Source organism: Pogona vitticeps, chromosome 2, assembly GCF_051106095.1.
Source record: "Pogona vitticeps strain Pit_001003342236 chromosome 2, PviZW2.1, whole genome shotgun sequence".
NCBI lineage: Eukaryota > Metazoa > Chordata > Lepidosauria > Squamata > Agamidae > Pogona > Pogona vitticeps.
In genome coordinates, this window is record NC_135784.1 from 294,754,984 (window position 1) to 294,825,034 (window position 70,051).

The 70,051-nt window shown below is 40.4% G+C and overlaps 2 protein-coding genes across 2 annotated transcripts in view; one reads left to right on the forward strand and one right to left on the reverse strand.

Annotated features, from left to right (window-relative positions):
* Window positions 1-20,942, forward strand: part of ADAMTS12 (ADAM metallopeptidase with thrombospondin type 1 motif 12) — a 184,402-nt gene extending 163,460 nt beyond the window's left edge. Inside the window, exons 18-23 of the mRNA XM_072992863.2 lie at window positions 1,217-1,427; window positions 4,461-5,639; window positions 12,013-12,165; window positions 14,267-14,440; window positions 16,164-16,317; window positions 20,491-20,942. Coding sequence (XP_072848964.2) covers window positions 1,217-1,427; window positions 4,461-5,639; window positions 12,013-12,165; window positions 14,267-14,440; window positions 16,164-16,317; window positions 20,491-20,657 — 2,038 coding nt within the window. The 3' untranslated portion in view covers window positions 20,658-20,942. The remainder of the gene's footprint in view (window positions 1-1,216; window positions 1,428-4,460; window positions 5,640-12,012; window positions 12,166-14,266; window positions 14,441-16,163; window positions 16,318-20,490) is intronic.
* Window positions 20,943-37,231: 16,289 nt separating this feature from the next.
* Window positions 37,232-60,322, reverse strand: TARS1 (threonyl-tRNA synthetase 1). The gene is made up of 19 exons (XM_020807113.3): window positions 60,167-60,322; window positions 58,299-58,379; window positions 57,154-57,344; window positions 55,974-56,097; window positions 54,309-54,430; window positions 53,012-53,129; window positions 51,778-51,842; window positions 51,608-51,686; window positions 50,603-50,749; window positions 49,641-49,739; window positions 48,594-48,760; window positions 47,112-47,274; window positions 46,876-47,013; window positions 45,655-45,732; window positions 43,621-43,721; window positions 43,426-43,530; window positions 41,840-41,912; window positions 39,807-39,921; window positions 37,232-37,813 (listed from the first exon to the last, which is right to left on the reverse strand). Exons 1-19 carry the CDS (start codon window positions 60,185-60,187, stop codon window positions 37,665-37,667), a joined length of 2,136 nt encoding a protein of 711 aa, XP_020662772.1. The 5' UTR covers window positions 60,188-60,322; the 3' UTR covers window positions 37,232-37,664.
* Window positions 60,323-70,051: the final 9,729 nt, after the last annotated feature.

Genomic DNA, 70,051 nt, shown 5'->3' on the forward strand with positions numbered 1-70,051 from the left:
TCGACGATGAAAAAAGAAAGAAAAATCAGAAACTAACCTCAGAAAGGAAGTACTTGAGAACAGCGATCCAAATAGTGAACTGGAAAAGACTAGAAGGGAGAACAATACCTCCACAGGCCCCTTCCAAGTTCATTATTCTGTTATTCTTGCCAATGCCTGTTGTATGGTTTAGTCTTTTATTCTAATAAGTTTGTTCCTCAGATCATGATGAAGAAACCTATCTTAGTAGTCTTCTCATTGCTTTGTAGCAGTTCACGGATGAACTTTCCAGGCATTTCATAATTAAGAATCATCTAGGTTAAAACAAGGATATAATTTCCTGCTTGAGATACAGGAGCAAAATTGTGGGCACTTATGTTGATCGCTGGTGTCAGAATGGCTTCCATTTAGCTGATTTCCATCTTTACACTTGAACCAGAGGTATTCTGTATTGGATAGAAATGGCAACAGCCCCCCCCCCCCAAGAGGAACAAAGTGTATGTATAAGATAACTACACCTCTCTCCATTCACTGTGATTCTTGAGTATAGATAATTTCTGCTGCCCTTCAGATGTTTCAGGTGCAATTCCCATCAGCCCCAGCTAGCATGACTCAAGGAGAAGGACGATGGGAGTTGCAGCCCAAGAGTTAGGCACCCTGGCTTAAATTTTGTAACTAAAGAAAACATGAAGAGAGGGGACAGCTATCTTCACAGGATATTTTAGTTGGGGTCCGTTCACCTGTGCCATGGGCTGTTCTAAATGTCATACCTCTACATGCATCTTCAGTTTCACATCTGTAAAATGGGTAGAGTAATAATCTATGGATGACAGTTATGAAGACAAACACGGCTTTGCCAATTGAAGAGCCAGCATTACCTTCATCCATTTCCCATAGATCAATGGGAATGAGGGAAAGTGTTGCCTTAATACCTACCATTAATACCTATCATTGAGAAAATTTAAAAATCAAGTCTTTGCCTGGAACAATAATATTTCAGCATTATTTTCTCAAGGTTTTCCTTCAGATTGCAAGTGTTCATCCTCTGATGTACTCAGAGCTTGGAAAAGGCTACTTTTCAGACTACAATGGCCAGTATCCTTCAACCAGCACATCCAAGGCCTCTGCTGGGAGAGGATTATGGGAGCTGTTGTCCCTGAAATAGCATTACCAGACACTGGACTAGGCGTGCATGTCCTTTCATAATTCCCCATTCTCCTTTTGCCTTGATCCACAGATGGTGGGCAGGAGAATGGCAGAAATGTTCAACCACCTGTGGTCCAACCGGAGAGAAGAAGCGAACCGTCCTTTGCATTCAGGCTGCGGGATTTGATGAGCAAGCTTTGCCTGCTGAGGAATGCCAGCACCTGCTGAAACCAAAGGCTCGCCTCTCCTGCAACAGAGATATCCTTTGCCCATCTGATTGGTCAGTAAGCAACTGGACTGAGGTGAGTTCACACCACCAGTTTCATTTTTATGTGCCTTCAAAGTTTCTACCCATTACTACTTTGAAGCCGTTCGCTGCATTTTATCCTTTTACCAAAATTCCTCTGTGGACCCTTGTTGCGAGTTCCTTTCAACGGCCACTTCCCTTCTAATTTCTGTACAAATGAAAATGTGATGCCGACAGTAATTGAATTAAAGGTTGATTTCAGCTATTATTGTAGATGAAGCATAGCATCCGAATGAATGACACTGCTTTCAGCAGAGCCACAAACAGTTTCCTGTGAAGCTGTTCCAGATGTGATGTGATTGTTTGATGTCTGCTAAGAGGTGGTAGTTATCATAACATGGTGACGGGAAAGAGCATAGAGGCATTCAGAGATTACGATGGCTACTGACTAATTAAAATAATTTGAAATTACATGTGTTTTTTTAAATTTCCGAATTAAGTTGCTGTTGTTGTTATGTGCCGTCATGTTGCCTATGACTTACGGTGACCATATGAATTAGTGATCTCCAATTTGTCCTGTCCCTGCTCTTGCAAATTCAAGCTTGTGGTTTCTTTAGGAAGTTGACCCATCTCATATTTGTTCTTCCTCTTTTCCTGTTGCCTTCCATCTTTCCCAGTATTATTATCTTTTCCAGAGAATCTTTCCTTCTCATGATGCACCTAAAGTAGGGCAGCCAAGCTTCAACATTTTTGTTTCAGTGATAGTTCTGGCTTAATTTGGTTTAAGACTCACTTCTTCCTATTTCTGGAAGTCCAGGGTATCTGTAAACTCTCCTCCAGCACCACATTTCAAATGAACCCATTTTTTTTCCTGTCAGCTTTCTTAACTGTCTAGCGTTCATACCCATACATGGTGATCAGAAATACAAAAGTGTGGATGATCTTGGCCTTGGTCACCTGTGATAAATGCTTACAATTTATGATTTTTTCTAACTCCTTCTTTGCTGCTCTTCTGAGTCTCAATCTTCTGATTTCTAGGCTACAGTGTCCATTGAACAGATGGTTGAACCAAGGTGTACAAAATTTTTCACTATTTCAGTTTCTTCATTGTCACAGTTAAAGTTGCGTAGTTCTGTGGACATGATTTTGGTTTTCTTAATGTTCAACTGCATTCCTGCTTTGGCAGTTTTTTCATTCACTTTCATCCGAAGTTGTTTCAGGTCACTACTGCTTTCTGCCAGTAAGATAATGTTATCTGCGTATCTTAAAATATTGATGTTTTTTTCCACCAATTTTAACTCCTCTGCATCTAGTTTGGCTTTCTGTATGATATGTTCTGTGTCTAGATTGAACAGATAAGGGAATAAAATGCACCAATTTCTGACATTTCTGCCTGTAGGAAAGCATTTTGTCTCTTCATATTCTGTCCTATTAATAGCTTCTTGTCCACAATACAAGTTATGCATCCATTTCTTTCAGAACACGCCATCGTTTCTCATGATCCACACCATCAAAGGCTTTGCTATAACGTATAAAGCATAGACTGATCTTCTGAAATTCTTTAGTGCATTCCAATAGCCAGCAGATACTTGCAATATGATCTTGAGTGCCTTTTCCTTTTTGGAATCCAGCTTGAATGTCAGGCATTTCTTGTTCCATATATGGTAAAAGCCTATGTTGCAACACCTTGAGCATCACTTTGCTTGCATGGGAAATCAGAGCAAGGGTCCTATAGTTATTGCACTCTTTGGCATCTCCTTTCTTGGGAATGCAGATTGAATGTTGCCTCCAATTTGTGAGCCATGACTTTGTTTTCCATGTTTGTTGGCATATGCTTATTAGGGTTTTCACAGATTTGAACTCTATGGCTTGAAATAGTTCTATTGGTATTCCATCTACCTTGATGATACATTTCTTCATAGTGCTTTCAGAGCAGCTTTCACTTCATTTTCTGGAACTGCAAGTTTTTTCCCCTTTGGTTGTTCTCCTTTATTTCTTTGCACTGGTTGTGGTAATAGTTATCTTTTTCTCTGCATGACAGTCACTGAAAAACTGAATTCAGAGTTTTAGCCTTATTTCAGTCACCTTTTGCTTCACTTCTCTCCTGTCCTTTAAAAATCTAATTCTTCTGTCATCCATCTAAGTATTTCTTTTCTTTTTACTACAGGAGTTGACTTTTTGCATTCCCTAGTAGCTCTGCTTTTACGGCACAGTTCTTCTGGCTTACGGTCAAATGCAAATCTGTTCTTTATGTGGACTATAAGATCATCAAGAATGTTAATTAAATTATATTTTGACACTACAATTTTTAGTGTTCTTTTTAAATTTATTCTGATAGTGGATATTAACATAATTTGTTCTTGGTCTTGTTTTGGCAGAGAGAGTATAGCTTTTCCATCTTCTGCTTCCGGTTACTTCATTTATTTGATTTGTATATTGACCATCTGGTAATGTCCATTTGTATAGCCATCTGTTTGATACTGTGAAGCATGCATTGCAATATTGCAATATTGTTGGATTTGCAGAACTCTACAAATCATTTTCCTGCTTCATTTCTGTCCCCTAGGCCAAATTTTCCAACAGCATTTGGTTCTGCTTTGTTCGTTTGTGTCCCAGCCATATATGATTAAAAGCATGTCTTGTTTTGGCATGTGATCAGTTTGCTCTTGAGAGTGGATTTGTATCAAAGAGTTGAGCATAGTTCAAGATGATTGATGTGAAGCGAGATATCTCATTCACAGCTTGGTTTAGCAGCAACACCAAAATCTCTCAGGTAGCTGGGGATTCTGGATGTTGCAGCCCAAAAATGTAACTTTTCCAAATTCTGGTTCTCATTAAGAAATTCCAAGGGCCTTTTTAATGAAATTTGAGAAAGGTTCAGATCCAAATGTGAAATCTTTCTAGCACTTCCTCTCTCGAAGGCTTTGATTACTTTCCTGGGCAGATGAAACCAGTCCAGAAAACATTTCCAGATAGAGTTCTGATGGGTAACACAGGGTGGCAGCATACAGGTTTTGCATCAGCACAAAATTGTTAAATGAAGAAAAAAACTGATAAAATATGCAAATAACTATTGTTTATCTTGCAGTGTACAGTTACCTGTGGTGGAGGAGTACGGACTCGTAACATCACCTGTCCCAAAAACAATGGAGAACCATGTGATATTTCAAAGAAACCTCATTCCAAAGCTTTGTGTGGTCTCCAGCAATGTCCATCCACCAGAAGACCACTGATACCCTTTTACAAACTTCATGGTGGAAAGATAATCTGGAGAATGGGATCCAATCCCAGAAGTGGACCTTCAAACACATTACCCACCCGAAAACCCAGGCCAACAATCTCAGCAATAACAACAACTATAATGACGACAATGACAACAACAACAACAACAATGATAACAACAACAATGATGACAACAACAATAACAACACCTGAGCCTATAAATGTTACTTCAACACCCACTTTGTTTGGCCTTACGAATTCTTCTCCACAAGAAGACTTGGAAATAAAGATTTTACAAAGTAATTCTACTGTTTCAAGTATTAGCAATAATTATTCCACCATTTTTAGTGAGAACCGTTCATTGAAAATTAGCACTTGGAGACCTATTACAAATAATTTGAATCTGACAAACGTTACACATATAGGGAATATCTCTGTCATAAAACCATGCAATTCTTCAGAAGGTGACTCTGTAAACAAGAATTCTCTTACCACTGAGCCCATGTCTCGAGTTATAACTCCTATGTTTCATCATTCAACTGAAGTCCCTGAGGCAGGGCCTAATCATACTGATGTTGTAACAAAACATAAAGAGATCCTGAGTGAATGGGAAACGGGACAATCTATTACTACTGTCCATGGCAAGACTTCAGAAATTTCATCAAAAGAATATCATCCTGATAGTTTTAGCCTGGCGTCTGTTACTCCACTACCAGAGATTGATGTTTTGTTGACAACGGTAGCTCCCATAGACCTTGATGTACAAATAAATACACCTGTAACAGCAGATCCATATATAGATCAACCAGCATGGTTAGATGATATAACAGGAAATGAGTCAGAAAATAAAACAATATCTAAGCCGTCTGCCAAAGAAACATCCACTCAGCCCACAGAAAGTCCATTTCTTCAGAACGCCAATATGCCAGAGAACCAGGACAATGATTTCAAGAGAATGTTATCAAACAATTCTGACCCAGAACACCCAAGTGAGTCCATCAGTTTCCACGCTGATGTTTACTGGATAGTTGGAAATTGGAGTAAGGTGAGCATGGCTGTTACTTTCTGATCATGGTAATCCAAGTCACTCTCTATGGTATTCACATCACTTTTACCATTATGACCTCTAAACGGAGTCTTTCACTGCATTCCTAACAAAAACTATTTTCTGTGTGTGCATCACCCTGCAAACCAGCCTTTTAGCATTTCTAATTATTTTTGTTAACTTCTAAGCTTCTCCAGATCTATAATTACAGCTGCATTCAATGATAAAAATGTCAGGAGGCCATAATTTTATGATAGCTATTAAATTCCAAGGAACAAAGTAATTACTTTTTGTTGATTACAGCAGAACATCCCGAAAGTACAGAAGACGTCTGTCACGCTATAGCAATTAGGAGAGTTAAAACTGTTTAGGTGGATCATGCTGGGAGCTTAAAAATGTTAGTGTATCGTGCTAACTGTATTAACATCTTGTGTTAAATTGTTGAAGAAAATTAGTTTGTTAATGTCACAGTGTTAAACGTGTTAAAATGATAACACTCCATAAAACGCAGTTGTTACATTAATTTTAAGAGAATTGCTACATGATATGACTAAATATTAAGAGACTGAAGTTGCTAAAAGGGCCCCACTTCCATTATGCTCCCAAAATAATGATATAGAACAATCATAGAATAATTGAGTTGGAAGGGGCCTATAAGGCCATCAAGTCCAACCCCCTGCTCAAGGCAGGAATCCAAATCAAAGCGATGGTTGTCCAGTTTACTCCTTTCAAGCTCTGGACTTTGGAAGCAGATAGATATTCCTTGAAAGATGTTGCTTTCTCTGTTTCCAAGTATAGTCATCAACCGGACTGACAGTTGCCTCTTACTTCATTACTGAGTATAGTACCACATCGAAATGTGGTAGATTAGTGTGGATTGCACACCATGCCCTGGTCCCCTGTCCCTGCAGTAATTCTAGGATAAGAACCTGCTGGATCTGACCAGTGGCCACGCTGGTCCAGCATTCTGTTGCCCTAGTGGGCAATCAGATGCCTCTGGAAAGCCTACAGAGAGGAGTTAGGCACAATTGTACCTCCCCAATCATATTCCCCAGAAACTTGTTTACAAAACTCAATGGTTTAGGTATCTGACTACGAAGCCAGAGGTTGGGAGTTTGCTTCTCCATTGTGCCTCCTTCCCAGGGGCCCGGTCGGTCAGTTTATTGCTATGGTCCTTAGACAAACCATACAGAAAAGAAATATACCTTTACAAATTTCCAGAATTCCAGATATATCATAAAAACATTTGGCATTCAAAGGCAAATGAAAACCTTGTATCTAGTTACCACAGAATTTCCGAGACTTGAGTAGCGGAACAGAGGCTGGACTCAGTGATCCATAGAGTCTCTTCCAGCTCTGCTGTTCTGCAGTTATGACTGTGATTATATTTTCTCTTGATGTTGGAATGTCATATCTAGCCACCCGTAGCATGATCCTCTATCAATTTGTCCGATCCTCTTTCCAAGCTATCTACCACAGTGGTTATCACTACACCTTTTGCTAGCGAATTTCAGAGTTTAACTCTGCTGCACTCTGTGAAGTACTTCCTTTTATCTGTCCTCATTAGAGATGGGGGTATTTGTATATATTCGCACAGATGGAAATAATGAGGGACTGTCCACTCACAAGTTCGCCACTGATGCGAGCTCATCGGATCTTCCTATTGCACCGTTGTCTGCAATCAATTACCCAGTCCTGGCAGGAGGTGGGAAAACAAACCTCTCTGCTAGGTCGAAGAGTGGCTAACCCATTGCGGAGAATGGCGCAATAGGAAGCCTCTGCGGAGTCAGTGGCAGCATCGAAATCGTGAGTTATTTCCACTTCTGTGGGGATATTCGTATATGAATACCTTCGTCTCTAGTCCTCATAAATGAAGAAGTTGCGTTGTGGTGGTGATATATAAAACTAGAGCTGTGTGCAAAGAACTTCTTGAAATGCTCCACCCTATTTGTGGGACAGATAAACTGGGGAAATGTATCACTGCTCAGAAAGGAAAAACTGGGGAGATGGCTAAACATGTTCTCTGCCATGGGCTCACTCTTTGAGGTTACAGTAGCCCAACTGCTTGCTTGCTTTTTGGCCCCCTTCTTTTGTTGTCCTTGTTCGGGAGGGAGCATCATGCTTACCGTTTTCTCCACAATGCCTGCCATTGTTTCCGGACAATATGAGGAGAAAATGGCCGCTCCTCGTAAAACAGGGTAGAGAATATTCATAGCTAGTTCTGCCAAGCGTCCTTATTCATTGGGGTGGGGAATGTGGGTGAGAAACAAAAATTTCAGGAACGTTCTCTTAGATATTTTGGCTCTGCTGCTCAAATCTCAGAAGTAACCCATCTTCCTAATTTTGGAAACAAACTATAAAAGGGAAGTCACATGCAGGCACCATTCATTTTCACTCCATGTGAAATGGCTGAGAGATGCTTCTTAGCACACCGAGCGATATTTCACTTGGGGAACTCTTGAGGGGCTGCTCAATGAGAAATTCAGAACAGCTTCTGAAAGCAGTTAGGGAAGAAACTGATGTTCTCCCGCTTTGCAGTTCATCATGCAATTGTCAAGACAATGAGCAGAGCGTACCAGAGAGACTTGCAGAGTAATGGAATAATTCTGTACAGCTGTTGCTGTCTCTTAAGGATTTCCCATTTTCAGTGAAGGGGAAGCAGGTCAGACTTATCCACAGTGCTTGTTAAGATTAAATGCTTGGCATTCCATCCCTTTTAAAACCACTTAGTGCAGAAATAGTACCAGATTAGTTAACTATCAAGGGCTTCAAGCTTGATTTTAAGGAATTTTCATTTAGCTGGAGCAAAAAGAAAAGGAAATAAATTTCGCTTAGCCACAGCATTTGAAGTCTTTTTCAAGCAAAAAATAAAAATATCTCACAGAGCAAGCAAAATTTGTCAGGAACGAGAATGCTCCTATTGTATTCTTTGCATGAGTGAAAGGTTTTCAGTTTTGTATGGATGTAAGTGGAGATTTGCAAGGTAAGATTTAAGGGGGATGAAGGGTAAATGCTGTGCTGAATAATGAGTTCTGCTCTTGAAATGAGACCTCTCCTTCTCTCTTGGAAATGCTGTGCCAATCTGCTTTGGGAGATTCCTCCAAACCGATTTCTCCCACTGCAGATCTGAGAGTAAACAGGGGGCTAGAGAGAAGGAAAGAATCACCTTTCTCCTTCTGTGGAGGATATATTGATGGGAGAGGTTAGTTGAATCCCTCCTCCCCCACAAAGCTTCCATATCATCTGCCTCTAAAATCATATACTGTCTTCTCATCTCCAAACATCCATATTAGAGTTAGCTAAACTGCAGGTCTGCTAGTTGTGGGTCAAACATTTTGCAACAGCAATTAACATTATTCATACTGACCTGCCATTGACCGGATACAGACAATACAAAGATACTGAGGTAGCTATTCTGTGTAGGGAACAGCACACCAGCTGTTAGTCGCATGCCACAGTCACAAGTATCTGGCATAATTGTATTTAGTTATTTGTTCGTTTAAAATATCTATATGCCATCTTTCACCTCATGTACTCATGGTAGCTTATGGTATTTAAAAAGCTAAATAATATTTTTTTACAATATGAAAAATACATTAAACAGATATATTTAAAATGCAATATCAAAAGCACAAGTAAAACAATGGAAAAAAAATCTGTTTTAAAAATCCCCTTGGTGCACCAGCTGTTCAAAGAAAAATCTGCCTCAAGAGAATGGTCGCTGCCTACTTGCTGAAGGACAGCTGGGGCCTGCCTAGCTACTCATTGGAGGGAGTTCCAGAGTCTGGGAGCAGTCCCTCTCCCATGTCCCCACCAAGTGCTCCTCTGGGGGCCGTGGGACTGAAGGGAAAGGCCCTCCCTGTATATCTTAACACTTGCAGGCTTATAAAGGGAGGTAGGGTCTTTTAGACAGCTTGGACCCAAGCGTTTAGGGCTTTATAGGTTAATTGAGCCCAGAAATGGCACCTAAAGCCTGACTTTGAATACCCCGGGACTTGCTCCACTTATAAAATAAGTGAATTTGGTGTGTGTGATGCAAAGGCTGGATCAGGGCTTTTTGCTCACAAGGCAGCTTTTCCCCTCCCACCTGAGGGCTTCTACTTTTTTATTGCTGGAAGGATTCAAAAGGGATTTTTTTTGTTGTTTAGGACAGTGTGTGTGTGTATTTGTAGAGAAGGAAGAAAGGGTGGAAGCAGAAGCGCCAGCTGGAGTAGAGAGGGAGAAGGAGTGGGAGGGAGGCAAAGACAGAGAGTGGGAAAAGCAGTGGGGGGGGAGATAAAAGAAGTCCTTGCAGCACTTAGTGCCTTGACCACTATTGTCGGGGGGGGGGCTGCAGGAAGGTGTCGGATGACTTCTTGCCAGCATGTATATGTGTGAATAGTCCGTGTTTGTGTTTCTGTCTGGGGGAGTGCGTGTGAAAGGGAGCAGAGCAGGGTTCATTAAGCAAAGAAGTGAATTGGCAGAAGGAAGAGGAAGAAGGGGAGAGGGGGGGGTCATGAAACACTAAATTGGAAAGAGCTTTTGCCAGAAAAATCCAAGGGAAGAGGTGAAGGAAGGAATCCCAATACTGTGATTGTGCATTTCAAAGTCATGCCTGTTTTCTCTCTGCCTGAGCCCAGAAGGAGAGGAGGGAAAACAGGACTGAACTTTCTGCAGAAGTTCAGATGGAGAGAAAGAGAGGAGGAGGGATCCCATTGTGTGTGTGTGTGCGGGCATGCAGATTTCAATATGACCGGGAAGGGGTTTCTTTTTTAGCTTTGATTGCCATAAAAAGATTGGCAGGAACGAAGGGGGATGCTATGGGCTGGAATGTGACTTGCATCGCATCCAGTGCAAATGGTGAACTCCCAGAACCTTTCGCAGTCTCTGTGCAAATGCTGGCTGCAATTAAAAACATAACACAGGCTTTGAATCAAATCAAACCCAAGCCAAATCATTCTGATTCAGTTCTCCGATGTAGTCACACTCTTGTGGAGCGAGTACTAAGCTTCAGGCTAGGGAGGTCTTTGTTTTAAAACCTAACCCATGGCATTACCAAGAGTGCTTGGTGAAGGTGTAGTCTTTCTCAACCCTAAACTCTTCTTCCATAACATAAAGGTAATGATACAGGCCTATCTTGCATCGATCTTAAGGTGATTACACAGAAAGTATACAGTATGTAAAACATTTTTGCACTTAAAAAACATGCCATGCCTGTACTGTGTTATGCTTGCGTCAGTAGAGATCCTAACACGATTGGATGCTGTTGCAAAGGCTGGGAAGTACGAACCTTGGAAGAATCATTGTGTCTCAACTTATGCATTACTTTGAAAAAATATGAAAGAGGGGAAGTAAGTTGAATCCTCTCCATTCACAGGTTTTTGTGTTTGTTTTTTTGTTTTGTTTTGTTTTGGGGTATACATTTCTTCAGTTTACTTGTTGAGCATCTCCTTATAACAGAGATTCTAGGAAAGAACATAGGACTTCATATGTTCAAAGTATGTGTTTTGCCACTGAGCTGTGATCTCTTGCCTAACCCTGCAGGAATAAAGTTAATATTCCCATATAGTCTTAGCCAGTTTTTTGATGCTGATGCATTTTATTTATGCATTTCATTTTGTAGTATGCGTACACCCACCAAAACAGACATGTAAAGAGCCTAGTGCATCAAATGTTGTGAGTATTTGCCCTTCCAAATGTTGTTGGACTTCAGCTCCTATCATACTGGCCGGGAGTGATGGGGCTTGGAAGTCTAACAATGGAGGACTCCTCATTTCTATACTGTACTAAATGGGATGTATATTCCTACACAAATCTTATTCACATGAGGAAATTCTTTCTCTTTGAAACAACTTCAACAAGTTTGGTCTTCAGGCTAATTGGAAATGGGGGAAGTTGACCAGAGGAATTATAAATAACGGGAAAGACCTTTCAGATTTGAAAAAGTACTGAATACTAGGTGAATAAAGCATATTTACTAGGAATATTAGGAATACAAGGGGAGTACAACATTATCTTCCTGAGGTGTCAGGATTTGGAGTAGAGAACAGCAACTGAAGAGGTACGTTTGGAGGAAAAGTTTTGTTTGCAAAAATGTTTTACTCTTTAAATGTCACAAAGTTCACAAAAGACTGCACACAACACGCTAATGAAGGGAAGACAGTTTGGCCCGTTGCTGTTCTCAGATACTCTGGTTTTCTTTTAATTTGTGTCTGCATTAAATGTGATGCTTCATATCAGTCATAGGATACATGATCTTCTTCCATATACTCTCTGCTCCCCGGAGTTACAAATAAGGCTGTTGAGATGCATCTCAAGAGTCTATCCTGGCATTGTAATTAAGATAAGAAAATCCGGACTGGCTTCTTTTACTTCCCCTCTGCTGTTTTTACAGTGTTCCACCACCTGCGGTGGGGGAGCCTTTTGGAGAGAGGTGGAATGCAGTACACAGAATGAGTCAGACTGCCAGCACATTACAAAGCCTGAACCAGCACGAAGGTGTTACCTGCGCCCATGTGCCCAGTGGAAAACTGGCAACTGGAGCAAGGTAATGTGTCTTTCATGTTCTTCCTAATTTCCAGGTGAATTTAAAAAAATTCTCATGACACTGAAAAGAGTTCAACCTGTCTGGCTCTGATTTAGAGGATTTAAACACTTTTTTCACAAGCAGTGTTGCAAAATAGGTTTAGAAATATCTTAATCAAAGACGTTCCCCAATATGGAGATATTCCCGCTGTCCTTTATTTTCTTTGGATTCAATGTCACAAAACTAAGTTGCTTGACATTTCATTAAGAAAGAAAGTAGAAAGGTACATTGAATCTAAATCGATTGTCTGTTTGGAAGTATCAACTGCGTTATGAATGTAATTATGAAGCATTTATTTCTGTAACAGGAGGTCTCGTTGCATCTGTTATTTTTAAATTTCATGTTTTGTTTGTTTTTTATTTAGCCAGCCTGTTGTTAATATAGGAAACTCAGGCATTATTTACTATCAAGAAGAAGACCCTTCTTGTCTTTAAGCCACTAAGAGACTAAGAACTTTCCTCAGAGATTTCTTGTTTTCCTTTTCCATTCCCATTCCTTTTTCATTTTGTGTAAATAAAGTAAACCATGCTCTGGTTCATCCAGACATACTAAATGGGAAACTGTATAACATATTTTCTCCTTGCAATGAAGGCAAGTCTTTAGAGTGTGATAAGATGACTACAAAGGGAAATGACTGATCATACAAGAAAGGGAGCGATCTCCCTTAAACAACCCTTCCTTTTGTCAGGAAATACTCCAGCCCAACCCCAAAAAGCAGAAGTCCTACAGCAGGACCAAACGGTTCAGTATAGGCAAGGATCAGAGCCAAGCTGGTGTGCATTTTCCTGTGTGTCATGTGACTGAGAGGGGAAAGATTGTGCCAGATGGCTCCTTACATGGTCTAGATTTCCCCATGTGATCATATCCTGAGTCTCAGAGAGAATGTGCATGTTTGTTAGACTAATCTTTATGGAATGACACAAAACATTCAACAGTGCCAATTGTCATCTTCTTGTTCAATGGACTTTTTAAAAGGTAGAAGTACTCAGCTAGTTCTTTGGCAGCTTTGTGAGCAGTAGTTTCATTTGCAGATCTGATCTGTCAGATATTAGCTTTGAAAAATTTGTGCACCTGGAGGGGAAAACGTTGTGTGTTAGGGGAAAACACTCATCTTCTAGGGGAAAGCATGTTTTTAAAATGTCACAGTTCCCAGACTAAAAAAGTTGCCAACGAATGCAAAAAGATTAGCATTTTTTTCTGTCAGTAGCATTATTTAAAAGAGACAGAGAGAGTTCACTCAAAGAAACAACTTTTTTGTGCATAATACGAGTGCCGATATCTTGTTGGGGTCTATACAGACAAAATAATAATACTGTAATTTTTTGGTGGTTTTAATGTTTGGAGAAGTGTCTTGTGTTAATGCTTGTGGACGTGTAATCACTAGTTGTAACTAGTTGTGCAACAGACATCTCACTTAAGAGTGGAACTCCCTGCACAATGTTAGCTGTGCAGAAGTGAATCCCTGCAGAAGTGAATCCCTGAGAAGCTACTCCCCTTTGTATTTTGTGTACTTCTGCTAATTGTTTTCACACACACACACACACACACACACACACAGAGTTCCAAAATGTGAAAAATGTACAAAAGCTCTTATAAACTTGCCCAGAAAGAACAAAGCTTCCAAAAAAATTCAATCTCATCTGAGAAAAGTAGAGGTTTATATTGTGATTCCCCTTAACATATGTTGTGTACCATAAAAGCCACCTTTATCCTCCCTGGGGTAAACAATAACCCTTCGACTAGCCTGGGAAATGGAGTCTGGACCCAGGTTAGTCAGTGATGACAAAACAGGGATTTGTATCTGATTCAAACCCAGGACTCTGCTCGCTAGGCCACAGTACAAACTGCTGGACAGCTCAATGATTTGAACATCTGACTGTGGAGCCAGAGGTGTGATTCCTTGTTGAGTCTCCTTGACAGAGACTAGACTCAATGATCCATTCCAGCTCTGCAGTTCTACGATGGTGATAATGATATCTCTACTGACAGGTTGGCCACAGATTCCTGCCAGAGTCTTCTGCAGTTCCAGAAGTCAACTTCTTCATGCTCTTTTTCTTCACAGTGTTCTTCCAGCTGTGGAGGCGGTTTCAAGACCCGTGATGTTCATTGCCTTGATGTGCGTGAGAATAGAATCCTGAGGCCATTTCATTGCCAGATAGTCGAACGCAAACCATCACTGAACACGAGCTGCAATAAACAACCTTGCTTTGAGTGGCATGCGGAGGCCTGGAATGAGGTATATTATCTCTAAGGCAAGCTATTGGGTCAAGCAATTAATTGCCAGTTGTGAGCACAATCCATGACATTTATATGTATTTGATCTTGAAGGAAGGCACACCATTACAGTATTATGGAATCAGACTTTGCTGTTCCTCTTGGGAGTGTCAGGGCATTTTTTTTTTTTTATGTAGAACTGTCAGTTGCTGCACATAATCCTGGAATCTTCTGCAACAGGGATGGGCAACTTACCATAGAATCATAAAATTGTAGAGCAAAGGGCTGTGGTATAGCAAAACCAGGGCTGAAAGGGTCAAGGCTCTGGGACTTTCTGAGTAATAGAGACTAAGACATCCTCTGCCATACCATCTAGGCTAGAGGCTGTCTGAGTTTTTGAGGAGAGGGACGAGTAGAGCACACGTGTCCAGATTTGCCATTATACCAATGCTGAAGGGGCACTGAAGCCAACTCATTGCCAGTTCAGGAATGCCTCTAAACATCTCTTTAGCTCTCCAGATAGTACTGGATTATAAACCACCCACAATCTCTCACTCTCAGCTATGGTGGCTGAGCCTGATGATAGCTGCATTCGTCCACGTGACCTATATGTTACATCCCAGACGACTGGTACCACCACCATTTAGGTTAGGCACTCGTCAGTCTCGAGAGACTATGGTAATGTGCTCTGAATTAGAGGTCTTGGAACAGCATCTAGTGTGGCTGAGAAGGCCAATTTGAAAGTGACAATCCCTTCAACACTGAAGGCAAATACAATCTGTCCCCTGCCCAGCTCCCTGATTTTGCTGCTTTCAGGACTGCCTCTTTGCCTCGGCCTGCTGGACAAGGGTCTCTTCCAGTTGGGAGAGGCCATGATGCACTGCCTGCCTCTGGGCTGAACGCTCAGATGTCAAGGTTTCCCATCTGTTGAAGTCCATTCCTAAGGCCACCACCATGCCTCTTTTTTAAAAAGTGTATAGCAGAGACAGATGGGAGAATAAGAGAAAAACAGAGTCAGAAAGCTGACTCAATCTTCTCTACTGTTAAAAACCACATTTGGGGACATTACCTTTTAAAATTACAATTCACAGAATCTTTTTACTGACTCAGAGACTCTGTTACTCCCCCAAAAATAACTTTTCTAAGCCATGCCTCTATCTATTCAGCAGTTTCACCTTTAGGGAATTGTTTTAAGTATCAGAAAACCTTTCTTCCTTCAGATCTCACCTCTTTAGCTTTTAGGAATGAGGAGGTAGTAAATATCCATCCCATTGCAAAATAGATTTTAGTCGGACTCATAGCTTTGAAAGTGTTGACGACAAAGTACATTAAAAATAAAAGAGCCTCATGAAGACAGAAGCAGTTCGAAAATATTGGCCGGACCGGGAATGAACCTTCTGGATTGAACTTTCAGCACACATCCTATTTCCACACAAACTTACAAGCTGTTAACTCTGCATACAGAAACAGCTCTTGCAAAGCAAAGTGGAAGGAAAGTTGTAGCTCCATGTCAGAGAATCTGCTGGCATCGGAAGATATGTTTCATATCTTGTGGGTTGGTGTGGGTTTTTTTTTTTTTGGTAGGTTTTTTTTCCATTTTCTTCAGCCTTCATTGCTTCTCCGTCTTTTCTTTTTTGCTTTTCCTTGGAAGCTGAACTAGTTAACCCTTTGCTCTAATTAATCATGACAGTTCCTGTCCTGTTCTTTAAACCTGTTCTTGCGTTGTCATTCTCAATGTCTTCCAGTGCCCTGTTACATGTGGTGGAGGTCTCCAGCAAAGAGCAGTGCAGTGCATTAGCATGGAAGACCATCTGGTGGAAGATATGAACATGTGTGACCACAAGACCAAACCTCCAGGCTCTCAGAAGTGCAACCTGCACGAGTGTGTGGCAAGCCCAGGTCCGTTGGAAAAAAAATAAAAGAGTAATCAAATTTCAGAAATTCTGTACCACAAGCTGCCACATTGGAGATGCTCTGGCTCCCCCCCCCAACACTGCTAAATACATGTCTAAAGGTGAATCGTTCACCACATATGTGACTTTTGCTCGTTTATCCATTCTGCTTGGTTTCCCCAATTATCACTTAACTTAAGGTGAAACTCCCAACAAAAAATAATATTCAGTTATATACTAAAATTTATATTTTGAGCATAATGTATTTGCAATATATTTTTGAATGTGTTCTCAGAAGATATGAACGTATCAGCCTATTGTATCTTAAAGCAGAGATATGTTTTATCTCAAAATTAGAGATGGGATAGTTGTATTCGTCTCCTGGGGGAGAAGAATACAAATATCACCACCACAAAGGGATTGGGCCCTTTTGACTCTCCCCCCAGAATCAGCTCAGTCCACTCACTGACCTTCGTGTGGCGTGTGTGGCCATCATCGGAAAGATTGCGCCAAGCACAGAACTAAGCCCAGCTGGCACTTCCCCACCTCCTTGTGCAGCTGTCCACTCAACAGCTGAGCAGGGAGACTCATCATCCCACCTCCGTGCCAGAGTGAGCAGCTGCACAGGAAGGCGGGGAAGTGCCAGTCAGCCTACTTACATGATTGCCATTATTATTATTATTATTTATTGTATTTATACCCCGCCTATCTAGTCATTTCGACCACTCTAAGCAGCTGATGTTTCCGATGATAGCTCCACGCACCATGCAAAGTCCTGTGGGTAGACCGGACTGGTTCTGAGGGGAGGGTTGAAAGGGCCAAGCCACCTGTGGTGGCGATATTTGTATTCGTCTCACTTAGGACACAAATACAAATATCCCATCTCTACTCAAATATGCATTTCAAATACATGATGTTGTAACTTTGAGCTGAGGAATGCTTCATAAAAGTTCAAAGAAGTGCACAATTTGAAAGATTATTGCATTCTGTTGCTTTTGCCAGGTGTTTCCAGATCTGACTAGCTTGCTTCAGTAATCACAGAGATTTTCTCAATCATCCCTAGATATGTAACAGCTTTGCTTCCCAAAACAAATTTAGAGAACCCCAAATCTTTAGGCTAAAACTTATTTGAAACTGGAATGCCAGGAAGTCATGCCAAGGTGGTGGTGATTTAGGTATTAAAATCATGGCACAAACAGTGAATAATGCCATATTCAGGATTGTGGTGGTCTTATAGCTCAGTAGTTTGCTATCTGCTTGCAGAGCCAGAGGTTGGGCGTTTGAGTCCTCATGGTGGAAGAGCCAGCCTGCGTAGGACGCAAAATGCACAGTCCTAGGATGCTCCCAGAAGAAGGAGATGGTAAACCACTTCTGAGTATCCTGGATATTCAGGGTTTCCTACCTGGAAAACTCTGAAAAGGGTTGCCACAAGTCAACATTGAGTTCACAGTACACAAGTGTTATCATTATGGACAACTGCAAACACTAAAATTACTTTTCCATGTATGTTGAAAAGGATTCCTGTACATGGATGGCAGAGTCAGGAACAATGTGGACACGATAGACTAACAAACATAGGTTCTCACACACTGAGGTGCCGACTCCCTGTCTAGCAGCAAATAGGAGAAAATTACTTGTTTACTGTATTCTACTCTAAGCTTGTCTCAACCCACATTTAAATGAGCTTGCTTTTGTTTATCTATAGTCATTTGAGATATTGTGGCTTTGTTTCTAAGACAAGAAGATATACTTTTACTTTAATGTGTGATTTGACCCATAGTTGCCACAATCCAGAGAAGATGATAAAGGTAAAGGTTCCCCTTGACATTTTTAGTCCAGTCGTGTTCGACTCTAGGGGGCAGTGCTCATCCCCGTTTCCAAGCCATAGAGCCAGCGGTTGTCCATAGACAGTTTCTGTGGTCATGTGGCTAGTACGACTAGACATGGAATGCCATTACCTTCCCACCGTAGTGGTACCTATTTATCTACTCTCATGTGAATGCTTTCAAACTGCTAGGTTGGCAGGAGCTGGGACAAGCGACTGGAGCTCACTCCGCCTCATGGATTCAAACTGCCGATCTTTCAACCTTGCAGCCCAGAGGCTTTGCGGCTTAACGTGCCACCACGTCCCTATAGAGAAGCTGTAGACAAAAACAGGATTCTGTATCTGCCCATGCTTCCTAGATAAACAGTTGCAAGCCAAAATCAGATAGAATTTTACATATGCAGCCGAGTGTGGATGATGGCTGTTTCAATAACATGTGCTTGCATTCAAATCTTCCATCCACATCTAATTATATGAAAATAACATTTTATAGATGCTAGAGCTGGATCAGGGTAAATACATACAAGAGAATGAAGACAAAATGTATAATTATCTGAAACATGGAATTAATTTTATACAAAGCGGGTGCAGGCATTTGGCATTCTTTAATAATACATTTGTTTATATATTATTTGTAAAAACATTTTAAAACCACCTTTTGCTTTCTGGATACTGCAGTTTTTAAAATGTTTTAGCAAATGATAAGTAAATAAAATTTATTATTCATGAAGTCAAAATGTCCATATATGCTTTTGGTGATCAGTAAATGTTGACACCATTTGCATCACCATGTGAAAACTACAATCAAGAAGGCCTCTTCCCTTGTTGATCCACATTATACATGATATATTTGATCACGAGTCTGCCCCAAAAATCGTAATTTCTGAGTTGTCTGGTATAGGGAGAGTTGCTCCAAAAGTGAACACCGGTTCCTTGATTTGGGCTTGGAATCAACCAGGCAGCCCATGTAGCTCTTTCAGAATTAGTTTGATGATATTCTGCCTGGTTAAACCATGTACAGTTCTGGCTGCCAATTCTGCACTAGCTGAGCAGCAGAGAAGAACGATTCAAGGAAATAAAGATAACCATCTTCAGATACCTGAAGGATCAGCATACAGGAGGTGGAGCAAAACCATCTGTCCTTGCCCTAGACTTCTGGTTCAGGACCAGTGAGTGGAAGTTGGAGGGCTGTAGCTTCTGGCTTCATTAGGGGCTAAATCTAATGTTAGTCTGAGATATAGTAAACCTGTTGAAATCCATAGATATTGTGACTCACAAAACCATTAATTTCAGTTGGTCTATTCTGGTCTCGATATTATTAGATTTCACCTAGAACCTACCTTCCTAACCGTATGAGAGAAGGCTGTTATCCCTCTAGGAGAGGCACATAAGCAAAGAATAGGGAGCCATTTGTCTGGGATGATTTATTTAGGAGTTACAGTTGTCCAGATATTCTTGTACTATAATTCCCATTATCCCTGATGTTGATCTTGTTACCAGAAGCTGATGGGGATGCAGGAGTCCAGCAACATCCAGGCAGGGGAGAATACAGATTTCCTATCCTAGTCTAGCTGCAAGATTCCTGCATTGGACCAGATGGTTAGATTATAGGACCTTCTAAGATCTCTTCCAGCTCTCAAATGTTAGGTTCCTATTGATGTTTGTGCAACATTCAAGTAACTTGCTGTGGCTAATTGCAGCTAATTGATGAGGTGCCAGTGTACATATCCTGTTTCCCCCCAAAATAAGACCTAACCTAAAAATAAGCCCTAGTATGATTTTTCAGGATGCTCATAATATAAGCCCTATCCCCAAAATAAGTAAGACCCCGCCCTCCACCCTTGTGCAGCAACCAGAGGACGATGACATGACTGTAGTAGATAGTTGTGCATTAAAAGAATAAAGCATCCTCTGAAAATAAGCCCCAATGCATTTTTGGAGCAAATATTAATATAAAACCCTGTCTTATTTTTGGGCAAACACGGTATTGTACAGTCAGACGTGATCAGGCATGCGACCAAAACATACCCTGACATCTTGTCAACTAGTCAGAATTAACCACAGCAAGTTATGCAAATCTTACATGGACTCCAGTAGATTCTGCCCAATGGCATCTAATCTCTAATGAATAGATGCTCATGATTCCAAGTCCATCACCTAATTTCATGACCCATTTCATGTTCTTTTCCTCAACTTGTCTTGAGTCGCATAATATGGATCAGTTCTCGATGACTGAGTGACAGAGCAGTGATTAATAAGTCATTTAATTTCTTTTGTTTCTTCTGAAGCCTTACTATGAGCACTAAATGGTATTAATGTATTTATGCATATGGGTGTACGTATGTTTTACTGCAGGGTCAGCTTGCAGAAAAGACAGGCTGTCAGCAAATTTCTGCAAGAGGGTGAGGGATGTCGGCAAATGTTCGGTGCCATCTGTGCAGAAGCAGTGCTGCTCCACATGCAAGACACCCTGGACTGTTAGTAAAAGAGGACCTCGGCATCTGTCAAGCCTCAGATCATAAAGTGACCGAGAACTAAGAAGGCCAAATCAGAAATCTAACCTAAGCAATGCTATTAAGCAGGAGTGCCTCACCCACCACAATGTCTGGAACTATGATACTGTGACTTTAATCTGTTCCAAATCCAGTGACTTTAATGTGACTTTAATCTGTTCCAAATCCAGTGACTTTAATCTGTTCCAAATCCAGAGTAACCTTAGCTCAGATTCAGATCATTGGGTTTATTTTGTTCTAATGTTTTGTATTATTATTTTGTTCTATTACTAAGAGCCTGTTCACACAGCCATTTGCCCCACTGTGTGATGATGGGTTGGGTGGGTCTATTCTTTTGTCATGGTGTCCATATGGGGACACTACTGTACCAGACTAATTTGCCCAAACCTGAACCTTTTTGCACCCCTGCCAAGGGGTTCTACTCTTTGAGTGCAGATTGGAGGGCTCCAGTTTAGTCCATTCCCAGCAAGTGCAGTCACTTGGAATGGGCTAAATTAGAGCCTGGCAGCTCCTTCCAGTGTCAATTTCCAGTATCCTGAAGTGACTTAGGAACCACTTCAGGCTATCAGAAATTCAACACTTCCCCTGGTTATCTGTTGAGAGTCAGGGGAAGTGAAATTTGTATTGCATATGCTAGATCACCGCTGATGCAATGAATCACTTGCATTAACATTTTAAAATTTATATTTCTTTGCCTCTCTGTGTATTGCTGATCACAATTGCAAGCAGTTTCTTACACAGAAAGGCATATATATATATGCCTTTAATCAAAGCACTTTGATTAAATTATATATATATAATTTATATAATTATCTCATATATATATATATATATATATATATATATATATATATATATATATATATATATATATATATATATATATATATATATATATATATATATATATATATATATATATGAGATAATTATATAAATTATATATATATAATTTAATCAAAGTGCTTCATCACATCAAAGATGATCTAGGTAAAAAAAATAATTTTACTTCCCTTGACTTTCTGCAAACAATCAAATGAATGATTTAATCAACATGAAGGTCGATATGGTGTTCGGATGAGAGGAGCGTGCCAAATGGCATATCATTCCTTCCCCTGACCTCAACCAACCTTGTGCAGCCCAGTCCATCCCACATCTATTTACCCTTTTCCCGTGTTCTCCTTTCTTCTGCCCTCTCTTTTTTCCATCTCTTCTTGGCTCACTCAAAAAAAAAAAGGGAAAAAAGGAAAAAAAGTAGTGGTGCCACATTGTTCGTAAGTCGTATTATATCAAGTTAGCTTTATTCAGGGATTCAAGAATGAGTCAGTTTGAAAATGTAAGCAGGGAAAGCATCCTAGCCCTACTGTCACTATCTCCAAGGAGGGAGGAATGGTCTGAAGACTTTTGCCACAAATGGAGTCTCTCCACACCATTCCAGATCGTGAAAAATCAGGGTTCTTGATTTCATTGACAGTGTCCTTTCCAGACTGCCTGTCATTGTGTGGAGACAGTGACAGGCAGGAGGGCGGAACTAGAACTCTCTCCTTTGCGCAAACTTTCAAATTAACCCTTTCTGAACACCTGAAGAAACTGTGTTCATTCTAATGCCTTCCTTTAGAGACAACTGCAAATGAGCGTTTTTCACCCTTGATTGAGCAAGTGAAGGCTAAAGTTAATGGAAGCAAAATTCTATGCATTCAGTTTATGCAAATATATGTATAGACAGAATAGATCATACCACAGATGTCCATCATGTCATCTAATATGACCTAGAGAGGCTGTATGGTTGCCATGATGTATCAGATCACTTTACAATTCCCGATACAATTATTTCCAATGAATTGCAGTTTTGCTAATAAGGAGAGTTTGCAGAATAAAAGCCTTTAAAGTCCTTACATTAACTAGAGGCCATTGGAAATGCTTTAACATAGACTTCAGTGTAGAGAGTTGCAAAGACTTGGTGGCGCCTTGAAGAAGACATGTTTACCGCTAGGTAAACAGAGCAATCTCTGTTGTTGAGTATGGTGCTATTATACTATGGTGCTAAAGCGTGCATGGCATCTAAAAATATCTGTACTGTGTGCGGAGATGTATCTGTGTCTGCTCTGAAAAGATACGTTGGGGCAGTGTTGCTGTGCAATGCTGGCTAGTGCTGCTTTTTCAAGTGTGTTACGTGATACCTTTCTCTAAAACTGCTTTGATTTGTCAAATACAGAATGTTTTATAGCCCCTTGTGAGAATGAAAAGTGTACTGGCTTCTTTGATGTTGGAAAGAGCTGTAATTGGGTTTCTGCATAAGATCTTTTGTGCGAGATCTGATGCGCACAAAGGATCATGAGCCACATGGCCTCTTAGAAGGCTGTGATGTGAGAAGGGAAAGCTGCATACCTATCTCAGCAAATGGAGAAGGTTATCAAGTATCACGGCGTCTGAACACACATAACAAGGCTTAACACTTCTATGGCACTGCCGAGGGTCTAAAGTATGTTGAATTCAGTATCTAATTGTGATTGTTAAAATAATCCTGGAAAGTCAGGAAAGGCAATTTCTATCCCATAAGGCTAATTTGGCCTGAAGAGGTCAAACCTCCCACCAAAGACCCTTTCTCCTCCATTAGCCTTGACCCCCCACACACACCCCCCAAGTCCAACCTGGCAGGATTTTTGCCATCTACCCTCACTGATCAGAGATACCAGCAGTTCTCTTCCTGACTGTGTTCTTCCTTCCCAGCCTCACAATGAGAAGGAAGAGGAGGACCATAGCCTGCTCCCAGGTAGTGTTTGAAAATGCCAGTGGATGGCACTTCACTCATCCTCCCTCTTTCCATTTATTGGGCGGAGGGCCAGAGATTTGGACTGTCACCCAAATACAGTTCACCACCCCTGCTGTATGTCAATCATACTATTTACTACAAAGGGAGAGGATCAAATGCAAAAAAGATGCTGGCAGAAGTGAGTATGGTTCCCTTAATGCATGGTTCCCAACCTTTGTTAAGCCGCAGCCCCCTTTTATAACAGCCAAGTAATCTGTCACACACACATGCACAAGCACACACACACACCCCACCATTTTTGCATGAAAAGGTATTTTCAATGGAGTCAAGTCATCCTTTCTCAGAAAGTAGAGGCTTCTTTCTCCCCCCAAATGCCTCCTTTCTCACACGTACACCCTGAGTAATACGACAATGGAACCGATTACCTCGGGAGGTGGTGAGCGCTCCAGTGTTAGAGGCGTTCAAGAGAAAGCTGGACAGCCATCTGTCAGATCTGCATTGACATGGATTCCTGCATTGAGCAGGGCGATGGACTCAATGGCCTTACAGGCTCCTTCCAACTCAATTATTCTGTGATTCCACTTTAATATCTGGCTCCAACAGGTCAAGGAAGAAATTATTGAACAAGGACTACAGCACATATACAGTAAGGTGACCCCGTGACCTTCCCAGAAAACACTTTTGTGACCTCTAGGTTGGGAAACACTGCATTAATGCATTTCAGAGAAATTCATCAACGGAAAATGCTTGTAAAAACAAAATAAAAACCTTGCCCTTTTCTTCTTGTTCCTTTCTAGCCACCACTTGTTATATCATGCCTGTTTTAACTTTGGATGCAGCAGGTTTAAGTTCTGATGTGTTTTGCACTGAAACCTGCCTCCAAGATTCTTCATCTGACACAGTACAGTATATACTTCTTAAAGTGTGTCTTTCCCTACTTCTTTTTCCTTGAATAATCAGTTCTAACAGTCTTTACTTTTTGTTGGAAGTTGCATGACCAAAGTATTTTAGCTTCCTTATTGTATGCATCTTATATTTTTTCATCGTTTTTCATTTCATATATTTCTTTGCCGATTAACCCCTTAGTCCAAAAAAAACCACACATAACATTCTGTGATAAATCTACATCTGAAATGTCTATAAATACTCTCTACAATTATAAATACCAAATATGAAAAACTCTCTTAAACAAAAGATGCAGGGCTGGCTCCATATAAGGAACATCTTTGTTTTAGAGACTGTTGTTTCCCATAACACAGATGTGGCTGAGAAGAAATGAATTGCTTAAAACCTGCCAGTGATTTCACGACAGAGGGAATATTGGAACCAAAGGGACTCATTTAGGCATAGCTTAGTCCCTTTGAGTGTGTGGACCGCAGCAAACTATGGCAAGTTCTTAAAGAAATGGGAATGCTTGGCCATCTTATCTATCTCCTGAGAAATCTATATGTGGGACAGTAAGTAACAGTTAGAGATGGATACGGAACAACGGATTGGTTCAAAATTGGGAAAGGAATGTGACAAGGCTATATATTGGCTCCCTGCTTATTTAACTTATATGCAAAATATATCATGTGAAAGGCCGGATTGGATGAATCCAAAATTGGAATTAAGATTGCCGGAAGAAATATCAGCAACCTCAGATATGCAGATGATACCACTCGAACCTCTTAATGAGGGTGAAAGAGGAGAGCGCAAAAAATGGTCTGAACCTCAATATCAAAAAAACTAAGATCATGGTTACTGGCCCCATCACCTACTGGCAAATAGAAGGAGAAGATACGAAGGTAGAGACAGATTTTACTTTCTTGGGCTCCATGAACACTGCAGATGGTGATAGCAGCCATGAAATTAAAAGATGCCTGCTTCTTGAGAGAAAAGCGATGACAAACCTAGACAACACCTTGAAAAGCAGAGACATCACCTTGCCAACAAAAGTCCGAATAGTCAAAGCTATGGATTTTCCTGTAGTGTTGTATGGAAGTGAGAGCTGGACCATAAAGAAAGCTGACCGCCTTTGAATTGTGGTGCTGGAGGAGACTCTTGAGAGTTCCCTGGACTGCAAAGAGAACAAACCTATCAATTCTAAAGGAAATCAACCCCGAGTGCTCATTGGAAGGACAGATCCTGAAGCTGAGGCTCCAGTACTTTGGCCATCTCATGAGAAGAGAAGACTCCTTGGAAAAGACTTTGATGTTGGGAAAGCGTGAAGGCAAGAGGAGAAGCAGAGGATGAGATGGTTGGACAGTGTCATCGAAGCAAACAACATGAATTTGACACAACTCCGGGAGGCGGTGGAAGATAGGAGGGCCTGGCATGCTCTGGTCCATGGGGTCACGAAGAGTCGGACACGACTAAACGACTGAACAAACAAACCTCCACCTTAGATTGGAAAACCTATATATAAATTGATATCCAAGGATATCAAAGATATTCTTGGGTTTGTATTCCTGCATTGAGCAAGGGGTTGGACTCAATGGCCTTTTAGGCCCCTTCCAACTTCCTTATTCTATGATCCTATGAACTTGCAGGTCAGTGATTCCCAGCCTAGGGAATCCCATGTGTTCTTGGACTGCAGCTTGCAGAAACTCCAGCCATCACAGCTGGTGGGTGAAGGCTTTTGGGAACTGCAATCCAAGAACACCTGGGTTACCCAAGGTTGGGAACCATTGTTGTAGATCTACATCCAACATGACTGAAAGGAGAGCAGACAATGTTGCAAAACATGTTAAAGACATCTCTTTCACTCTGTTTGTGTGAGGAGTGGGGCCTTCAGCTGTCTGGTCTGAATACAAACCGAAGGAAACACACTATCTCTTGTTCCACTGGTTCCCAACCTCGGCTTCCTAGATGTTCTTGAACTAAAACTCCCAGAAGGCTTCCCCACTGGGTATGCTGGCCAGGATTTCTGGGAATTGTGGCCCAAGAACATCTGGGGACCCAAGGTTGGGAACCACTGCCTTAGTCTGTCATTTCTCAATCTGTCACAATGTAAGATTAGATGACTAGATGTAGTCGTAGAGGCCACAATTTCCACTCAGAAAAGAATCAAATACAGAACAGACATAAGAGGCTGTTATTCAGTTCAAGTAGTGGTGAAATGTTAAAATAAGTGCACTGTAGTGTCATCACCAACAGAGGAAGGCAAAAGAAGCAGAAAAAGCCAGCTGCAGCTCCTGTTGACTTTGGGTTCACTTTCCCTCTTGGCCACCTTGTCCAACCAATCTGAAATCACACCAACCAACACTGTTCTTACTTCCAATCATCCCTCCTCCAGTTGCCACATTATTTTTATGAGTCGGACACAACTAAACAACTAAACAACAACAATGTTATGTAAAGTAGTACAAACTAGATGCAAGAATTCTAAAGGAAAAGGGGGGCATCAGGTGTTCTGTCCCTGTGGCTGCAAAATAATATACATCAATTGTCCCAAAGGAGAGTCGATAAGAGGCATCCACCAGGACTTCTGTTTAAATATGCAGCCTTTCAAACAGATGAACCACGTGTTAGCCAGATGGATTTGCCCTAACCTTCTGCATTGCAGAGGGGACGAACAATCCTCAACAGAAAAAAAGGGCAAATAATAACAGTGAACATCTCCAGCTGCATTCTAAACAAACTGCCATTTCATAATCTGAAACCCAGACTGTGCCTTCTTAAAATTCAGTTTGATGAACGTGCTTACACAACTGAAAAACAGCTTGCTCAAGAAGAAATGCTATTGATTTTGTGATGTCAGCTGACTATATTTATAATGTGCAGCTCTGTGGCTTAGGCATCTGGCTGGAGAGCCAGAGGTTGGGAGTTGAATTCCCCACTGTGCATCCTTGACAGAGGTTGGACTCATTGATCCGTAAAACCCTTCCAGCTCTGCCGTTTTCAGATGATTAATATTATTATAATATGTGGAACTTCACCAACTGCTGTTCATAAAATAAGTCAAGCCCCACTGACATGTATGTGCTTCCAACAGTGTCCATATCAAGCTAACTACTTGTCTTGGTTGCAGCTAAGATGCACTCTGAAGGAGTTGGCTTCTGAGTGTGTCTTATAAACTGAATTGCCTGGATAAAATTATTCACTGGGGGGGGGGGGCTAAAATCCTATTCCCTTCTTTTAAAAGGGGTTAGAACTTTATTAACTGCCTGGATAGTTCAGTGGTTTAGGTATCTGACTGTTGGGAGTTGAATTCCTCACTGTGCCTCCAGGGAGAAGAGCCATCTGGTATAGCCATGGGCAAGCGACACAGTCCCAATATGCTTAAGAAGGAGTGAATGGTAAACCCCTTTTGTATAGTCTCTACTTAGAAAACCCTGGAAAGGGTCGCCATTAATGGGAACTAACTTGATGGCACACAAATAATATTGGATCCCCAGTGTAGTATAGTGGATAAAGTGATGAACTAGGTAGGACTCAGGAGGCCTGGGTTCGAATCCCCACCCAGCCATGGAAACTTGCTGGGGCGATGGAACTGGAAAAAAACTCTCCTTAAATATATAACTTACCTTGAAAGCCCTATCAGCGTAATTATTTGACAGCCCATTAAAAACAACAGGACGCTATTATTTAAAACAAAAGAACATTCTCATGGAAAAAATAGTGTTCCAGGGACATCTAGAAAAAAAGTAGGAAGGAAGGAAGGAAGGAAGGAAGGAAGGAAGGAAGGAAGGAAGGAAGGAAGGAAGGAAGGAAGGAAGGAAGGAAGGAAGGAAGGAAGGAAGGAAGGAAGGGTTTGTCATTGCTTTCCTCCCAAGAAGCAGGCGTCTTTTAATTTCGGGGCTGCTGTCTCCATCTGCAGTGATCATGGAGCCCAAGAAAGTAAAATCTGTCACTGCCTCCATATCTTCCCCTTCTATTTGCCAGGAGGTGATGGGACCAGTGGTCATGATCTTAGTTTTTTTGATGTTGAGTTTCAGACCGTTTTTTGCACTCTCATCTTTCACCCTCATTACAAGGTTCGTTAATTCCTCCTCACTTTCCGCCATCAGAGTGGTATCATCTGCATATCGGAGGTTGTTGATATTTCTTCCTGCAATCTTAATTCCATCTTGGGATTCCTCCAGTCCAGCCTTCCGCATGATGTATTCTGCATATAAGTTAAATAAGCAGGGTGACAATATACAGCCTTGTCGTACTCCTTTCCCAATTTTGAACTAATCTGTTGTTCCATATCCAGTTCTAACTGTTGCTTCCTGTCCCACATATAGGTTTCTCAGGAGATGGATAAGGTGGTCAGGCACGCCCATTTCTTTTAGGACTTGCCATAGTTTGCTGTGGTCCACACAGTCAAAGGCTTTTGCATAGTCAATGAAGCAGAAGTAGATGTTTTTCTGGAACTCTCTGGCTTTCTCCATAATCCAGCGCATGTTGGCAATTTGGTCTCGAGTTCCTCTGCCCCTTTGGAATCCCGCTTGTACTTCTGGGAGTTCTCGGTCCACATACTGCTGAAGCCTACCTTGTATGATTTTGAGCATAACCTTGCTGGCATGTGAGATGAGTGCAATTGTCCGGTAGTTGGAGCATTCTTTGGCACTGCCCTTCTTTGGTATTGGGATGTAGACTGATCTTTTCCAGTCCTCTGGCCACTGTTGAGTTTTCCAAACTTGTTGGCATATTGAATGTAGCACCTTAACAGCATCATCCTTTAGATTTTAAATAGTTCAACTGGAATGCCATCACCTCCACTGGCCTTGTTGTTAGCCAGGCTTTCTAAAGCCCACTTGACCTCACTCTCCAGGATGTTGCCCATCTGGTGATTTCCATGTGTAGAGTTGCCTCTTGTGTTGTTGGAAAAGGGTGTTTGTGATGACCAGCTTGTTCTCTTGACAAAACTCTATTAGCCTTTGCCCTGCTTCGTTTTGAACTCCAAGGCCAAACTTCCCTGTTGTTCCTTTTATCTCTTGACTCCCTACCTTAGCATTCCAGTCCCCCAGAATGAGAAGAACATCCTTCTTCGGTGTCAGTTCTAGAAGGTGTTGTAAATCTTCATAGAATTGTTCAATTTCAGTCTCCTCAGCAATGGAGGTTGGTGCATAAACTTGGATTATTGTGATGTTGAAAGGTCTGCCTTGGATACGTATTGACATCATTCTATCATTTTTGAGATTGTATCCCATTACAGCTTTTCCCACTCTTTTGTTGACTATGACGGCTACTCCATTCCTTCTACGGGATTCTTGTCCACAATAGTAGATATGATAATCATCTGAGCTGAATTCGCCCATTCCTGTCCATTTTAGTTCACTGATGCCCAGGATGTCGATGTTTATTCTTGCCATCTCCTGTTTGACCACCTCCAGCTTCACAAGGTTCATAGATCTTACATTCCAGGTTCCTATGCAGTATTTTTCTTTGCAGCATTGGATTTTCCTTTCACTTCCAGGCACGTCCACAGCTGAGCGTCCTTTCGGCTTTGGCCCAACCACTTCATTAGCTCTGGAGCTACTTGTACTTGTCCTCCGCTCTTCCTCAGTAGCATGTTGGTGGAGGTAAAACAGGTAAATTTGATGACTGGCAATGGCCAACTACTGTGTTAATCTTCCTGTAAGCTTTGCTTGAAGGGGGAAGAAAGAAACCAAAGCAGCCTGCGAAGAAGGTCCTTTACTCAAGTCAGGGGATGCTGTAATGGGCATAGAACCTCGGGATTCAGGACCTTCTGTGCAAAAAGAACTTTCAGCCTAGTATTAAAAGATTACACTCATGGACGTTTAAGCCAAATTTTGTCTCCTGTGAAATATACTGGAGACAAAGAGGAATAATGGGTATCTAATGTGCCAGCAGACATATACATTATCTTTTATACTAATACAGACGTAAGGCTTGATTTTTCTGTTATTAATCTGAGTGGCCAAATACAAACAAGGTCAAGGTTTGTGCACCTTAATATGTGGAACAGAAATGTTACCTAGCAAAGGATACCGTGTTCACTGGTACTTTCTTTGTAAGGATTGTGGTGCCATCTGTTGGCCAGAGATGAAGTGAAACGAAGACATGCACACAATAGCCATTAAATGCATCTCTCTCCATTCTAATCAAACCCACCTCAGTGCCAGTTACTGCCTGTTCTTCCCTGCTGTGTTTCCCAACCGGGAGCCACTTTGCCTGCAGCCACTCAAGGGAGAGCCATCCCCTTGGACGGCTTGGGTAGCTCTGCTCTGAAGAAGGTGGGCTTGAAGTACCGCAGCTGTTCCTTATCAGTGCCATTCAGGCAGGCATCACCTTTGAATGACATTGTTGAGCATTCCAGAGCTTGTATTTTGAACGCAGAGGGCAAACGTTTCCCATAAGGCAAAGGCAGATGTGTCAAGTGCTGTTTGGCTCGAGGACACAATTAAGTTAAAACAGCACAAATGCATTCTGTCTTATCTGAGAGTTATTGAAAACGTGTTTATATTTAAGAAACTCAACTTCTAGCTCCTCCATTCCCTGCTTTATTCTTATCACTTTCCATAATTCACAGCAATACCAAGTTATCTGGCTGCATAGTGGTTGAGGTTTTTTTGGGGGGGAGGGTGTCCTGTTTTGTTTTCTTGCATATAGTACTGTAGGACCCCCCCATATCTGCAAGAGGATTGGTTCCAACCCCCCCCCCCCCGGGATGCTGAAAAATGTGGATTATAGATAATACTACATCAATGGCAAATACTATACATAGCATATTCTCTGGCTCCATTCAGAGGTCAGTTCTGGTAACACCTTTAGAAATATATATTTCTAGGATCTTTCTTTAAATGATTCAGACTGTGGATAAATGAATCAGTGGATACTGATGCAGTGGATAAAGAGGTCCTACTCTACTGCAAAACATTGCTTCTATTGCTAATGTAAAGTCACTTAACAATGATTTCCTCTCACCAGAGGACCCCAGAGACTGTAATCCAGACGTTGAGCAAGCCAAACATGTCTATTTAGAAGCCCCTATAAGTTCACCACCACTGGTGATCCACCAGCTCCTCCTTCTGGTGATGCTCTGGGGCCTGGTAGCTTGCCCACAGCCAGTAGACTATCTTTTCTCCCAGGAGGCACACTGGAGAGCTGAATGTTTTTACCTCCTGCTCCAACGCATTGAATGATCTAACCAATCAGTGCTGCTGACACCAAGTAAATGGTCATAGGTAAATGGTTGAAATTAAATCTCATCAACTCCTCTCCCCACCTCTGGTAGTAAATATTGCAACTATTACAAACTAAATGAACCATTTGGTACCCCCCCCCCAATATGCTACATGCTTTACTCCGTTTTGATCCCTACTTTTGTGTTTCACTCACCTAACATTATAAGCATGTCTTGTTTTGATGTGTGAGCAATGCTGGAGCATAGATTTGAATGATGGTTGATAGGTTTTCCATGCAGTCTGATAAATATTTGGTCAGAATTTGCATTATAACCCCTAAATGCCTGTGCTACATCTTGCCTCAGTGTTACAGCCACTCCACTTCTTCTGTTTTCATTTCCAGAGTAGAACACTTTGTAATTGTTAAATAACACCAAGCGTGTGTGTTTAGTCGTTTAGTCGTGTCCGACTCTTCGTGACCCCATGGACCAGAGCACGCCAGGCCCTCCTGTCTTCTACTGCCTCCCGGAGTTGTGTCAGGTTCATGTTGGTTGCTTCGCAGACACTGTCCAGCCATCTCATCCTCGGTCGTCCCCTTCTCCTCTTGCCATCACACCTTCCTAACATCAAGGTTTTTTCCAAGGACTCTTTTCTTCTCATGAGATGGCCAAAGTACTGGAGCCTCAGCTTCAGGATCTGTCCTTCAAGTGAGCATTCAGGGTTGATTTCCTTTAGAACTGATAGGTTTGTTCTCCTTGCAGTCCAGGGGATTCTCAAGAGCCGCCTCCAGCACCACAATTCAAAGGCATCAATTCTTCGGCAGTCTGCTTTCTTTATGGTCCAGCTCTCACTTCCATACATCATGACAGGAAAAACCATAGCTTTGACTATTCGGACTTTTGTTGGCAAGGTGATGTCTCTGCTTTTCAAGATGCTGTCAAGATTTGTCATCGCTTTCCTCCCAAGAAGAAGGCGCCTTTTAATTTCAGGGCTGCTGTCTCCATCTGCAGTGATCATGGAGCCCAGGAAGATAAAATTTGACACTGCCTCCATATCTTCCCCTTCTATTTCCCAGGAGGTGATGGGACCAGTGGCCATGATCTTAGTTTTTTTGATGTTGAGTTTCAGACCGTTTTTTGCACTCTCCTCTTTCACTCTCATTACAAGGTTCTTTAATTCCTCCTCACTTACTGCCATCAGAGTGGTGTCATCTGCATATCGGAGGTTGTTGATATTTCTTCCAGCAATCTTAATTCCGGCTTGGGATTCCTCCAGTCCAGCCTTCCGCATGATGTATTCTGCATATAAGTTAAATAAACTGGGGGACAATATACAGCCTTGCCGTACTCCTTTCCCAATTTTGAACCACTCAGTTGTTCCATGAGCAGTTCTAACTGTTGCTTCCTGTCCCACATATAGGTTTCTCAGGAGACAGATAAAGTGGTCAGGCACTCCCATTTCTTTAAGAACTTGCCATAGTTTGCTGTGGTCCACACAGTCAAAGGCTTTCGCATAGTCAATGAAGCAGAAGTAGATATTTTTCTGGAACTCTCTGGCTTTCTCCATAATCCAGCGCAAGTTAGCAATTTGGTCTCGAGTTCCTCTGCCTCTTCGGAATCCAGCTTGTACTTCTGGGAGTTCTCGGTCCACATACTGCTGAAGCCTACCTTGGAGGATTTTGAGCATAACCTTGCTAGCGTGTGAAATGAGTGCAATTGTGCGGTAGTTGGAGCATTCTTTGGCACTGCCTTTCTTTGGGATTGGGATGTAGACTGATCTTTTCCACTCCTCTGGCCACTGTTGAGTTTTCCAAACTTGCTGGCATATTGAATGTAGCACCTTAACAGCATCATCTTTCAAGATTTTAAATAGTTCACCTGGAATGCCATCACCTCCACTGGCCTTGTTGTTAGCCAGGCTTTCTAAGGCCCACTTGACTTCGCTCTCCAGGATGTCTGGCTCAAGGTCAGCAACTACATTGTCTGGGTTGTCCGGGATATCCAAATCCTTCTGATATAATTCCTCTGTGTATTCTTGCCACCTCTTCTTGACGTCTTCTGCTTCTGTTAGGTCCCTCCCATTTTTGTCTTTTATCATGTTCATCTTTGCGCAAAATGTTCCTCTAATATGTCCAATTTTCCTGAACAGATCTCTGGTCTTTCCTTTTCTGTTATCTTCCTCTATTTCTTTGCATTGTTCATTTAAGAAGGCCCTCTTGTCTCTCCTTGCTATTCTTTGGAAGTCTGCATTCAAGTTTCTGTAACTTTCCCTATCTCCCTTGCATTTTGCTTCCCTTCTCCTCTCTGCTATTTCTAAGGCCTCGTTGGACAGCCACTTTGCTTTCTTGCATTTCCTTTGCTTTGGGATGGTTTTCGTTGCTGCCTCCTGGACAATGTTACGAGTCTCTATCCAAAGTTCTTCAGGCACTCTGTCCACCAAATCTAGTTCCTTAAATCTGTTCTTTACTTCCACTGTGTATTCATAAGGGATTTGGTTTAGATTATACCTGAGTGGCCCAGTGGTTTTTCCTACTCTCTTCAGTTTAAGCTTGAATTTTGCTATGAGAAGCTGATGATCAGAGCCACAATCAGCTCCAGGCCTTGTTTTTGCTGACTGTATAGAGCTTCTCCATCTTTGGCTGCAGAGAATATAATCAATCTGATTTCGATATTGCCCATCTGGTGATTTCCATGTATAGAGTCGCCTCTTGTGTTGTTGGAAAAGAGTGTTTGTGATGACCAGCTTATTCTCTTGACAAAACTCTATTAGCCTTTGTCCTGCTTCATTCTGAACTCCAAGGCCAAACTTCCCTGTTGTTCCTTTTATCTCTTGGCTCCCTACTTTAGCATTCCAGTCCCCTAGAATGAGAAGAACATCTTTCTTTGGTGTCAGTTCTAGAAGGTGTTGTAAATCTTCATAGAATTGTTCAATTTCAGTCTCCTCAGCAATGCTGGTTGGTGCATAAACTTGGATTATTGTGATGTTGAATGGTCTGCCTTGGATTCGTATTGACATCATTCTATCATTTTTGAGATTGTATCCCATTACAGCTTTTCCCACTCTTTTGTTGACTATGAGGGCTACTCCATTCCTTCTACGGGATTCTTGCCCACAATAGTAGATATGATAATCATCTGAGCTGAATTCGCCCGTTCCTGTCCATTTTAGTTCACTGATGCCCAGGGTGTCGATGTTTATTCTTGCCATCTCCTGTTTGACCACCTCCAGCTTCCCAACGTTCATAGATCTTACATTCCAGGTTCCTATGCAGTATTTTTCTTTGCAGCATTGGATTTTCCTTTCACTTCCAGGCACATCCACAGCTGAGCGTCCTTTCGGCTTTGGCCCAACCACTTCATTAGCTCTGGAGCTACTTGTACTTGTCCTCCACTCTTCTTCAGTAGCATATTGGACGCCTTCCGACCTGAGGGGCCCATCTTCCAGCGTCATATCTTTTAGCCTTTTGTTTCTGATCATGGGGCGTTCTTGGCAAAGATACTGGAGTGGCTTGCCATTTCCTACTCCTACACCAAGCACTACAATGTTTATACGTTCTTTCTTATGCTTCAGTATACCTTGATTCCTCCTTCTCACGTTTCATGTTCCTTTCTTCTGTGTTGTGCAGCATTAGACTCTCCTTCCACTTCTGTGTTTCAGCCACTAGATTTTTTTTACTTTGCATCAGCACTTTTTCCATCATCATCTTTGCCGAACTCCAAATATACCAAACAAGGATACATTATTTATAATTTATTTTTCTTGTTGACGAAGGCAAAAGTAGTGTGGAGGCAGTCCTTTGCAAGGCGAGAATGATTTATGTTGCTGATGAAAAGCTTTACTATTAAATGGATAAAGCTGCTGATTCAGAAGCATGGAATGGGCTTAATGGATCAGAAAATATAGTGGAGCTTTTCAAGCTTAAATGCTATTTCTTAAGAGATTCAGGGCGTCCTTGACATGACCATACTGATTCCTGGGGTGGGGTCCTCATCACATCAATCCTAGTTCTGTTGTCCTGGTCAGATTCAACCTAGAGCCATGTTTCGATATCTCTTAGAATCATGAGATCTTAATTACTATGAAATCAGTACAGTATCACACAAAATCCAAAGGAAAAAAAATATTAAAAAATTAAATAAAAATATATATTTTAAAAAAAAACAAAAACTAATGGAACCTTAAAGAACATTATATTTTAATGTCAACTTTTGTAGACAAGCCCACTTCTTCAGAGATATCAAGTGAGGTCACCAGACACAAGTGAGTGGATAGTGGAAAGGGGAAAGCAACTTTGGTTCCAATCCTGATTCTCAGTGTATCTGTTTTGAATCGCTGCATCTGTTTTATAGCAAAAGACTGGCAGAGTTGCAGCAATAGATTCACATACTAAATGTCTAGTAGTGCACTGACAAAGGAGCACCTTGGCCCCAAAAATGCAGAAACAGATCATCTGACCTCTGATTCCAGCTGAAGTATAACATTATTCCTAAAATGTGCAAATATCCCAGCAATTTGGAAATTGGCAGCTTGAATTCTTAAGATTTTGCACTTGAGAATATCCTGTGCATGGTCGTTGTCGTTTAGTCGTGTCCGCCTCTTTGTGACCCCATAGACCAGAGCACACCAGGCCCTCCTATCTTCCACTGCCTCCTGGAGTTGTGTCAAATCCTGTGCATATCATATATTAATTCCTAACCTGAAGCAGACTAACCTCCATTTACCAAGCATTAATGGACTCATTTCAAAGGAGAATGCCTGGAGACTTGCCAACAATGGTTTGCTTGGGCTCTATACCTTCAAAATGGACTCATCTTCAGAATGCTGATGCCTTTAAATAAGATGGTGAATTGTTATGACAATAATACCAAAGCAATAAGCTTGAACTGGCTTATTAACACAGTGCTTAACGGCATCTTCAAGGGGTAGATTTAATATCTATGAACTGAGCTACAAGTGTGAGGGGAAAAATAAAGAGTGCCATAAGCACTAAGATGGGTAACCTGTGGGCTGTGTGTGGTTTGTCGTGGAAACCAGCCTAAATTCAGTAGCTTTTGTGCAGTGTGGTGCAATTTATTTTGAGCTGCCTTGGATTATATGCTTCAGAAACTGCATAAATATCCCTATATACAGTGCTGTAATTTTATGGGTTTACCTGCAGTGCCACTAATGCTTTAATAGTCTTGATTGTTACTAGGAATTGTATACAATCTTCTGACCTTCCGGAAACATAATTGTGTGATCTCCACACCATGTGTTTCAGTGGCATAGTTATGTAAGTGCAGAAATCAGTGTAATATATGAATCACAAATCCATGGTTCAAATCTTACCTGAGCTATAACCATATCCAGTTGCCTATGGCAAGGCCATATTCCAGAAGTGCACTTACCACATTTAATACCTTCTGCATCATCAGTTGGTTTAATCATTTTCTGTAAGCTGAAAAGCAAGGCAGCCTGTTGGCATCTTCTATTCCGACCCCTGACCTCTGACATATTGCCCTTTTCTTCCTCTTCACCTTGTTTGCATTATATGCTGTATATTACTAAGATTACATCCAGCAGATACACCTATGTTTTTTAAAGTAGTGTCTTGCACACTATGCAGCAAAATGAAGTATAAAATCTTTTGATTGCTTTGCAATAGGAAGAATGGTCAATATTTAAACTTTAAAAAAAGACTAAGCCTTACATTTCAGCACCATTTGTAGCTATGAAAACAAAATTGATCCAACTAAGAAAGACACATCTCAGCCTTTTGATTATCTTTTGTAAACTTTTAAATAAAATAATGTACTGAACATGGCTACAAAACTTTAAGGAAGGCACCATTACGTTGTTGAAAACTAAATAAATTTCTTACAAATTTATTTCGCACAGAAAGGAAAAACATTAGGGGGAGCCACAGTAGCACTTTAATCCCTGATCAATGATTACATTCTGATTTCATTTTTACAAGCCTTCACCCAGGTGTCCACCAAAGAAATTTAATTCATTATTGAAAACAGATTTTCAGCCTGACATCTGCTTAATTTTTTGAACACACCAGTTTGGACCAGGGCTCATTTGACAAAAGTTCCAAATATAGAACAGAACAAAGATCACTGTCTGTGAAAAATAACCATAGTTAGTCTCACAGGGGGAAGAAAATCTAGCTGTAATACTAGCGCACAGGAAAGAAGGGCTTGGTTAAAATTCTTCTTCTGCATTTTTGGAGCGTGAAGTCTTCAGCTGCAGGAGCCTCTCCACAGTTTCAGCCACAGTGCGTTCTCCATGAACCTTGTTGTCTCTGGTGCGGATATTAACCGTTCCACTTGCTTTCTCTTTTTCACCAACAACTAAAAGGCAGAACAAAAACAAACAGGTTTTGAAAGAACCTGTATTACTTTTTGGAATTACGGAGTAGAGCCAACCGACTATAACACTTGATATTCAAGGTGCAACATAAGGTAACGATGTCACTTTTGTCCGTGCAAGTTATTTCAGGCATCCATGCCTTGCAAAGTTAAGTAATGCTGACTAACTGAGAAGGATTCAGGGGAGCTGAAACAGAGGATACAAAAGTCTCATGGATACGTCACATAAAGACGGAATGGGCATATACGGCATGAAGCAATGGAGAATACAAAATATTCTAATTTATTAGATAACTCTCTACATACTTAAAAAAACTGTTGAAGAACCAATGTATATTGAATCCCATTATCAGCAGTCTATCAGTACAATAATTTACTTAACGAGACAGTAACTCGTCCTGAGTGCTCTTCCACGAAAGGGTGGGCATCTGAAATCAAGGGTGCTTTAGCAGACAACAGGACACCGAACTACTAGGCTGGCCATGTTCCCACACTTTTTCTGTTTTCTTTCTCTTCTTGTCATGATGGTTACAGTGCAACCCTTGCTTAGACTGCCAAGTTCTCATTGAAAACAAAAAATCTAAAGAGATCAATAGAACAACAGAATTACTGGCTGCAATTCAATTCTTTCATGGAAATGACTCACTGTTAGGACTCAGTTTCCAAATTTAGTAATGGGATATCAATGACTGGCTTGTAATGGATAGGGAGTATTCTTTGCACACTATTTGCTTGCGAAGAAATGTACAAAATTACAAAATATGCATAGATCATATCAAATATCTTCCTTCCTCTTCCACATAAGGAACGAGCAGTAGCAAGGAACAGAACATGAGACCTCTACTATGATTTGGGATATTATTACTACATGCATGCAAAAGACATTTTTCAAGCTTAAACTGAAGAGAGTAGGAAAAACCACTGGGCTAGTCTGATATAATCTAAACCAAATCCCTTATGAATACACAGTGGAAGTGAAGAACAGATTTAAGGAACTAGATTTGGTGGACAGAGTGCCTGAAGAACTTTGGATAGAGGCTCGTAACATTGTCCAGGAGGCAGCAACAAAAACCATCCCAAAGAAAAGGAAATGCAAGAAGGCAAAGTGGCTGTCCAATGAGGCCTTAGTAACAGCAGAGAAAAGAGAAACAAAATGTAAGGGAGACAGAGAAAGTTACAGAAAATTGAATGCAGACTTCCAAAGAATAGCAAGGAGAGACAAGAGGGCCTTCTTAAATGAACAAAGTAAAGAAATAGAGGAAAGTAATAGAAAAGGAAAAACCAGAAATCTGTTCAGGAAAATTGGAGATATCAGAGGAACCTTTTGTGCAAGGATGGACATGATAAAGGACAAAAATGGAAGGGACCTAACAGAAGCAGAAAACATCAAGAAGAGGTGGCAAGAATACTCAGAGGAATTATACCAGAAAGATTTGGATATCCCGGACAACCCAGATAATGTGGTTGCTGACCTTGAGCCAGACATCCTGGAGAGTGAAGTCAAGTGGGCCTTAGAAAGCTTGGCTAACAACAAGGCCAGAGGAGGTGATGGCATTCCAGTTGAACTATTTAAAATCTTAAAAGATGACGCTGTTAAGGTGCTACACTCAATATGCCAGCATGTTTGGAAAACTCAACAGTGCCCGGAGGATGGGAAAAGATCAGTCTACAGAACTCACAATGATACAGAGCAGATTGCTAAGAATAATGATACAGTTATTTCTGAGCTACTCAGTGCTACTGCAAAAGGACACCCAAGCCAATTTTCTTGTTGTTATGAACAGCAGGGCAAAGATTTTCCCTGGAGACTATACTGACATAAATCCCTCCCATAAAAGTCCTACTTGTCGTACATATTTGAATACTGTTGGATAACAAAATCCCATCAAAAGTTGACAAATACCTGCAAAAGGATGCTAAAAGATTCAAAGAACATTGCCCAAATTGGATCAGACAAAAACAATGACATGTTTACCTAAAATAAAGTTGTACTGTGCAAGCTGAGCGTTCCTTATCTTCTTGTTCAAAGTGCAACCAGGGTCCACATCAACATCTGTCATGAAGCCAGCTTCATGGAACTGCTGCTTCACCTGGGAGAGCATCAATGTGGTAGTAGTTAGGATAGGGCAGTGGTTCCCAAAATTTTTGGACTCCCGGTTCCCTGAGTGACAGCAGCAGTGGCAGAATAGGTGAGGCGGTAATGGGCGTGGGGCAGAGCAGGAAGCAAAGGAGCCAGAACTGGAGCCAGAGGAGGAGCAGCACCACCACCACTGGCTCAGTAAAAAAAATGACGAGAACCTTCCACGTTGCTCCTGGCTGGCTTAGCAGCGCACCAGGGAGCGGTGGGCCACAACAGGGTGCTACAGCACACACTTTGGAAACCCATGGCCTAAGCATATACCAAACCACTCAATGGAAAGATTTCTAGCCCCGCTACAAAGTCTGAACACTAAACGCACCTCCCAGCGCGCTGTTCAACAAGGATATAATTTAAGAAGCCATAGAACGTGCAGCCAGATAAGCATTTTGACGTTGTAAACCTGGGGGTTTTCCACTATTTTTTCAAAAGATATTTAAATGAGAGATAAAAATAAACTAATGACTCTGCAGCAGTTTCCAAAAATATCAGAATAATATTAGACATATTCCCACTCTCACTCAAATACAACCCCCCACACACACACTGCTGTTCACCAATTAATATCTTACTGTGTTTCCCCAAAAATAAGACAGGATCTTATTAGGGCTTATTTTCAGGGGAAGGTTTTTTTTTTTTTCATGTGCAACAATCTACATTTATTCAAATACACTCATATCATCGTCTTCTGGTTGCTGCATAATGGTAGAGGGTGAGGTTTCACTTAACTGGGGCTTATTTTGGGGGTAGGGCTTATATTATGAGCATCCTGAAAAAATCATACTAGGGCTTATTTTCTGGTTAGGTCTTATTTTGGGGGAAAAAGGGTATATGTACTTACAATGAAGGCAAACATGAGAGATTGCCACATGTCATCAACATTAATTATGAATTCTCCACACAAAACTTCTTTCAGTGTGGAGAAACTAGCATATGCAGCATCTGCATCACTTGCAGTTAAAATAGCTATATTATTCTTTGCAGTTCCATAGCAGAATACTATCTTACTTCAGTGATAAAAGAAACATTTTTCATAAGATTGTTCATTGGACATACAAATAATTCACATCTCAGTTTCTCTTTTGACGGAGGCCCTTCTATTTAATTAAAATTTAGTTTTGTAAATGAGACATTAGCAAAACTGCAATTGCATGCACTACAGATGGGGAACATATGCCTTCCAGAAATTTTTGGACTGCAGCTTCCGTGATCTGCACCACTGCATATATTGGATGGATATAATCCAACTACATCTGGAGGGCCATCCATTTCCCCATCACAGACCTACACATACACTGCAAAATTAATGGAGCAGAATTTGTTTCGCTATCATTCTTCTTAAAATCTCATTGAAAATTGGTATAAAATATTAAGGTAAAGACATTATTTAAACTGTGCAATAGATTACAGGCTCTATACTTTGTGATGATTTAACAGCAAATATCATCCATGCCACATTAAAAAAAGAACACAGTTGGAACTACAGTGAGTACAATAAGCAGTCTGCTATACACCATGTGTTTCTTTGTTTCAGAGGGGGGAAAAGTTGGAGACAGAAATGCGCATGTGCCTGTAAGGACAATTTTGCTTCTCTGCTTAAATGGGCACATTTCTATTTGACGCACAATCAGCTTAATTCCAAACACCAACCAGAATCTTACTGATTTTAGCACAAGGTTTGTATAAATTGCTGTTGCTAACTGAAGAAGGATGCTGGGATGACTCTCCATTGTGCAACAGCCAAGATGCAATTGATCATGGCAAGTTACACAAACTTTACATGCACACCAACAGGACTCTGGCCACTATTTAGTAGTTGCTTATACTGTCCCTCCTAGTTTAAGATTAAACCACTAAGGAAAAAATCCTACCTTTTGTGCATATTCATCACAGGTTGGTCCAACTGGTATCACCATCACCTGCTGAGGAGACAACCACAGTGGCCTTGTGGAAAAAAAATAAGTTAGAAAAGTCGGGATTATACCACTTTCCTTATAATATAGAATTATATCCTTAAAGGTATGACTATATGATCTAATATATTTGCAAGAACTGACTTAAAAAGTGACACAGGGTGTAACTGCTGTATACTTTGATCAGCAAATTTCTAGCATTTCCTAATTCAGATTAGATCAAGAATTGGTTTTATATTTTAGTTAGTACAGTGGTATTAAATAATAGTTCCCTGCATTTGATGTAATAGAAATCATGGATTAATCAACCATGAATGATGTGCTGAAGCCATGTAGAGAGCAGAAGAGGACAAAGTTTGAGAGCTCAACATTTTTAATTGCTTCAACAAATCATGGCCAATTAAGGCCTAGTTCTATTGTCTCCGTGGGGTAGATCAGTACTTCTTGCTGACATGAGTGTTATGTTTTTCCTTCACTAGAAAATCCATGCACTATCTTTCTTTACCCTGTGAAGTATTAACATTGTTTTTCTTCTATTTTATTTTAGATCTACTCCTAGCATAAAGTTTAGTATTTTATATTAAATAAAGAAAAAGCAAAGTATGCTGCTTATATACCACCCCACAGCACTTAAAGCACTCTCTGGATGGTTTACAAACTCATTATGCAGGCTACACATTCCCCCCCCCCCCAGCAAGCTGGGTACTCATTTTACCAACCTCGGAAGGATAGAAGGCTGAGTGAACCTTGAGCCGGCTACCTGGGATTGGACCCCAGGTTCTTGAGGCCAGTTTTGGCTGCAGTACTGCAGTTACCACTGCAGGATGGCATTGCAGACATTACACCACTGCAGCTGCAACCACAGACAAGTATTTCTATATATGTGAAGTTAGGCTGAAATCTAAATCAAGAGCAGGGGAGGAAAAGGGAGGGAGGCTACTACATCATAGGACCAAAGATAACCTACTCTCTGAGAAACTAGAGCAATAGCAGAATAAAATCTATGTAGACGGAAGGAAGATTTTCCAGACCTCATTATCTGCAGGGCCCAATGCAAATTTCAATATAAGCAGATAATGTAAAACAAGCAGGGTATCACCTACATATGCTTTTTGGGATAAGCCAAAAATCATAAGAATGTACAGTGTCTGGATGACTCAATAAAATGGCCTCACACATTCCCTCCTTTCTCCCTTTGGAACAACTATCAGGAATTTTGTGTTTTGTTTTAGACTAAACACACATCCACGCCACAAACTCTGTTTAATCTTAACTATGGTTTGTTTGTTTGTTTTTTTTAAAAAAAACCAGCTCCAAATGATTTGAGGACTGCTTGCTTCACCACAGTTTGTTGGGTTGTCAGGCTACAGTTAATAAAAACAAAAGCAAATGCTTTTGAAATTCTCATGGCTGTGCTGGAGGAGTAGAGTGAAACACGTGAAGGCAGGGTGGGAGACTAGGCTTCATCCTATCATAATAAACCACAGTTAATGTTTGAATGCATTCACTAGGGAAGAAAGAGAACTAAAATATATATCCAATACCATTTGCCTCCATAGTTTTCTGTTAGAATAGCAATCATCCTCTCCACAGATCCCAAAATAGCACGATGTATAATCACTGGCCGCTTCTTGTCAGTACCGTCATGACTAGAAGATAAAATGTGTTGTTTTAAAAAACCTAAGGAAATAAGGAATCAGGAAATATTCTGAGTAAAATGAAGCACACAGACCACCTACCTCACATATGTGAGATCAAATCTTATTGGGAGTTGGAAATCTAACTGGATTGTAGCACATTGATGGTACCGGCCAATGGCATCTTTAATCTGGATGTCAATCTTTTGGGAAAAAGAAGACGGGCATGTGATAAGAAGATTGCAACCAGAATTCTCAGGTTCAGAAACAAACTAAAGCAGCATCCATTTTCCTATATTTTTTACATTATAGCCGATACCTAATTTTAACGATGAACCATTCTAAGAACTGACAACTACCATCTGAGTAACTAAGGTTTAAACTGTACCAGTCTGCACTCACACCTCTGAAGTGGCTTGTTGGAGAACATGGCCTTCTACCCTTTTGTGTGCTGTTAACGTAACCATCATATCTTCCCTCAGCAGCTGAAAAGAGGTATGTTGCTAAGGTGACTGTGTATCCTTTAACTCCCACACCTCTCAGTACAGTTACCAGCTTTTGCCGGGGGGGGGGGGGATGCAACACTCTGCTAAGAGGAATGATGCACAAGCGTGCCATGAACTAGTTGGCAAACTAGAACCTAGGCTACGAGGCTGCCTTCCTGTCCCTGCCTAAATAAACTTCTGCATTGATCATTTTCTAAGTGGTCTTCTGGATAATTCTAAACATATAAAAATATACATCCAAATTCTATTAGCTATGCCTGCAAATGTAACAATAATTAGCTTGCGACTTTTGGAATTAATGGACTACAGTCCCAGAACTCTGCAGGAATTCTCCCAACCAGATTTCTGAGTGCTTTAAAAACAGTCCTTTCAGGAGTCTGTAAACGCTTTCAGCTGAGAAACAGTAGCTTGTCTCAGACATAATGAAAACAAAGGAAAGGGGTAGGGCAGGGCTAACCTCTTTGGGAACTGCAAGACATGATGGGTCTGGTAGTTTCCTGAGAGCCACCCTGTATAGAGCATAATGGGTCCTGATGGCAATTTTAACTGTATTTTAATTGTATTTTAAACATTTTATCTTTTATTGTATTGAATTTTAATTGTTGTAAGCCACCCAGAGACCTCTGGGTAGAGTGGGCGGCATATAAATTAAATAAATAAATAATAAATAATAAGCAAGGAGACTACCAGATCCATAATGCCTTGCCATTCCCATAAAACTTAGTCCTACCCAGCCACTTTCTCCATCTTATAGAAATTACAGAAAATGAATACAGACATATGAAAAGGCTGAGTGTATGTATGGGGGGTATTAGGTAAAGTGCCCAGAAGTATGGCTGGGGGAATTCCTGCAGGCTACTATAGTTCATTAAATCAGAAAAGCCCATGCCTAAAAATGATGGCATTAACCATTATTCTGAAGTCAATTACCTCCAGAAATCAGGGTGGACAGTTCACCAAGTCATGTAACACAGCACAGAACAGATAGTGCCCTGGACGTAATAGGTCTCTGTAAATTAGGCTATTTATGTCACTCTGTGTCAAAATCCCAACAGGATTTTGGCTTACATGTTTTACTGCGGGATAGCTCCCTACTAAAGGGGAAACACCAGTAGGTATCAAACTGGACATTTTGTAAAAGGTGAAAGATTTATGCGATCTAAAGAGAAACCGGAGTATTCAAACTGGACATTTTGTGAGTTTCCCTCTTTTTTTTCTGTCTTGGAGTCCAATTCATACAGCATGGACAGCTGGTAACCCCTCTGTGCAATGTGCAATAGGAAGGGAATCCATTTCCAAAATGCCAAAATAACCACCAATATGGAAAGAGGCCTACGCCTTATGTTCCAAACAGTTTAAAAGACAACTATGTCATACAATGTTGTTATACAATATCCAACTCATTATTAACACATCCCTCTCCAGTTGTCTAGATTCAGACAAAAAGGTCATAACTAACTCTCTGAACATAGGCAGACCATAGCTAGCTATGTTGTCATAGGCATTAGGTCCAGATGCTGTGAAGATGCACAACTTCTCCACAACCAACATCTGCAGTACAAAGTTACAAAACCACATTGCCAAAAAGAGGCAACATTTTTCAAAATCACACAACAGAAGATCGATTTACCTTTGGTCCATAGAAGGCTCCATCCCCAGGATTCAATTCCCACTTCTGACCAAATTCATTCAGACTGTTTTCAAGTTGCTAGTGAAAGAGGATACACAGAATGATTGGTTCTGCTTTTTACATTGCAATCAATGTGTTATTTTTTTCAGCTTCGTTGCACAGTTTGAAGATTAGCTGCAGAGGTCAATTTTTCAGAACACTGAGCTTCCTTGAGTGTTTTACTTAAAGTAGAACAGAAATATGTAAATTCTTACATCTAAATAAATATCCTATTCTGTCACTTAGAATGTCTCTTAGTGGCTTACTTCCATTCTTGCAAACCCTGAAATAGATCCAGACATACCATCCTGTGGCTAAACTAAATAATCAAGAGCTTATTCTGTGACTGCTGAAGCAACATAAAAGATCTACTAATTTACATCATTACATCTTGAAATCATGCCCTTACAACCAAACCCCAAGTCCACTTACTAGTAAGCACAGCCCACCGAACTTAGTCTATTCCTTTAATTATAAATGCTGGACAGCTCAGTGGTTTAGGTCTCTGGCTGTAGAACCAGAGGTTGGGAGTTCGATTCCTCACTTGTGACTCCTTGACAAAGGTTGGACTCGATGATCCACAGGGTCCCTTCCAGATCTGCAGTTCTAAGATTTAAACCGCCAGTCCTTGTGATGTCAGAAGTACCTCCCAAAGGAGATTTTGCTCAGAAACTGATTTATTCAGGTTGAAGAAAACTTTTATGAAGCAAAAGGAACAGGATCCGGCTCTCTCTAGTTGGGACAAATGTTTCCACAGAGCTCTTCTCTGTGAAGATCTACACAACTTGGAAAGCTCCCTGAGGAAAAAAGATCATGGGTGCTTCCACCTGTGCCACTGGAAGTCTCCACCCCCTCCTGCAATGCCCCTTCAGAGCAGGTGGCCAGAAGAGGGGAGAGGACGGCAGGACAGCCTGAAAACCCATTCCCTGGACAGAAACAGTTTGATTCAACCCAAATGTTAACACTGTTCTACAAACCCCAGAAGTACCAGTTTGAAATTATTTTTCATATCATTTTCTATATGATTTATTTAACCACAAGTGAAATGTTTTTATTTCGGTATGCATGTATAAAACAGATTAAATGAATAAATGAAGTGAAATGTATATTCTTACTCTATATAGGAGATAAATTAGGAGGGCAATTTTAACAACAGTTCTTGAACAAGAAGGTGTGTGTTACCTTTTCAGCTTGATTCCACACTTCAATATCCCCAAGATACTTTTCAGGACGGGTGGAGAGATTGAGTTTGAAGGAAAAGCCAAATACTTCATATACTGCATGCAAGAATTCCAGACAGCTCTTAATCTCCTGTTCAATCTGTACATGGAACAAAACTCAATGTGGTCAAAACCGGTCCTTTCTTTTTTTTTAAAGCTGTTTCCCCTCCTATGGGCCAAATATATATATTACTGTACCTGCTCCATGGCACAGAATATATGAGCATCATCCTGCTGGAACCGCCTCACTCTGGTGAGACCTGTCAGGGTCCCTGACAGTTCATTACGGTGGAGAACTCCAAAGTCAGCCAGTCTCAGTGGCAGCTCCCTCCAAGACCTTGGCCGGTGATCAAACATAAGGCTGAAGAAAAGAAAGCAGGTGCTTGAAATCTACTCAGAACATCATTGCTAAGAGAGTTTTCTCTACAAAACCCCAGCAACTGTCTTGCACAACAAATGATGGCAGATCTAGCAACTGGAGATTTACAGTACAGCATTGTTACTCAGAATGGCAAAATACTGAAAGATTTTTTTCCTATTTACTAGAATTCTAGTTCTGCATCTTTTTGTCTCATCTAGGAATCTACTAAACCAGCAACTGAGCTGACATGCAACCAGCATCAACAATCTCACAATATCACAATTTGACTGAAAGCTTTCTTTAGGTTATCATATTGGCTTATGCCAGATGTGCATTACTGTGTTAATAACAATCAGCACTGAAAACTGTATGTGGGTCAAGTTACCCAACTCTTATGCTGTGCAAAAATATGACAGGATACACACTTATTTCACCCTGTTTTAGTAGAATGATAGACATTTCTGCAAAACTGGAAAAGCATTTTCCCCAGATTCCCCTGGATTTCTAAGTACCTTGAATGCTATGCCCACTGTTCTCACCAAGAGGAAATACATACATATGGCAATCAGTAACCTGTTGAGCTTTGGGCAGTGCAAAGGCCTGCCAGCACAGTTATAAGGGACTGATCTGCTTGCCCAAACAGATCTATTGCATTTGCAGAAGAAACAACCACCATAAAGAAAACCCACCCGTCAACAGCAAGCAACCTATCCTGCGTTATTAGGTTGACAGGACTTTCCACTCCCCCCCCCCAAACTGCTTTATTTCCCTCTGGAATGTACCATAATTTTAGCACGACACCTGAATCTGAATATTTGCACAGAAAACAGCAATCTACTCTTGTAATGATTCACCTCAAGTAACAGGTTTGCCAAAAGCCTCAGGCAGAATGAGTATCTGGCCAGCTGCACAACATGTGTGTGAATTCATTCAGACTAAAAAGCTGAAACATAAACAAGGGGGGACATGACCCCCTAATCTAGAGTAAAGCTAATTACAGGCCTACTACAGAATCACAGTCAAAGAAGTTGATGGCACTAAAACAAAACATCACCACCAATCCATTAATGGGGCATGTAATTTTTCCCTTTGGCACAAAAAAAGCTTTGATATTCAGATCACAGAAGTTTGCCTCTATAGCTATAAAGCCATCTGGCAGAATAAAACAAAGATGGCTCATCAGCACAGCTAGTACTCACAAAAATATTTGCATTGTTTTGCTTACAGTTTAATGCATAAATTTAACACTCCACTACAGTCAAAAAAAAGTAAAAAAAGTAAAAAAAGTGAAGTAATCCAAATTGATGTCCAGTCAATACCAGTGTCCAGGGCAGTTCATTGGTTTCAGAGCAAAGATCTCTTTTTCCACCTCAAAGGAAAACATGTTGTCACTGTAATGCTGCCAGTGCCCTGAGGTCACCCACAGCTTGCTGTTGTAGACGTTTGGAGAGACAACTTCCTGGAATCCTCGTTTTCTATATTCGCTCTGAAAGAGAAGATCTTAAAATCAAAAACAGTCACACACAATAGGGTAGATTAAGACAAGCAGATCAATGCCTCTAATCTCCAAATGTGTGTCTAACCACACAGCGAGAAAAATGAGCAAAATGCTCTTCTCCTACCGAGTGCTATATAATATGGTAACTCACCAGACTAGGCTGATTAAATTGCTTTTCCCTAGTATTAAGTACAGAAAAGAAGACGGTGGGTGGGCTTGTGTGAAAAAAAAAGTGTTCCAGGGAAGCAGCAAAAGGAGATCTCAAGGGCAATACGCCCTTTGATACCTGTACATAATCAGGACAACATGACCCCATGTTTAGGCAAATATTGCCAAACACTACCTGTAAATCTCCTCTGCTTCTCTTTTAGTCTTCAGATCAACACAACTGTGCACCAACAGACTAGGTGTCAGTCCCCAAATCAAAGGAAATAAATTAAACCAAATGCTCAAATGCTGCTAACTGTACAGATATTATGGCCTACCAAGTGTGCTATCCCTATTCTGTTATGGCTTTAGCACAGGTTTGGACAACATGAAGCCAAATGTTTTGTTTTTGCAGGCCTTGGAAAGCAGTAATAAGAGAAACTTATCAAGATCCTGCTGGATCCTATACAAAGCTAGCAAGCTATACTATATATCAAACATTAACAGAGAACTCTTATAGAAATAAGTGGGCCACCAAGACTCTTTTAATAACTCGTCTGTGTGAATTACAACTTCTTCAGGGGGACTAAATATGCAAATTCTATTACAGCAGGAACATTTTTAAGCTCCTGCGTGAACATGAGTCTCCATGTAGTACAGAAAAGTATATACGGTACATGGGCAGCAAACACAGGTGAATTTTACCTGGGTCTTGACTTACCCTGATGAATCCTATCAATGTATTATAGACGTACGCTCCTTTTGGCAAGAAGAAACAGCTACCAGGACTGAGTTCGTGGAAGAAAAATAATTCTTGATCCTGTTGGAAGGAGTAAAAAGAAGCCAGCTTGAAGAACAGAAGAAATGTTTTTCTTCTTTTACTATGGAGCTTCCCAAATAATGAAGTGAATATTAATTTTATAAAATTGTACTGAAAGAGTCTGCAGCCTGCCCCTCTCAGATACATATGGCCTCTCTAAGATAAAATGAATACTCGCTTGGTAACACAGAGAAAGAAAGAAAATAGAAGACAAGACAAGGATTTATTCAGATACCTTATCATAATATAAATAATAATAATAACCTTAGAACTATGGAGCTGGAAGGGGCCTTTCCAGCCCCTTCATCAAGGTCCAGTCCCTGTCAAGGAGGAACAGTAAGGAATTGAATTCCCAACTTCTGGCTCTGCAGCCAGATACTAAGCTACTGTGTTATCCAGCACTAATGGAAAATTGATAGCAATTATGAACAATGGAAACATACAATGATAAATAAATGAGTATTACACTCATCTCTTTGCCCTCAGAAATGGTCCTGTCACGCCCTGTTACCACATGATGGTTCTCTAATGTCTGTCTTAGGATATTTTGCATCCCAAGGGATCTGCCATTCTCCACATGTCACTTTAATCAACCTCTAAATGAATTACCTCGTTTAAGGCTAGTTTGAGTGCAAGCCTGTGCATTCAATCCCATTATTTACAAAATAAAAAAATAAAAAAATAATTTTCTAAACAGCATACGAGCAGCCTGTAGACAACAAAATTAAATATAAAAGAACACATATTAACAACCAAGTTGTTTAAAGCTCACATCTTTTTGGAAACGGTGCTATTCTCAGGAGTATTTTCCCCCCTCCAACGTATAAAACACTCGGGCCACGCCATTGAGAAATTGACCTCACCCGTCCAATTTTTCTATGATCTCTGTTCTTTGCCTCCTCTTGGAACTTCTCCCATTCTTTTAGCATTTTTGCATCTGGGAATGAAATACCATAAATCCTCTGCAAGCTTTCCATGTCAGATTTCCCTTCCCAATATGTTGATGAATTCTGAAGTCACAGAAAAAGATGACAAAAATTGTTGCAATACTTACAGCGTTTAGGAATTTTATTATGTATGCAGTCTGTTTTAAAGGAATTTTTTTCCTTTGTAGGTAATTTATAACACCTGATACTATGAAAGAAAGTGTGGTGTAGTGGATAAAGTGACAGACTAGGACTCTGAGGTCCTGGGTTCAAATCTTCATTCTCCTATGGAAACTCTTGAGTGGGGAGGAGAGTGGATCTGGTAAAGTCATTCCTTAAATATCTCACTTGCCTTGAAAGCCCTATTAAGGTCATTATAAGTCATTTCCAACTTGATAGCACATAAGAACAACTCTATGAAAAGCTCAACATTCCTTTTTGAGGTAAACGTTAAAATGTGTAAAAAAGGGTGGGATGCAACTATAAACCTCAGAATAGGTTCTTAACAAAGATTGGGATAGAAATAACATACATGTGAAAGCAAACCCATCTTTATTAGACTATGCCTACAGTATGCAAAACACAAGGTAATGGGCAAAAAATGTAAGGTGAGAAAGTTACAAATATTTTACTGTGCATGTAAGACCCACTGACAGAAGTGAGCCCAAAGCACACTCTTCTCTCACTACAATGAATACAACAACTAGCATGAAGAGGCATCTGTTTTGAACTCTTAAGTAACCTTCTCCACATTCTCTTGAATAATGAAGCCAAAGAAACTTTCTGAGCTACAGTTATTTTAACCTAATCAGGTATTGATCGAAGAACCCCTATATTATCTCAAAGCCATGGCAGAATCACTGTTCCTTAATGAAGATTCTGCTTTTCAGCATCTAGTTTCCAATGTCTGCTAGAATTGCAGTGTGGAGTTTAATTTCTTACCTTATGTATCTTTAATGCCTTTATTTTACCAGTATGCCTGACATGAGGTCCTCTGCAAAGATCAATCAAAGGGCCACACCTGAAACACAGGAATCATTCAGGCTCCTAAAATGTTATGTGTCTTTTACTTTTAAAAGATTGGGGTTTGGAAGGCTTTATATTTTTCTTACCTGTACACAGTCGTAGTTGGTGTGTTGACCTTTTCGTTCAAGATCCGACACTTGAACTTGTTGTACTGTGTGAAAGTTTTAAAAATTACAGTTAATGCTATACTTCTTCATATACCTACAATGTGTGGCTAACAAAACAAAAAGCAATAGTTTTAAAGCTATCCCAGATGCACCTAAGAAATTTATTTCTCTACATCCCAGAGACAATACACCTTAAAAAATCTCAAGGAAGAACTTAGTTCTACAATCATATGTTCCAACATAAAACAGATCTTCAGCCCTTACTGAGTTATCAACTTTATTTAACCTTAAGGGAAGCATGTGTCAGAAGACTTAAATGCCCAGAATCTGAGATCTCATAATAGATACATAGGCTCCTATCCTAATGGGAGCAAGAATCACACTGCATGGAGTAGAAAATGATTGTCCAAAGGCACCTATATTGTAAGACTCTAAGAAAACAAGAGATAAAGGAGATATGAGATTAAAAATTAGTCAGTTGTAGAAAGAAAATTAACCAAGGAGAAAGATTGAGTTTTTTTGTAGAATAATTCAGATTTTAATCTTGCAAGCTCAACAGAAGGAAATATACTCTGTAAATATGAAACCCCATTTTCAATCGACAGGACACCTAGCAAAAAATATAAAGGCAGAAAAAGACCTATTCCTTAAGCCTAGCAAATTGACAGCTGTCAAAAATGAAGTTGACTGGACAAGCAAATACAGTGGTGCCCTGCTTAACGATTACCCCATTTGACGACGAAACCGCTTCATGACGATGTTTTTGCGATCGCAATTGTGATCGTAAAATGATGTTTTAATGGGCTTTTTTTGCTTCCCGACGATTGGTTCCCTGCTTCAGGAACAGATTCTTCATATTACAACGATCAAAACAGCTGATCATCGGGTTTTCAAAATGGCCACCGGCTGCTCAAAATAGATCCCCGCTGTTTTTAGAGGCATTTTTCGCTGCACAGGCACCCGAAAATGGCCACCCTATTGAGGATTTTCGCTGGATGAGCAGGTATGTCGCCCATGGGAACACACTGAACGTTTTCAATGCGTTTCAATGGGCTTTTTTATTTCACCTGACGAGGATTTCGCTCTACAGTGATTTCGCTGGAATGGATTATCCTCGTCAAGCGAGACACCACTGTAGTATGAATTTCCACACCAAGGGAAAACACGGCAAAGAATACACACAAGTAATGTGAAACCACATTTTACAGCTTACCTTAAACATTTCAAGTAACGTCTCCTTCTTAATTTCTAGCCGCTCAAAAGGTTGCTTCTCTTTCATAATTTTCTTGCACAATGACTCTAGAGCCGGAAAGTCATTGCTAGATACACCCCTGAAGCAGACAAAATTGAAATGAAACAGAATAAAAATTGATATGGGCCCTTGCAAATTAATTACCTGAGCTCTACTGTCTTTCCTTCCTATGGCTTATAGCTAACTGTTACTCACTACTAGAGCAGGCCCACCGAATCAATGGAAATTTACCTCTGCTAATTCAATTCATCTATTCATATTGGAATGGCCCTCTTAATTTTGACTTATGTGCCACTCACAAAAATCAATCTATCATAGCAAGGTTTCCTGCAAATCAGCAGGTACCAGGGAGCAGATACTAGCTGCAAATCTGTCACAAGACAAATTTAATTTGTTCCGCGGTTAATGTTGTCTTGCGAAAAATTCATCTTGTGAAACACGTTTTCCCATAGGAATACATTGAAATTTAATTAATGTGTTCCTATGGGCAAAAAAAGTCAGAAGTCACATTTGGTTTACAAAGGATTTATTAAATGCTCTTTAAAGCCATACATATTGTGCAGATTATTTTAAAAATTTTAATCAAAAAAAGTTAACATTTTAAACATCATAGAAAAACATTTAAAAATCAGCAAACATGAGGCAGGAACAAAAAACAGAAAACATTCATCTTGTGAAGCACGGCCATAGGAACATTTGTCTTGTGAGTCATCAACCCCATTGGCAAAATCATTTGTCTTGCGAGTTTTTTGTCCTGCGAGGCATTTGTCTTGCGAGGCCCACTGTACCTGCAGAATGCATCAGTATGATACTATGAAACAGCTTATGATTTGTATTTAGTTACACTTATAGTTTAGTATGCTTTCTTCATGGATAGCAAAATCCTCCCAAGGTGGCTTCTAAAGATACATACCCATAACAAACTTCAACACATTAAAATATTCATAAGAATCAGCACTAAAACCAATTCTGAAATTTCCCAGCCAAAGAAAACAACAAATAAAGGTAGCTACAGCTGATCTAAAGCAGATCACCCAAACCACACTTATAAGAGCACCCTGGAAAACAAATATGTTTCTGAAGTTTGGGACAAGATATACTGCAGCTGTATGTGAATTACACTGACCCTAGATCACTGCTGAAAGTTACAGCCTCATTCGGTGCAAGTTTCCCAGGAATTATCTTTTCCTCCTCTGAGAACAGGCTACAAGATATTAATGCAGAAACCTTGCATAACTAGGCAGGGGCAGAATCTTACCCATCTTCAAGGAACATATCATAGTAAAACCCATTCTCTATCGGTGGACCGTAACACAAGCAGCCGCCAAATACTCTTTCCATGGCTTCACCCATTATGTGGGCACTTGAATGCCAGTACACCTGGTAAGGGGGAAGGACAAACCAGTCAGGCACCTCTCAGCTGTGACTGACCACCAGCCTTTGTCTTCAGAATAACCTAAGGACTGCAACTATCGTTTTATGATACTCATTCTGTATTACTCGGCACAGTTGCTTTTAATTACGAAGTTAAATCCTATCAAGCAAGTCATAAAGCTGATTTACCAAAGAAACAAAAAACTTGATTGAAAATCAGTTACTGATTCTTTACCTTATTCAGACATCACAGTACATAAAATTTCACTGGGAACCTACATTAACAGGCTTCTGCAGTTTAGCCTACAGTACCACCACGTCCCCTGGGGGTTTCACTTAACTGGGGCTTATTTTGGGGGTCCAGCATCCTGAAAAATCATACTAGGACTTATTTTCAGGTTAGGCCTTATTTTGGGAAAAACAGGTAGTAATAATAATCAATTTAGGCACCAGAAGTTATCGTTTTACTGACAAAAAATACTACAGTTGCTGTCATTAGAAAAAGAAAACATATTAATGTTTCAGGAAGATAATGCAAATGAAGCGACCAATCACAAAAGCAAACTAATTGGCAAGTTATGGAAGCTCAGATGAGCTTCTGGGATGAAACAAAGACAGCTCCTGACACTCACTACTTTAAGCAACGAGCTTTTTCCATTACCTAGTTAAGCCCTTTCTCTTCAGGCAAACTTTCCCTTAATGACTGGGTGTCAAATAAGGGTTTTAAAACAATATGTTTTATACAGTGGTGCCTCGCTTAACGAGCGCACCGCATAACGACGAAATCGCATAGCGATCCGTTTTTTTTCGGATCGCTAATGCGATCGCTTAACGTTTTTTCAACAGGGCAAAATTCGCTTTGCGAAGACCGGTAAGCGTTTCACTTACCGATCTTCGCAAAACGAAGCCCGACGATCAGCTGTTCGGCAGCCAAAATGGCTGCTAGAAGCCCGGAAATGGCCCAAAATGGCCACGCGCAGCATTTTCGCACCCTCGTTAAGCGAGGCGAGGGCGCGAAAATGGCTGCCGGCCATTAAGAAGCTTCGCTGAACGGTGAGTATTTGGCCCATTTGGAACGCATTAAACCATGTTTAATGCGTTCCAATGGAAATCCCTGCCCCGTTCAACGATGCTTCAGCATAGCGAAGGTTAATCCAGAACGGATTAACCTCGCTATGCGAGGCACCACTGTATTTTTATTGCTTTTAAATCTGTTCAAGCAATGCTTTTACCTAATATTTTTAATAAAAGGTTTATGTAATTATTTTAAAATATTCAAATAACATTGTTTTTAACTTTTAATATTGTCTTTTTTAATGATGTAAGCCTCTTTGGGTGCTTTTTTTTAGGAGAAAGGTGGGGTAAAAATATTTTAACCCAACAAACAAATCCACAGAGGAGTGTCTTAGAAGCTGGTTCACAGCTCCCCCATCAAGTTATCTACTTTGAAGTGCTCGATCAATCCTGCAAGCATCACTACCTGATAAGGGTATCCTTGTTCTCTTAACTAAGTAACTTATTAGTAAATGAAACTGAATTTGTAAGTTACCGCTTGTGCTTCATCATCATCAAACTTCAGTAGTTCCAAGGCACAGTCTGTCTCCAAAGGACGATCTAGGTCCCAGACCACTTTGTTTACTCGAGCAATAATGGTGTTGTCAGCCAAACCTTGACTAAAAAAAGACAAAATGAAAAGGCATGCAAGTTGCCAGTACAGCTGTCTTATGTCACATACTCCTGACTGCCATCCCGAAAATAAGTCCTCCTAAGTAATAAAACAGCTTTGTCATTCTATGAACTGTACAACATAAATATTTTTCAGTTTTGACTTTGTGCTAAGTTTTTCTTCACTGAGAATGCTCAGTGATTATTTTATTTAGAATTTGCATGAATTGATTCAGCCACACACAAATGTCATAAACACGGTTGTCACAGAAAACAGCCAGAGATAACCCATGAACATCATACAAATACTGCCAAAAAGAACAAAGTAAGAATGCTCAAGAGCACCCTATCCTGAAAGGAAATTTTTAGAAGACACTACAATCCCCCAGAAAACAAGATAAGCCTACAGTTCTGGTTTCTTTAACTCCAGTAGAAACATCATTTTTACTGTCAATGACTTATTTTACATCCCATTTAAGATTCCCTTAATACAACATCTCCTAAAGCACAGGTAATAGTATTGATGTTTGGATAAAATACCATAGTTCTAATGCCCATATTAGTCATGCCAATCTCCATTCTACACCAGATAAGAAAAGATCATCCTCTTGAAGCAGCATGTCAGAAAAATCACTACATGAGCACTATCTTAAAAAACAATTTCCCTGACTTCCCACCAATTCCCCTGATTTTTCCTGATCAATTTCCCCCATTTCTTCCTGATGAATTTCCATTTCCTTTTCTCTGATTTTCCAGAAAGTGGAAACTATGGCAAGCCTATATTCTTATTTAAACAAAAATATTCTCAAATATTCTCAAGGAATACATTTAAGGTGCAGCTTGTCCTAAAATAATTGTTTTAAATATAGGACATCGGTAAAAATGTAAGATTATTCCTAAAATAATTTACTTTCAAAAATCTTATGAATGAAGCCAACTAAATTTTAGAGAGTAAAGAAATACTACAAAAAATTTTTGAAGGTGTGATTAGAATGCTACCAAAATTAAAATTGACATATTTGCAACTTGTAGAGGCAGCTAGAGGGCTCCATGAGCAAACTCACCTGATTCCACAGGCAATTTGGTATGGTGTTGTCTTCCAAGACTCAGCATCAATTTGTTTGCCATCAGGTAAGGTAACCTTAATGGGTTGGCTTTCTTTAGCAGCCCGTTCTGCCAGAAGAGCATCATGCTCTGCCTTAAGTTTATGGTACATTTCTAGCCGCTGGTTAATGTACTCAGGCCAAGGATTCAGCTATAAAGAAAAAGGACATTTTATCAAACATGTTCTTATACATTTTTTCCTGCACCATCACAATATCATCTCCAGTAATCACAATCTCAGTTCTGATTATCAGTCCTTATGTAGTCCAAATGCTACCATCCCCACACAATCACTGGAAGGTGATTATGGCTGCTGAAGTTTAAAGTACCTGGAGGACTTAAGATTGAGAACAAATGCGACAAAGACACTAAATAATTGCATGAAAGCTTGCCAGTCTATTTTTGCTTTGAGTCTACAAAACAATCTAAAACAGTCCTGTCACTGGTACCATAGGCCACCTATGATTTTACCATAAGCAAAATGAATAGGCAAGTTTGTGTGGGTTTTTTTAAAAATTATTTTGGACAGGAATATATTCAGTCCTATCATTCTACTTCATGAGTAGGCTTTTTCAAGCATGTCCAGGATCTCTCATGCAAACCCCATTTGCTGGAAGGGAGTGATGTCCAGCTTGGACAATGGCAAATCAGGGGTGAAGATAATGCAACAGGATACTAGCCTCTGAATTTACCCTGTGACTAGATCACAAAGAGAGAAAAACCCTATACAGAGAGTCAAAAAGTGTCAATTTGAAGTGTGAGTAGGGCTGCTGCCCTCTTTCTCTTCTTGTCTCTACATAAAGAAAGACAATATGAAGAAAAGGATGTCTGTTATAGTGTCTCCATGTGATCGGGAACTATGATTTATCAAGACACTTGCCATGTGAAGAGATCCTATGTTTAGGATAGTCACTTTCCAGACAGTGACAAATAATGGCTAAGATTAGAGCTCTTTCACTTTTCTAAAGTATAAAAGGGCAACCCTAAGCACATCTATTTGGTAATAAAGTACAAGGAAAATCAGGATACCATGTTCTTCGTTCCAGATCACCCTGTAAATAAAGAACAATATTTACTGTTTGAGTCAATTGAAACAGACATTTACCTCTGAGCAGCCACCATCACCGGTTCCCTCCTTGCTTTTCTTCTTTCTGAAGTCTTTTTTCTTTTCTTCTGCTGCAACAATCTGAAGCAAACAAAATAAATACACCACTTGATTCAAAATGCCTACATTAATACAATTAGGTGAATCAGTATTTTGCAGAACTGCAAGAACTTCAGAGGAATGTTGTTCTTAATGAAAATATATGAAGTATGAATACATTCTGAATTGAATTCTTAACTATGCCCACACTCCAATGCCCTATTTCTGTTGTATAGAAATAACTATCTAATAATCTTGAAGAAAGAAAAGACCTAAAATAAATAACAGTCTTGGAAATGCAGAGCTGGGAGTGACACCACGGGTCATCAAGACCAGCCCCTGTCAAGGAAGCACAACGGGGAACTGAACTTCCAACCTCTGATACCTAAACCACTGAGCTATCTAGCACCAACTCCCAATTTGGTGATATCCAAATAGTAAATATGACCCAATCCAGCTAAATACCTACATGATAACCATCATTCTGAAGGGGCCTTTGGCAATGTAATTCAGTAACTCATCAAAGCAGTTATCTTGGAATGAAAGTAATGCTTAAAAAACAACCACAATGAAATATAATTTTTCTTTAGAAACACAACTGAATTCCAGGTTCTTACCCAGGAACCTGAAATTGCCAGGACCAATGGTATTGAGAACGAATACCTTGGTGAGCCAAATCTGCCTGCAAAAAACCACTTGTATTTGATAGCCACTGCAACTTCTTAGTGTATTACAAGTGTCTTTAAAAACCAACAGCCAGTTGATTTAATCATTTTCAACACAGACCATAAAAACAGATAACATGTGTTGTTGTTTTAAACTCCAGTTTCTTTATTATTAGCTGACAGCCCAGATGGTCTGTGAATGTTACTGTCAAGATTAGATAAACAGCACAGTCTAAAACTAAATTTCACCAAAATTGAGCCCATGTTAATCAGCAACAAGCAAACAGGCAAAGAAATGTAGTTAAGGATCCATAAGTGAAAGCAGAAGAACCTTGGAATTTAGACAATAAATTTACTGGAAGGAATAAGGACCATTGCCACAGTCAAAAGTGAGATGGACCACAGTTACTTCCTTGACAATGTCAAAAGAAACAATACAATACGAACAAAAACATGTCATCTTTATTTTTTGTACTGTTTTGTTGGGTTTTGCCTGATCTGCTTCAACAGACTAACAGGGCTACCTCTTCTAAAACTTCCCTGACAATGTAACATACAAGAACTTAACACAGGCCAGAAAGGCTTGTTGGAGAGCAGCGTGTATTCTCCTATATGGCCTTGAATCATGGATTTAAACAGCCTAGGATCCATCCATCAAAAAGTGAATTAACATTTTTTTAAAAAAAAGAAGTGAATTGAAAAAAAGAAAGTGAGAACCGGCCCATTCGGGGCAAAGAAGAAACATTTCGATTTAAATCGGAACTTGCGGCGCTCCAGAGGCTGGACTGCAGCTCCCATCCTCCCCGGCCAGCAACACCCAAGGACGAAGAATGATGGGAGTTGCGGGGCATCGACAGCAGCTGCCGGGCCGCCACCCCCGACCCATAGGCGCTGAGGAAGGACCAGGCGTCGCAAGACATCACGAAGCGACGAAGTTTTCACTGAAACGGGAGGCTGTGTGGAAACAGGCGTCTAGATCGAGCCCCGTCTGGGTTTTAAACCCCATTTCAACCGCTTCCCAGGGAAACTCTCTTCGAGACCGGGCGGCTGTTGAATGAATCCCTGGAAAAGCCCCAGCGCGGCATTTCCTGGGCCGCCCCGGTCTCTTCCTTTTCGGCCCCCACAGCCGCTGACCGCCCCTCACACTGCGGAAGGTCCCCTTACCTGCTCTTCGGCAGCCTCCATCTTCCTCGCCTTCACCTGAGGCTGAGCTACACCACCTGCGCACAGAAGCAGCCGGCGACAGAAGCAGCCGCCTAACGCGCAGGCGCCGTAGCTGATGCAACGTGCAGCCACGTGGTTCCGCGCCCCTCGCAGCGCGGGGGCTGACGGGAGGAGGGGGAGGGCCGGCGACACACGGGGTTGGGTTGGGTTGGGTTGGGTTGGGTTGGGAAGGGGCGGGAGGGGAGGGGAGGGGTCCGGTCGCCAGCTGACGTGGGACTACAACGCCCATCACGTTGTGCTGCTTGGAGTTGGCGAAAGTTCAGAGCCGGAGAGCAAAAAAAATTAGATCCCAAGAGAACTAGGGAATACAGTGTGCATAAAAGCAAAATTAAACATTTTTACTAATGCAGACATATTGTCCTACAGAATGTATAGAGTAATCATTAAGCACCAAGGCCCTCAAAGAATGTGTTGACTTGAGTAACACCTATACCACCTGTTCACAGAGCAACAATTTAGTGTGATTGTGTTCTATCACGGAATACTGTACCTGCATTTATGGTGTTTCTTGCCAATTTTGAAACAGATTTGCTTAGTAAACATAATGGCGTACAAAAGCATCTGGCATACAAAGCTGAGTGCCATTGGAATTAATGATGATTTCCCACTAAATGGTAGAAAACAAGAAGGGAAAGCAAAAAGGAAAAGGAAACAATGGGCCGAGTAACGCTAACTCCTTTGATGGTATTAGCAGGAGTGGACAAGTGTGGCAGATCCAGGAGACAAATTTTTGCCTCTGTGGTGTCAACAGAGATTACAAAAAACACTGCCCCAAAAGCAAAAAGTTAAACGGGAACACTTCCACATTTTTGTAAAATGGGTATTTTGAAATGTCAAATGGTGTGAGGATTGTGACCTTTTAAAAATGAATTGCCACTCTTGGAGGCATCTCTAAACTGCCATTTATCTTTTTTGTCATAAAAAATAAGCCCCAGAGAGGGGCATCATCACAAACAGCTGTGTAGGCCCACGTGTAATTACATCAAGATGACACTTTACCTACCTCTTGTCATGAGATTGAAGGAGACTGGGACTTGTAGTCAGAGATTAAAAGAGAGTGGGAATTGTAGTCAATGAAGAGAGAAAATGGAGTCTGTTAGGCTTTTTAAATGAAAGGAAGTCATGGGAATGTGAGAAAGGCAGAGGCTGGTTTTTTTAAATTTACAGCCAGCCTGGTACAGCGTGAATCCTGATAAGAGGGCAAGAACAAAGAGGCCCAGAGAGTACAAAGACCCAACAAATTCTTTTCTAATTGAAATGGAGAATGCATCTTCATGAGAATTGTGGGCGGAATGGACAGTTACGCCTCTTTGAGTTGATTGGTTTATGGTTAAGAAGGAGGAGGTCAAGAGAGTGTAGAAAATGGACAATGGGTTACGTGGGAGATATTTTTTTTCGATTCCAGATTGATGATGATGGAGAGAGAATTTGATAGTTTGAGTATGAAGCTTGAAGGAAAGAGAATGTAAGTAAGAGAAAGAAGGAGGTGGGGCTAGCCCACCTTAGCCCCGTTTAGTATTTGTTATTTTTTATGGGAATTAGTTGTATTTAATTATGGTAATCTTTTGAATATGTTCTTTATGCTATGCTTGAGCAATAACAAACTCTTTCTATGAAACTATATATTTTCTTAATAAAAATTAATCATAAAAATCTTCACTAAGGATTGTCTCTTGGATCAGCAGGGTTTGGCTAAATCCAGAGGAGTGGTAATGGTCATTGACTAGCTACCAGAGAAGTCCTAATTATCTGAGCTGTTGTGAGTTTTTAGGAACTACAAAGCCCATGTATCTGTACTTGCAAAGTACTGAGTAAAAGTAAAGTGTTCTTTTAAGGTCAGGCCTATTCTAGACACAAAGGCTACGCACTGCTGGAGGCTGAGGACTTGCCCCAGTGTAAATGTGGTAGATTTGTGGCTGAGTAATTCCCTGATCGAGGACCCATGCTCCTTAGGGAGATTAGGTCCTGACACCTCTGGAAATACAATATGGGTTTGGGTTCCCTTCTCCCAGAGAGAGACAGAGTGCATCCAGATGGGCATATAGCTCATTATTTGGATCATTTTTGGTGCTGTGTGGTTTGAATCAAATTATGGCACCCACACATTTTGACTTAGAATGATCCATTTTTCAGACCTGCCTTGCTCCTTTTTGGCAGTGTGTGTATTTGCAGCTATGGGTTCTTCATCAAAACAGCTCACTGACACACCAAAAGGGAAATGGACATGTCTCATAAAACTTCAAGCATCTACAGACTATAAGCATCTTTTCTTCTCGAGGATTGTAGGGTTTTCGCTTACTAAACTAGCACAATTTTTAAAGATCTGGCTGTGTTAATTTTGTATTTTTACTTTGTAAGCAATTCTAGTGAACTCATTTAGCATTGCAAATGAAGTGCACATTTTAAATACCATTTTAAAGCCGTCATTTTAATTCCCCACACTGCCCCAGAGCAACAGTAAATAAATGAATATGTTAAAATGGAATAACTTGGAATTGTGAAGGCTGAAAAAGATGGAGGACTTACATCTCTCCAACATTAATGTGCTTTTATTTTTAATCACAGGCAGTCTGCAGTGTCTGCTTCTACCCTCGGTGTGAATAGTCAACAATTTTTCCATACTGTTCAAGCATGGGGAGATTGTAGAAAGCCATACATGTAACAGAGATTCCAGACTCATCATTAAATCCTCAGACGTGGTTTAAAATTTCCTTTTCCAGGGGCACATTGGGACTATGCAGCTTGCCCAAGGGTACACACTCTGGTTCTTCTCCTGGGAGGCACAGGGGAGAATCCTGGCTGCTGGTCCCCAGCTCACTGATCTAGCCAGCCATCTAGTGTGTTCTGGAAAGAAGCATACAGTATTGTCAACAAAACTATCTGTACATCACAAATCTTAGCCAGGAGATGGCAGTAAAGTCACACATTTCAAAGCAGTCTTTTTTTTTTAACTTTGATTGTTAGACTCAAATTCTCTCTCTTTTTTATGTTGAGGTGCTTTGTTTTGTTTGGAATCTTTTTTTGCTGAACATTCACATGAATTTAACCTATAGTAAAGGATTCTGCTCAATTTGGGCCTATAAGGTTCAGTTATAGACATGAGGGACCTCGGGGCAAAATTGCAACCTAGCAGAGCCTTTTTTCTCTGGGTCAGCCCTGGGCAGGCTTAGATGGCACCAGTTACCATTTTAAATACCATTTTAAAGCCGTCATTTTAATTCCCCACACTGCCCCAGAGCAACAGTAAATCAGATTTGTTATGAAAATTAAAATGATGGCTAGACATAATTTTCTGGTGCTATGGACTGAAAATAAAAGGTGAACTTAGGCTTCAGTTATGGGCTGTACATGGCGATAAAACCTTTGACAGCTGCCCATGTGATGATGTCCAGAGGCCAGCATAAGCTGGGAAACTTAACAAATCAGGATGTGAGTAGACAGACCAGTTACCTGGCCTGGATTGGTCAGGATCAGTGATGGCGAACCTATGGCATGCGTGCCGCAGCTGGCACACAGAGCCCTCTCTGCGGGCATGCGAGCCATAAGTCGCCGGATCACTACCCAAACCTGAGGAGGGGAAGAGACAGGAAGTTTTCTTTTTCTTTTTAATTGTTTGACTGACAGCACATCAGTGATGCTTTAAAAAGCCCTTTCAAACCAATGCTGATGCATTAGCAATAATATAAAGGAATGGAAAACGTCATCTCCCTTACCTTTCATAGACAAATGGCAAGGAAGCTTCCCATTTCTCAAGATCCTTAAGCAGCCTCAGCAAAAGGATTGCCAGCCAGACACTTTGGTTTGATCCAAAGTTTGATCACCTACACTGGATCAATCCTACCCACACAGAAAAACCAGTAGCCCCAACAGGAACCCAAAAAAGTGTGGGCGTGCAGTCTTCAAGCGAGCTGGTTCATGGTGGCGTGTTCATCATGTGGTTGCCAAGAAAAGAAGCGAACCAGCCCATACCCAACACAGACCAAAACCATAGAACAAATGCCAGTTTGATCACACCCTCAGTTGGTTAAACATAGGATCAATCTAGATATAGCATTAACTGTGTTATACTTTTTTAAACATGTGATTTTAAAATTGTGTTTAGTTCAGTCTTAATATTAACCTTTGATTAATAGTGGTCTACCATTACAACTGGGTTTTTTTCTTTTCATTTATCTTTTTGTTTTTAGTTAATTTTGTTGTGAGTTGACTTGAGTTCCAGTTTTGGGAGAAAGGCAGGAGGCGAATCAAAATAAATAAGAATGCAGTTAACATGCACTGTTAAAAGAACAATAGCTTTCTGATAAGGATGTGGGATACCAGGAAGGGGAAATAACCTTTTCCCCTACTTCAGCTTTGACATAAATGGCTTTTGTCCTCCAACTACTATATACATGCACCTGAAGGGACTTTTAAGGCCTCTTCTACATGGAGCATTTGCTCCCGCTTTTTTGCTGCTTAGTGCCACATGAGTGTAGGCTTTGTATGGACTTGCATTCAATCTTCTCTCTAAAAGCCACTTTTCTTCTCGTTAAGAGAAATCAGCATTTCTGTAAGAAATCTTTCTAAAATCTCAAAAAATCTTTCATCGATGAGCTTCTCCGCTGGATTTTGTTACTGTTGCTGTAAATTGATGGTGTAGCGCTAATTTAAGGCTTCCAGCTGAAAGGCTTTTGCAGACATCTACTACAAACTTATTCCTGTTCTCTTTGAGAAACAGAAAACTTTACAAAAACGGAATTAACATCTTGAAGAAAACTTGCAAGAGTCTTTAATAAGTGTCATTCTCTGCTGGATTTTTGTTGTTGCTGCTGAGTGACAGTGTAGCACCAACTGGGAAGCTCTTGCTACCTAAATAAATTCTGCCTCTGGTACAAAGCAATTAAAAAAATCTTGCTCTTCTGTGGTTTGAAAAAACAATGGAAAGTTAGAGGGTTCATATATGTGGGGAAATAAGGGGGAAATACCAAAAATGGTACAGCAGAACTCAGTTATATAAGAAGAACCAATGCTCTTTGTGGAAGAGTGGTACTACAACCAATATATTGTATATATTGGAACTGTCTACAATGTGCAAGCTTTTCCCAAGGATGTTTGTTCCAAAATAAGTCCCACTGTTTTCAAGAATATTTTCTCCAGGAAAGAGTATTTAGGATTGCAGATTGGCTGTTATGTTGATTCCCATCATGATCTGCCGCCTAGAGTAATCTTAATTGATTAGATAGGCGGGATAGAAATAAAATACATAAAATAAAATAAAAAATATCTAAGTGTAAAAAGGAGCATATTATTGTTATTAAATTGCACCCATAGATGTTTATTCAAATGAGATAAAAATTGATTTTGTTTAGACACACACACACACATCAATGTCCATCAGTGCAATTTCTGTGCATGGCACTCGTATTCCCTTTTTTCCACCCTGTACATGTGGCACTATGGGGGGGGGGGGGACCTAGGACTGTGCATCTAGCAAAAACCACAGCTGCCAAGCATAGAAAGAGCAAAGCTTCGGATAGGTGACATATCTTGGGTCAAGAATCAAGATCCTAAATGGGTGCAGACTGCTGTTAACTACTGTGCTATATCCATTTCTACCACTTTGGGTTCTGGTTTGTTTGGTCTTGTATTAAATTTACTTAAAATTGTGGTTGGAAAGATTGACTGGAATTAGAATGTTATTGAGTTCACATTCTTCTTAAAACAGACTGTAAAGAAACTAGCCAGGAAAATACAATCCAAGGAAATAACAGTGTGAAGAACGGACACTGGAGTGCCAGGCAGAAGCCAAGAAGCTGAAGTAGGGCAAAGAGACCTTGCAGAAATGGGGTAAGAGGTCACAGTATACATCTCTAAGGTGTATATAGTTTTGAAGACCCTTGGATATACTGGCTTCTTTCAAGGTTAAGTTTTGTTTGTTTAAACCATCTTTGAAAAAACATTCTTTTAGCTAGTTCAGTGTTTCTAATTAACATTTTCTTTTGTACAGACACCATCAGGAAATTCAGAAATAGAGCTTCTTGATCTCAAACTGGCTTTTAAAACGCAAGAATTAGTTTGGAATTTCATAGCAGTGTGAAATTCATTGCCTGTGCCTACATAATGTTATAAAAGTTTAATCTGAGACTTATATTTCCTTTGGTTTTGAAATATTAAAACTAGTCTAGTTAGATTTCTGGAAAAAGGCTCTGGGGAACATGTCAAGAGGTATTTGGAAGTAAAATGAAGGTGCATGTATCCAAATGTAAAATTAAAACAGGAGTCACAGTGTTTTTTTCTCCCTGGCTGTAGCCCAGTTTTTATTTATCATCATTACTATTCTAGTGAGAAATTAAAATGGGAGTCATAAGGTGAATCCTGATAAGCTCAGATTGTTAGAAGACATTTATAGGAAATAGAAAAGGGGGGCTAACCACCAAAGATGAATACAAGCAAGTAGCCAGACTGTCGGGACCAAAATTTAGAACAAATTGTGTTTATAATTAGACAAAATGTATGATATTATAAAGCAAAGGAATTGCAACCGAAGACAGGTATGGAAGAATCTAGCTACCCAAATTAATTCAAGTCTTCCTACTGACACCAGCTGCTTCCTGGACTTCAACAGGAACTTGTCAATGTATTTTTTTCAGTCTGTCTACAGTGTTTAAGAATGAAAACTGTTGGCATTTGGGGAGATTGGAGGAAGACAGATGTGTGTCTCTACTTATAAAAATTGAAGAGGGACCATAAAGGCAACTGCTGATTAATCAGCTTGATGCTGAGACCTTGAAAATTTGTAAATGTGTCATGCTTATGCTGTATATAGCCTAAAGAGTGTTTTGCACTATGGGACTACATAAATAAATTTAGCAATAAATGATTTTAGGCTAAGGAAAGACCACATCAATCACTTCTCTACACCATTAATGTCCTTTAAACTCTCATTAGGGCTCCTTTGAAGAGCTGTTTCTGTCTTCTGGTGAAGGAACAAGGGAAATGATTATCAGACGTGCAAGCAACATCAAAGTAAATGGCGTAGGGAATGCCACAGAACAGCAGTAACTCAGGCGTTCTTGGACTACTATTCCCAGAAGCCTTCATCACCAGCTGTGTTGCCTGGGGTATCTGGGAGCTGCAGTCCAAGACTTCCTGGGCTACCCAGGGTTGGGAATCACTGCCATAGAAGACAGAAATGAGATTCAAACTGAAAGTGCTTTGAAGATTTTTCATGCAGTAGGGACCTTTCAATGGGAACGTATGCATATACGTTTGCATACATATCCCACAGAGCTCCCAAGTAAATGTGTATGAGATGCAGAGATGCCTTAATAAACTAATTTGATTCTTAGAGCCTATATAATGTGTGTGTAAGGGAGTGTGTACAATTTTGATAGTACTACAGGTCTCACACTGCAGAGAGTGCTTATCAAGGACTTTTTCTCAAACTCAGAGAAGGTAACTAGAGGGGCACCACATGGCTCAATCCTGGGCCCAGTGCTCTTCAATGTTTGTATTAATGACTTGGATGAGGAGATGCAGGGAATGCTTATCAAATTTGCAGATAACACAAAATTGGGTAGAATAACTAATACCTTAGAAGACAGAAACAACATTCAAAAAGATCTTGATAGGCTTGAGCACTGGACTGAAAAAAAAACAGAATTATATTTAACAGGGATCATTGCAAAGTTCTACTACATCTAGGGGGGAAAGACCAAGCACATAGTTACAAGATGGGGGATACTTGGCTCAGTAATAAGATGAGCGAGAAGGAACTTGAAATTGCTGTCAATCACAACCTGCATATGAGCCAACAGTGTGATATAAGTGGAACCAGTTGCCTCGGGAGTTGGTGAGTGCTCTGGAGGCATTCTAAAAAACTTAGATAATCACCTGGCAGATATCCTTTGATTGTATTCCTGCATTGAGCAGGGGGTTGGACTTGATGACCTTGTAGGCCCCTTCCAACTTCACTTTTCTATGATTCTAAGTGCAAAAAAAAAGCCCAGTGCTATTTTAGGCTGCATTAATAGAAGTATAGTCTCCAAATCCCATGAAGTACTAGTTGCCACTATTTGGCACTGGTTATGCCTCGTCTTAAGTACTGTGTCCAGTTCTGAATAATGTACTTTAAGAAAGATGCCTGCAAACTGGAACAAGTTCAGAAGAGGGCAACAAGGATGATCGGGGTCTAGAAACCAAGCCCTATGAGGAAAGATTGAAATAACTGGGCAAGTTTAGGCTTGAGAAAATAAGACTGAAGGGAGATATGATAGCACTCTTTAAATACTTGAAAGGTGTCATACAGAAAGGGGTAAGATGATCCCAGAGTCCAGGACAAGTAATAATGGGTTCATGTTACAAGAAGCCCGATTTCTGTTGAATATCAGGAAGAATTCCTAACTGTTAAAGCAGTATGACAATGGAACCACTTACCTCAGGAGGTGGTGAGTACTCCAGCGCTGAATACGTTCAAGAGAAATTTAGACAATCATCTGTCAGATATACTTTGATCTGGATTCCTGTGTTAAACAGAGGTTTGGCATGATAGCCTTATAGGTCTCTTCCAACTCCATTATTTTATGATTCTATGAAATTAAATGAAATAACAGTTTTTAAAAATACCACACCCAAACACCATTCAAACTCACTTGAATATTACATAACTCTTCCCCTCCAAAATAGGTGGTGGGCATTAGGGTGGGGATAACCGAACTAGCAAGTAGAAAGAGAATATATAGTTACAGAAATGCTATTGCTACAGGGGGATCAAGGTACACCTGGTGGGTGGAATGCTTCCCTCCCTCATTTTGGGATGAAACACACATACTCAGCTCATATCAAGGGCTGCCCCCTTGTTAAAGCATCAAGTCAGAATTTATGTACTATGCCGTTTCTGGAAACAGTTCCTGAAGAGAAACTTTGCATAAGCACTGTAGTCTCAGCCACTGGTTCAGAGTGACTGCTGCTGAAGGGTTGGGGTGGGGGTAACATATTCTACAGAAGATTTTCTATTTGTTAGCAGGGACTTCTCCTTTAAAAGCGGTTGTCTGTTTAAAAGGCCACCCACTCTGGTTTCAAGATAAAGAATCCTAAGAAATCAAGAGGGGCTTGATGTTGCCCATCAACAGTTAACACCTGGGCAACAGACAAAGCCGACACTCAAGTCACCTGATCACAATTTTGCCTACCATGGCAAGATGTTGTGTGCTTTTCTTTAGATTACAGCCATTATTTGTACATTTTCGTCTATGCTTATAATATGAGCACAATTAGTAAATCTGAAGTCAATCTGCATCTTCTAGGCCTATAAAGTGATATATTTTGGGGGAGTTTTTCTCTTCCATTGCTCCAGGGTGGCGTAATATTTTTCTCACGTTGAAGATGCATCTGGTGACCCAGAAGGATTTGAACTATGTTTCGATTTTAATTTAATTTTATTATGTTTTTACTGTGTATTTTTACTGTTATTCATTTTGTATTTGTAATATTGTATGTGGTCTGTTGTTTACATCCTTTCACTATTGCTGTTGTTTACTTTGTTGTAAACCGCTCAGAGTGGCCTTGGCTGCCAGATGGATGGTATGGTAAAAGCAAATAAATAAATAAATAAATAAATAAATAAATAAATCTATGCTATATAATTTTTTTTGTTGATGAGAAAATGACCACCCTATAAAAAGTAAGCGCTTATTACTTGATAGAGGTCCTTCGTAAGTTCTAGAAAATGTTCCATGTGTGGGATTGCTTCAAGACCACACACGTTGGTAACCTTTTCCCTCTCAAGATTAAGAAATAAATAAAAATAAAGAGATGCCATTCTCATTGCCAGTTATGTAAACATTT

Coding starts and splice junctions, on each gene's coding strand:
- TARS1 (XM_020807113.3), bottom strand. CDS start 60,187: ATGGAGGCTGCCGAAGAGCAG. Junction 49,740..50,602: donor ATCATAGAAAAATTGGACGG/GTGAGGTCAATT, acceptor TCCTTCCAACAG/GATCAAGAATTATTTTTCTT. Junction 41,913..43,425: donor GAAAACTATGGAGGCAAATG/GTATTGGATATA, acceptor TTTTTCCACAAG/GCCACTGTGGTTGTCTCCTC.